Source organism: Solea senegalensis, linkage group LG5, assembly GCF_019176455.1.
Source record: "Solea senegalensis isolate Sse05_10M linkage group LG5, IFAPA_SoseM_1, whole genome shotgun sequence".
NCBI lineage: Eukaryota > Metazoa > Chordata > Actinopteri > Pleuronectiformes > Soleidae > Solea > Solea senegalensis.
The window spans coordinates 17819261-17891349 of NC_058025.1; the positions used below are offsets into that span (position 1 = coordinate 17819261).

Genomic DNA, 72089 nt, shown 5'->3' on the forward strand with positions numbered 1-72089 from the left:
TTGCAGTACATTGTCCGATCTGCACAAAACCTTATATGTGACACCAGCAACCTGTCCTGAGCATGTCTGTAAAAGGTCACCTCCCTACAGGAAGTGGAACGCCCGAAACAGGAAGTAAAGTCTTGCATTGTCCGATTGACACAAAACTAGATATGTGAGTTACGGGACCTTCCCTGAACATGTTTCCAGAGACGAACAGGAAGTTGGCCATTTTTAAACAGGAAGTGCCCGCTAACTTTGCCGTACGTTGTCCAATTTGCATGAAACCTTATATGTCACACCAGGGACCTGTCCTGAGCATGTCTGCAAAAGATGACCTCCCAACAGGAAGTGGAATGCCCGAAACAGGAAGTCAACTCTAAAATTGTCCGATCTGCACAAAACTTGATATGTAAGACAAGGGAACTTCCCTGAACACGTTTACGGACGCGCATTTGACCGAACAGGAAGTCGGCCATTTTAAACAGGAAGTGCCTTATAACTTTGCCATACGTTGCCGATCCCCCCCGAAATTTGGATCGGCATGTGCGGGGACGCCGCTGAAAATAACTAGTACTGAAAATAACTAGTACCGCGCGCGGTGAATGAACAACAAAACACATAAATAGCAGGAAGTGGTTAATTATCATGGTAAACAGGGCTTTGCACAGAGAATTTAGATTTATAGAGAGCAATGCTGAATAGCAATTCTCAGCACATTGCTAATTGTTTGATGGATAGTAGCGAGCAATTTGCATTTATATTGTACCCGCAAACTCCTCCCACCTATTTAGATCCCATATGTAACTAACTCCTGACACTGGAGCAATGGTCACAACAGTCTGCCCGCCTCAAACCCTAAAGAGTGCGTTTGTGACTGGGCTTTCTGTTACCCGCTGTTCACACTGTGGGTGGTGTGTTTTATGGGTCGCTTTGACAGATTTCTACAGCAGCATTGAGGAGCTCTGCTGCGGCTATAAAGTCTGCAGCCTCTTTGGATTTTTAGCGTTTCTTTGTCTAATTTAACATTCCTTGATTTCGGTGGGGAGTTAAGGTGTGCTCATTATCTCATTTCTGCTTTGTATGGTTTGTATGAGTTCCAGATTTCTTTCTTCTCACAGTACTGGGATGTTTTCTTAAATAAATCCAAAAATAATTAGGAGTGAGTGATAATCAAAAAGTCGTTTGTGTCACCTTGTGTGTGCGTTCAGCAGCAGTGCCGCCATTGAACTGCATGTTCGCAAAGATCCATACTGACACGGAAGACAAATTGCTGTCTGATTCCTAATTGTCACCACACTAAAAAACTGAGGAAACAGTGGCTCGGATTGAAAGTTGAAAATTGGTGCGGCAGCATAAACTCCGCGTTTCGTCTTATAAACTTAATTCAATTGGTCTTAATCTTTGATCATGGGCAGGGAAATCAAACACAAAGAGTGAAAAATGAACTGTCAATACCAGACGGGTTGTACGTCTACGCTTGTGATGAAATGCAGTCTGTGACAATTTGACTCATTTTATTGTTAAGTGTTTCAATTCCCTGAACTGTCATTCAAAACTTTAACTTTTACTTGAGGAGCTCAAATTATCACTTTTGGGCGTGTGCAACAAAACAATACATTCTTGTCACCTCTGGTGCTGCTTCGTTGATAAACCGTGGACATTTGGGAACAGACTTGTTTCAGCCATATGCTCCTTGCCTCGTCATCTCCATGAAAGCAAACGCAGTGTATGGTTGAACTGAGTGCAGCCCGAGAGAATATTGTCCGAACCCGACATGCTTTTTCTTTGGAGCCAGATACAATTAGAGTAAGCTGAAGTTAATCTGACAGTAACGCAGGAGGTTGTAACTGGCCTGCCTGTGCGTGTGTGCGTGTTCGTGTGCGCGTGCGTGTGCGTGCCGCCTGCATTCAGCCGTCACAATTACAAACAACCAAAGTTATCGTTACATCGGGGAGGAAGCAACTATTAGCCCCACGGCACTAGTGTAATATAATATAACTATAATAACATTTCAGACTCGCCATTAACGACCATCAGTTCTCTCTCGTGGAACTGTAACCACTGATAACTAATGACATCATCCCGACTGTCGTGGTTTATTTTCCGTTGTTGCGGAGGAAACGGACAGTATCCACAGGGAATGGCTTCGATAGCTGGGTCAAAATACACTTTAATTTCTACTTATTATCACTTATTTTCACTTGTTATACATCTATATATTAAATGTTTACACCTTAATACAGTGAAGCAATTAAGGTCCCTTCAGGTTTCCATACTCAACTGTTGGAGATTGTATTAACACCCATTGATGTCACCTTTTGGCCAATTTGTGGCTCACACCTCGTCTTCAGCTTCTATAGCATTGTCCTCGCTCCATGCATTATTCTGTAAGCGGGAGGCATGTATTCAACCTAACCTTATGAGCAGAGAGAGCAGCTTTTTGTAGAGTCCTTGCTCCGGATTGAATCAAGTGTTGTGGGACACTCGGACGTGTCTTGATAGCTGTGGGAATATAGAAATATTTGTCGCATATTTGATTGAACTCAAGCCTTTCCTGCCAAAAACTCAGCAATAAATCTGCACCATGGCGTGTCTCTCCTTAGCTGGTGACAACTCGGCACAACGCCATCATATCTGTGCACGTACTTCCTGTGACCAGCAGCATTAACCCAGCAGAACAGGCAGAACTGGGTAAAATGGTGACACTGGTACGGAGAGTATCGCACGCAACAGACACAAGTCAAACTCCCAGTGGACGTCGCACAAACTGTTCGCGACTAAAATCCTTTTTTGGAAAAGCAACAGCCCAACATTTGGCTGGCCCACCTTTGTTTCTCAGTCAGTCACGGAAATTTGTGTTTGCTTGACTTGCCCCGCTGTCCGCGTAAAGCCAAAAAACTGTTGGCATGTCCTCTATGCCTGCAAGGAGCAAAAGCAGAGCACACACACACACACACACACACACACTCTGTCCTGCTGGCACACATCAGTGCAACTCAAAACAGCACCTATCACTAAAGTGGAGTTTTATTTCATTATGTTCTGGTTATGGTGTACAGTGTGACACTTGTTTCCAAGGTTACTGAGATTTTTTTTTTTTTTCCCAATGCCTTGTTATTGATCGTCTTCTTTATAATGTTTGCCACAATCTCCACATACTGCACACCTCTCCACACGCAGCAGGGGAAAAAAATCCCCGTATCTGATGACTTCCTATCGACGCAGCTCATTGTCCGAGCGACACTCTCGCTGCAGGGCCGCGTTATTGTGTTGCTTACGGCTGCTTTATACGTTTCCTTTCCACGCACAGGCAAATCTGACTCTACCCGGGCCGCTGGTAGACAATGCAATTCAAAAATGTAGAGTCTGCAGTTGTTTTTAACGGCGGAGAAAACAGACCATCCATCATTTCTTTTGTCTATCCACGGAGACTTGAATTGATTTTGGATCATTGCGTAGATAGGCAGTTAGCTTCTCTTTGGCACTGCTCAAGCGCTGCAGCCCAGGGTTTATAGGAACATTGTCTTTGAAATAAAAGCATTCGATTGTTATCTTCATTTCAGAGAGATTCGAGTTAGTGCAGTCATTTTTCACTGGTCTTTGTAAATAACTTTTCTCGCAGCGTCTTTGTGAACGAGACCTCATTAACCTTCACTCTCAGCGTTTGGAGCCTTTCCTTCATGCTCCGCGTGTCTTGAGCATGAGACGAGAAGAACACTTTAAAAATAGACATCTTATTATTTCTCGACATGTTGAGAACACCTGGCTTATATGAAAACTTTTGTTTATCACCTTCACATATCAGTACGTTACGTTATTAGGGTGGTTGTGTTTTTCCAGAGTTTTCAAAGACAGATGAACAAGAATAACAGCTGTGGCACTAAATGCAGTTATAATACCAGATGTAGCCTATTTACGAAGAACAGTTTAGATTTACCCCACATTTAGTGTGAAAATCCTTACAGCTGCATGCACGCAAGGTGGACACATTCCCAGCACCTGTATTGAGTACCATATCATCTGTCTGTGTTGTGCGCGGCCTGTTGCTTCTTTCTTTAAACTCTTTGGGTTTTCCCATACGTGTCATCGCTTACCAGCCGATATAATAATGGGGAGTAACGGCTGCTCTGAAGAGAGATGGCCAGAGCACCCGAGTCCAAGCTCTTTGGAGACAAAAACAATGCACTTTACAGAACATTCTTGAGAACTTTAGAAAGCCGCTTGTTCCCCCCGCTCTCTTGCATTTGCATAGCGTGAAGGATCTTGACCAAAAAGTAAAAAAAAAAATTAGCAACCCATACAAGCTGCATCTGAAATCTTGAGAGCAGCTGAAGGGCTCTTGTGGCTGCGGAGTGGAGGAGTCCAAACCTCGCCGTCACCCCCACACCATGTGGCGGAGGTCCTGGTATTGAGGCCCCCAAGTCATTAATCACTAGGATCTTTTCAGCTGTCAATACGTACAAAAAGAAACCCACAAACCCAACAATGGTGTCTTAAATACAAAGTTTCTTTTTTTTGAAGCAGGGGCAAATATAGTTCACCGGGGATTATTGTTTACTGCTCTGTCCGGCACAAATCTCATACAGTATTCATAAAGAGCTTATCTCGTGGAGAAATCCCTGTCTCAACAACACAGCCACATTATCAGTGAAAACTCCCGGATTTTTTCCAGGAAGTGTATTTTACTCATTTTTCAAAGAGCTACGGTCTCTTATCAGTGTACTTCTCAAGTGTGGGAGCAAGCAGTGAATAGGTAGAATCCTGCAATGTGAGCGATAAGGTTTGCAGCTCTTGACATACAATTATTGATATGTCCTTGTGTCACTGCATTTGAAGGAAAAAAGACAAGAAAGGTGGCTAATATACAGTATGGCTGCAGTATTACTCTCATTAAATCCCAATGTTCAGTAATAGAGTTTCAGAGTAAACAGTGACCAAGCCTTTAATCAAGTTTATATCCATATTGACACTTGTTAATCCAACTCAATATCCTTAAACCATGTGATTTCTTAGCCTGAGCTGTTTGCTAGGCATCTTCAATTCACTACAATAATGATTTGCTAATTAATATCATCTTGCACTAAGACGATAACCTCGCGTTTTTAACTCACCCTCTGAAATACGAGAAATGATGCGTCCTTTAACGCATTTAAACCATGCATCTTTATTTGATGACTCAATGGAGTGTCCTTCAAGGCAAGAAATTAAATGCAGCAGATGGCCGAACGCTAGAATCTCTATTGATCCGATGCTCGGTGTGCTATTTGACATTTGTAGTTTCATGTTACAGATTTCAATCATCGCTGCTGAGTCAGGGTGGTGCCGAGATGTGTTTGGCTCTTCAGTTTTCAGCCGGCGATGATTTGTAACATATAAACAACACATTTCATGGAAGGACATCTGCCACTTCTACAGATGCTGGAGGCTCTGTATTTCTATACGGCACATAAAATGGAATATTTGTGGGGGGGACTCGCGCCGTAAACTTTATAGGTGCAAGATTTGTTGTGCCGTATTGTGTTAAATCTAATCCTGGTGGTTCTTCATGCCTGCCTTTGCCAAGCCCGGCATACTCTGCTGCTGGGTAACATGCACTTGCAATTTATTGATTTCCACACCGGCTTTGTATGTGTGTGTGGGTGTGTGTGTGTTTAACATGAACTAGCATTAAACGTGTGGAAATAATGGTTTGTCATGGTTGCAAGTGTTTAAACTAAACCGATTATCTCCATTTTGTTTTCAGTTTGATTTTGGGTCGAAATAAAAGGAAAACAAGTGATGCATTCAAAATGGATTGTATTTAGAAATCATCTCTCGGTGAGGCATTTTTTTCACACATCGTGTTTTTCTTCGTTTCTCTTCTTCCCTCTGCAGAAGTGCTCAAACTGAACTGGCATTGTAACCCACGTTTGATGTTGAAAATAGCACGGAGGAAGCCATGGAAGTGAAGGAACGCCGACCCTACCGCTCGCTCACTGCCCGGCAGGACACGGAGCGCCGCTACACCAGCTCCTCAGCAGACAGTGAGGATGGAAAACCCAACACCAAATCCTACAGCTCCAGCGAAACACTCAAGGCCTTCGATCACGACTCGAGGATGGCTTACGGGAGCCGCGTTAAAGAAATGGTTCATCACGAAGTGGACGAGTTCAGCCGGCAAGGTTAGTCTTATCTGTGCCAATATTAGGAAATCTGGGCTTATTCTATAGATAGTAATTGTCATTGATATCGCTATTATTCATCTACAAGAACATTAGCAGTGCAAAGTGGCATGAAAATGCCAGTTGTTAGTTTAAGGGCACATTACCCCCCCTTCTCAACGTATGCATCAGTGCATTTTTATTAAAGAGCCTCTTAGTAATTTACATTCAGCCACCGTAGAGGTCACTCTGGATAGTTGGACTATTAACAGAGGCCCAGGGGCTGAACTTAACACTGACAGTGTTGTTTTTGCATGGGACACGTAAATCTGCACCTGACCGTTCACATATGCTATCAATCGTCAGAGCTCGAACATTAAAGCTTTGAATTCTGTGTTCACAAAAGCACAGAATTTGCACAAGTTGGTTTGAGACATGATTTCTTAAAGTTAAAGACTGCCTAAACAAATACAGTTTCTGCAATAAAGACTGCCAACAGCGATTCATTAATTAGCATATTTAGCGGAGTTATGTTTTAACCACGCTCATCTAATTTTACTCTAACTCTTACGCCCGCGAGGCCAGGCAAAAATAATAAACCTTCTGTGTAAGAGGGCGTTTGCTCACCACCGAAGCAGCTAAAGTTTAGCCTACCACGTCAATGCAAAGCACCCAGTCGCGAGTGCAGCCGCAGCTAACGTTAGCAGGAAAGACGTTAGCAATTTAGCGAGCCATAAAAAAAGCTCTTCGCCAAACTTCAAGTCTGTGACCGACTACTTTACAGACCCTTTCAAGAGCTACGTCACAGAACTTTGGGGTCAGAAAACACATTTGTATTTTCTAATTATTTTTGACAAAAAGTGTGACAAAAAGAACACAGTGGAATTGAAATGGCTGCATCTGTTCACGTTTATAAAGCCACTTGTTTTGTTACATATCAATCTTTTGATGTGCCGTGATAATGAATTTAAATGAAAATACATCAACTTAAGGGCTTTTCTCAGCTATTTTTAGGTGAGATTAAAAAAGATTAGATTAATTCATTACAGATCATAATGAATTAATCTCTTGACAGCACTATCTCAAATATGACTCAATGAACAACTGGAGCCATTTCAAATGCTGTTATTTTACCCATCAAGAAAATAACAGGCTCTGTCAACAATCTCTGAAAATCGAAACAGGTCAGTCACTCAGTTATGACTCATACATAATAAGCATCACTGGCACAAAAATACAAACCCTGGGTCAGATGTGATATAATGTACAGTAACATCCTAAATTGCAGCCAAGGCAAATTGCTCATTGTGTTGTTTTTGCGTTGCAAATTGCCCCGACACACATTATGATATGCAATCCAGTCATTTCTTTAATTATATGCATCAATGACCTTTTATGGTGGATAAATGTATGAAGCGCATTGCTCTTTTATTTAAATTAAACAAATCCTACCGAGGCTTTGAAATCATCAAGGTCTGCTTTACCAGAGCGCGGCTTTTTAGAGATAATTCTGAGAATTAAAGGGAGAGAAAATTGAAAAGACAGATATCTTAATTTTCAAATGCACCCTTAATCTTTTGTGTCTGGGTTTTAAATACTAAATGCACCAGCGTCTTCAAGTAACTTCACTTTTAAAAGATTACCGCACCTCTCAAGGCTGGGATATTGCTGTTGTCTTATTCTGCTATGAATACAGTTCATTATGTTAACTGATGCAGTTAGTGGCAGGTTTAATTCCCTGAGCCGTGCATTTATTGCCTTGCCACAGGAACAGACTTCTCCCTTCGAGACCTCGGCTTTGGAGAGGCCCTCCCGTCGCATGTAGCCACGTACAGGACTGACCTTGGGCTGCAACACCGCGACTACTCGGTCAGCGTGGGCTCAGACGCCGACACGGAGACTGACGGCATCATGTCGCCCGAGCACGCCGTCAGACTTTGGGGTCGTAGCAACACCAAGTCCGGCCGCAGCTCATGCCTCTCCAGCCGGGCCAACTCCAACCTAACTCTCACCGACACTGAGCACGAGAACACAGAAAATGGTAGGCACTTTTTTTTTTCCTCAATTCAATTCTCGTTTCTTTGCAAAGTGGATTTTTGATTCTGGTGTGGAAGTGAAACAGATGTGTGAATTTGTATTTTGAGGCAGAGACACACACGTACGCAGGCAATGAATGATTACTCTGTTGTTTTGGATTTGTTACGTTTGTGACTTTCCTGTCTGCGTCCATTTCCAGCCTCTGACTCCGCTGAATTTGACTTTTTGACATGTTTAAAAGACAATTACCGTTGTTATAGTACAACCAGGTGCTTGGCTTATGCCTCTGCTGTAAATAATTTCCAGATCATTTTCTCCTCGCTTTTATTTTCGTTGGAGTGTGTTGATCACCGTGGACTGTGATACAGGATGGCCTGGCAGGTTTCATTTGATGACACCAGTGCCAGGAAGTGGGGGAGCCATATGTTCTGAATTTATCTCTCTGTGGCTTGGTATTTCTAAGTGGCCCCCAGGGGTCTGATGAGCCTGTGCGCTCGTCGGGGTCAGATAATATGTAAATATGAGGCATGTCAAGTGCCAGAGAAAGGCCAGGAGATAATCGCCGTTCTGCCGAAGATACAGTGCACTTATTCAGGTTGTAGATTAGCATACCATGGAGTAATGATATTAAAGAATTCTGTTTGGAACAGAAATACCGTTTGGATCCTCAGCTCAGTCCCCAGGCGCTTATTTGTCTTGCTTATTTTGCTTTTGGAGTATAGTCACTGCATTTTGGAGGCTGCACCTGGCAGACAGGTTTCCCTTTACTAACGCGGGCCCCCCCCCCTTTATGTCCCCAGTGCCAGCTCCTCTATGTATTTGTTTACCTAAATCTCTGCCATTTTTTATCAACACGGAGGTATCGCGTTGTAAATTCTAAGTTCCGCGTTCACATTATGCATACATTACACTTCAGAGGTAGAGGACCTCATCAAGGATCTAGCAGCAAAATTCTAATTGCCCCTTGAGCAGCCTTGCAGAGAACCTTGTGAATAGTTTTGCATTTCAGAGTGTGTCACATTATGTATTGGCTCCTTATTATAACTGACAGAAACGACTCTTGGAAATGGAATCCATTTGCCCGATATGACTCAGGCAGAGAACGTGGCATCCCTTTTTGCCTGATCATCTGCGATGCCAGGAGACGTGAATTTGGCTGCATTGTACATAATTAAAGAGAATCTCCATGGATGGCTGTTCAGGGGTTGTGCTCGGAGCAGCCGTAGCTGCAGCATCACGCTGCATCTGTGAGGCCCAATCAAGATTCTAAGTAGCTTTTTATTCCACTCACCGAAGCAGAAAGAGCACTTGTATTCAGTGTTTAATTCAGTAATGCCTGATAACATACAATTTATATATGGCAAGTTAATTAAAATCCATCGAGCAGACTTGCTTGTGTGTGTGTGTGGTGTAATCTCTTTGAATCAACAAACCATTTACTCTGCTTTAATGTATTCACGCTGCTGGGCAGTTCTCCCCCTTTTCTCATGTGACTTACTTGACCCCGGTTTTAATGCATGCAAATAAGCAATAGTGATTTCACTGCAATTTTTTGAAGCTCAGCTGACTCCCTGGCGTTGCTTACTGTATATATATATACTGTGTTTTTATTCCAGATGTGATGAGATGATAACTTAAGCTGCTAATTACTTACCGCAAAAGCAATTATGCTCAGCACCAATTATGTCTTAGTCGTGATTGATCAATAATTTGAATGCAACCCTTTTATTATCATGTAAATCAAATGATTTGAGAAAGAGCCGGACTTTGGCTCCACCTCGTAGCTCGGTTTCTGACCTTGAAATTTGAGCGTTGATGGGAGACTAGCACTTTATAGTTTGGCTTACTTGCAGCACTTACTTACTTCTAGCTCTTGTTTGTACCCAAATGTTTTAATGCACTTATTGTAAGTCGCTTTGGATAAAAGCGTCTGCCAAATGACATGTAATGTAATGAGACGTCGACCAATCGCGGAGCAGTTCCTCGAGAGACGGCACCTCCTATTGGCTGTTCTACTAAGCAGCTGTGTGGCGTAACAGCTGCCCATGCTGCAAAGCAACCTTTAAACAACATATGCAAAACAACATATGCAAACTTGTGAAACTCGACTATCACCAATTTTCCCAGCGACCCCACTCCACTGCAGCTTTAATGTGCTTGTATCATGTCAGCATTTACAGATGGATTTGTGCTCATGTGTATGGGTTGGTTAGGATTAATAATGCAGTATTTACACGTGTGTGTGTGTGTGTGTGTGTGTGTGTGTGTGTGTGTGTGTGTGTGCGCACATCCTACCCATGCTGCCTTTAGTCCAGAGGGAGCCCCTTAAGGATACTTCCAGCAGCCAGCGACTGCTGAGTCACTGCACATCCTATGGAGGCTGGAACAGCACGGAGGCTGGACCGATATGCTCTGTTTGTGAGAGGGCCGCTGTTTTGGAATTTTGGCCCATTAAAGCTTATCCAGATGTGTGCTCTAATCTCGAGTAACACCCCACCCCCCTGTTATGTCCACGTTATTACATTTCTGTCACTATGAGAACCAGCAGTGGAGATCGCCACAAAAACCCGCTGGGTGACTCGTGTTATTCATTACTTCTATAACCTGTGCAGCAAAGTAATGCGAAAAAGGACAAATGCAGTTCCTTTTGATAGCAAAATGCTCGTGTGCCTGACACTGATATTTTTGGACAGACACTATGTTATCATCAGGGGCCGGTTAGTTTGTGTACTAACTGTCCTTTGCTCCATCCTCCTGGGTGCTCTCTCTCGCTCTCTCTCTCTCTCTCTCTCCCTCTCTCTCTCTACATAGTGCAAAAAATGCAAAGCTGAGCACCGGCATGTGAGACCGAATCCTGACATGTTTGTGATGACCAACAATTGTGGCTCAGCCAACAAGAGAACAGACAACCTTTGAGTGGCTTGTTGCCTGCTGGGTCTGTTGCCGCTTTCATGTAGAAAGGTTTTGTGCACAGGACATCAGAAAATGTACAGTTAACATGTAGATGTCACTTTCTGCTCCACACTTTGCCATATTATTATAGTTTTGTCAGTGAATTGCAAAGCTATGTATTTCCACTGTGTGATATTTAGTTTTTGGAGTCAATTTTTGTTATAAAATGATTTCCTTGTTATTCAAATCCTGGTGGTTGTCGGCGTTGCTTCAAGGCAGCACCTCTAGGAACCTCACTGAGACTTGTATTGTGAAAACTGCCTCCACGAGCTCGGAGCTATCAGTTGGATTTACTGCAGCGTGCGAGGAGAACAGGCTTTCTGTCCAGATCTCTACACACTTGTGCAGTTGGTAAATTTAACTCAAATTTTACATCAGATTTGTTTTAAATTTCATTTGAGCTCTGCGCCTCAACTGCCGGTTCTCCGTCATGCACAACAAGACCACAATATACTGACTTCAGCGTAGAAACACTGCAAACTTCTATGTGTCACAGTAATAACGTGGTGTATATGTATACAGTGGTGTGATGGACTCAGATCCTCTTGTGCTTTAAAAGTGCCCCATAAAATCTTAAAAACCTGATTCAGAAATTTCTTACAGCTATCCAGAGGGATGATGCAAGGATTGGTGCGATGGCTCCTCGTTTTTAGTGTCCGCTGCACTGAAAAAGAGGTTTTATGACAGCATAAAGGGAACGCTGTTAAAGTAGACCCGAGCTAATGAACATACAAATGACAATGTCATGTTTTATTTTGAGGAGGGGAGCCATTTAAAACCATAAACCCAAAGAGGAGTGTTTGCAGGGAACATAATTGTATTTAAAAAGTATTTGATATGCAAACATTTGCAGTCAAATTTGCAGCCTTTTCCTCATTATCCACAGTTTTTCCTTCTCTAGTAAAAAAAGTAAGAGAGCAACAGAAGAATTCACAGGCTACACCACAGAGTAATGATTTGAAATAGCAAGTGCAAAAGAAAAAACCCGGACTGGAAGATGAATGATGGTTGAGTTTTTTTTAATTCAATTCTGTTTTTTGTTCTGCATGATTAAACACGAGTCATCAATCAGCATTTTTTACCTTCAAAGCGCATAGTGGCTAATGTGCTGATGTGATCGTGCTTTTAGCCGGGGTGAGAGCAATATTTATTGATGTAGACCTGTCAGATGAAAAGTGGCCAGTCCTTTCATCAGGGTTTAACATGCACAGGCCCATTTGCTGCACTTTTATACAGATTTGTTTACAGCTATGGAGAGAAGAGATTGGAGATAAGAAGTGAGATTTCTGTATTGAGTAACGAATGTCATTATTTAATTCAAATTGTTAAGTTTTTTGGTTTTTTTTACGCATTTCTAATTGCATCTCATTAATACTTGTTTTATCTCGGGATGGGAATCGGTATCGGTCAGTATCGGTCCAATACTGGTCAAAATCACTTTGGTTATCGGTTATCAGACAGATAAAAATTTCGAATCTGATACAGTCCAAAAATCCTATATATCGCATGCTTCACTATATCGGCAAAAGCATTTTAGCTGAGTCATGTTTTGGCTGTTTATTATATTATGATATTTGTTACACCATTGGAGAATTTTTCTTTGAAATGACTCGGCACAAATGGGTTGTTAACAGCTTTAAAGGTCATAAATGACTGTATCGGAATTATATCAGTATCGGTAGGTTTTGATATCGGTTTCAGTATTGGACATTTAAAAATGGTATGGGACATCCCTAGTTTATCATACTTCTACAGCTTATTTTATTGCCCATAATTAATGTATTACTTGTCATGAAAACAAGAAAACGTAAATGTTTTAGAAATCTTTCAAATGTTATTGTTATTTATTTGGCAAATAACAAACTGAATTCACCTTTTTATACCCACATTTGAGTCGGCTCACAGGGCTTTTTCTCTGAGAAGTCAGAAGTGAATCAGGCGTAACATTCAACCATTAAAACTAAATAAAGTAAATAACTATAATTTGACATCTTAACGAAGAAATAATTTGATTTAATCCAATTTGAATATCCATGCATTTTGGTTAAAGAGCTTCTACAGACTTACCATATTTACCCATGCTGTTTATTTAGGTGCAGCTGTGGCTTTGGCGGCTGGTCTAATACATTTGTTAAGCACTGTAATCATTGCCTTAAACATGAGATCATTAAATATTTATTCCCCTTTTATATACAGCACCTTAATCACAACCATGGGTTGTGCTGAAAAACACTAAATGAGCAGAATAAATAGCAAAAGACAGAAGAATTAAGACAATAAATAAAGTCAGCTATCAAACTTAATTTGTATTGAAAGCTCGTGGGTTGAAACTGCAAACACTTGTTAAACAATAAGATGTCAAATCAGAGGTAAAGCAATCAAAACAATATATTATCCCAGTGCGTTTGCACAGTAATCATCTGCTATATTGCTATTGATGAAAATTTGAACAACTATTGTTCGTGAATTGTTCTCCAAGCTCTTAAAAGCTCCCGAACGCTCCGCGCGTGCTTCACTGTGACAATGATTTATTCCCCCGCTGCCTTTATCAAATGGTTTTGGGAAGAGTTTAAGACTCGGAAGAAACTTTGAGTTGTTAAAAGGTGGAGGGTAAAAGCTGCAGGGCGGCTCTCACTTAATAAATCTTTGAACATAACATGAGCCCTGCATGAGGGACAGGTGTTTGTTGTCGAGAACGTGTCGCAGCGCCAGAAGGCTGAAGGGCTTTGAAAAGCAAATCTCTGGCGGATTTGAGCTTGAGATGGGTTATATATCAACCTGTCCCCTAACCATGTTGATCGGGAAGTACCAAAGGGAATTTTGTTCTGTTTTATAGCCCGAGACATTTTTCCTCTTGCATAGAAAAGCTACTACTTACAGCTTGAGGGCGAGAGGTCACCGTAATTATCACGACAACTCTGAATGTATTAATTATTGATTACCTCTTCTATTTTTTTTCCACTAGAACGCTGAGCCGGGCAAATTCAAAAGGAGTGACTTTTCAGGAGTCATAGGAATGAAGTGTTGCAGTCGTTAATACAGACGCTGACTCCTATACTGTCCTGAGGAGAATGAGCACAGACATCCATTTTTACATGAATTAGAACTAGTCATTTTTGGCACTCCCACCAATTAGTGAAAGTGATAGTGAAGGAGCAATAGGGGACTGAACAAGCAACCTTCCACTTACGAGCCCAATTCCTTTCCTCTTGGCACACAATGTACATGAATATAGAAAACTCCTGACATTTATTCTAATAATGTTTTGTTTCTAATTAGTTTGTGTGTGTATATATATATATGTATGTATATATACATATATATATACATATATGTATATATACGTATACATATATATATATATATATATATATAATGAGATGTATACAGCAGCAGCAGCATTTGGTGGTATTGTGATTTTATTTTAAACAAATGTCGTATAAAAAATGTATAGAGTGGCACTGAGCTACCGTGAAAACGAATTACCGTAGAATGAAACGACAAGCATTTGTTATTGAGGTGACTCGACTTGAACATTTTATGAAACGGTGTCAAGTGATGACAGTAATGTCGTTATAAAAGCTGTATGTTGTCAGTACTTCCCGTAACATAAACTGTAATCTGCTCGCGAGAGAAGATATCTGCAGTCGCGTGGCAGGATTATTCAAATGATGAAGACAGTATTGCCTCATTTTTGCACCCATCCTTTGTTATTCATTACAAAATAATAGTGTTGTGATCCCAGAAATAATTACAGCATGTACACATGACACAGAATTTAGTGATTATCAGTTTTCTCACAAGGAGAAAAAAAAAAATCTGATCTGTTTTGTTATCCTGATGCATCATTGCCTTCCGGGCTTACGTGACAGACACGGCTGTGATCATTTGCTGTGGGGGACATTGTTCGCTGTGATACGACATTCTGTATTTTCGCTGCAATCCACATCGAGCACAACATGGAAGCTTGCTCTGAAATGGCCTCAGACATCTTAGCCGCAGAATATCAGGGAAAAAAAAAAAAGATGCTTCAAAGAAATCACTAGTGGCTTCAGTGCACAGTCGTGGTTATTTCCACCCCCAGTATTTCTTGTGAAGTTATTTATTTGTTTACTTTTTTGGCAGAGCCTCCGCTCAGATCATGGATTAGTCGAAATATTCTCTGGCTCATTTGCAGGCTAATTTGCTGGGTGTTAGAGGCCCTTGTGGACAGTTTTGGGCTGTTATCTGTGGAGTTGCATACCCACTCCCTGCCAGTACCTCTGACAGTCTAAACCAACAGCCCATCAGGGCCCATCTTAGAACCAAGGCTCAGGGCCTTGGTGCAGCTCACAGCCCCACATGGAGCCGGATGAGCCCTCCTCCTCCGAGGAGAATCATCCTAACCTAGCCTCACAACTTCTGTCCCTCTCTTAGCAATATCCATTTTTAACATACAGTCAATTATCTATGCTCATGTTATATTTATGGTTCAGGGAACACTTTCCCTGCTCAGCAGTACACTAATTTAATATTCTGGATCTGCTTGAGCACATATACTGACCTTATTATGCAGATATTGGCCGGGGTAAACCAACATTTTTCTTTTTATTAGTTGTGGAAAAATGGAGGATGGGCCTGGGAATATCTCATGATACCATACATGTCCTACGGTAACTAATGATAATTATGTTAGTGTAATTATTGTGATACTGCTACTCGATATAAATGTGATGTATTGCAAGATAATCGTACAACTGTACATGAAGATATCCGTCTACCTTGAGAACATGAAACATCTCTGAAAAAGGTAAAGTGCAGTATTTGGAGGAGGTTTAATTATTTTCATCACCCTTTGCCTTTATTCTGCAGTTCACCTTTAAGTAATTAAGCTAAACTTATCAATGTTTTGTCAGGATGATGTAATATCCCCTTGTGGATGATTTGACTTCCACTTATATATATGGTTCATTATAAGCAATACTTATCATGCAGCACGCTTAAGTGCAAGGTTAGGATTCACACACACACACACACACACACATAGACAGACACACAAAGGCTTGCGCCAAGAAAATAGCCCGTTTGTCGAGGTCCGAGAACGAGAAATCGCAACACCCTACCATGATATGCCGTTGCGGTTACGGTTCGCGTCCCGTGTCTCCCGTCACTTTTGAAGCGAACTGCATTGTAAATTGGTTATGGTATTAATTAATAAAGCCGTTTTTGGTGTTTGTAAACATTTCAGTATCTAGTTTATCACAATTAATGACTGTTAACGTTATAATATAACATGTATAAGTTTACCAACATTGTGTGCTGTATGTTAACATTGAAATATCGTTTAGCACAATTATTGACTACTATTACCAGTAATATGAAAGGTATAAGGTTACCATTTTCTTTTTATGTAAAACGTATATATTGTCTATCACAAGCATTGGCTGTAAAATAAAGATGTGTATGCTTATCATATGATTAAGCAATAGACAATCATCAAGTAATTAAATGATGAATGTCATATAACTTGATTTTGATGAGTAAGTAGAAGTAATATTACACACACCTTTGTTGCAGAATTACAATAACTTGCAACTTGGCCCTTTGATATGATGGATAATGGCTAAATTATTATCTCTGGTGTGATAATACCCCCCCATGTGGTGTGTGTGAAAATTTCCTCCTGTGCATGGGACTAATAAAGGATTATCTTATATTATAATGTATATTGTATTTGAATGCAAAATAACACTTGATGGACAAAGCCATCTGAATACAAATTTATTACAAACAAATAAAAACAACCAGTGCAGTAATAAAATCAGTAAAAAAAAGAGTGAGCATTCTAATAAATATATACACATGTAAACAATAATGCAACTCCAGTGAAACAGTGTATATAACAGATAACAAATAGCAATATACAATAATATATACATATAAAACAGAACAGAATACCTTATATACACACACACATAGTACCACAACAGAATATAATCGAATAAATAAAATAGATTATTATTAACACAACAAACTAGAATAGAATATATATAATATTAGATAAGTGAAGACAAATACAATACAATACAAATACAAAATTACTGTGGTGGTGCATCTTTCCTTTTGCCATAACCCCGGGCTTCAAATGAGGCCTTCCACTCAGCCAGAGTTGTAGTGGCTGTGGCTTGGCAGTACCAATTTCCGAAGTACTGCTTGTGGTGCAGGCAGGAGAGGTTGTGGTGCAAGCAGGAGAGGTTGCGGTGCAGGCAGGAGAGGTTGTGGTGCAAGCAGGAGAGGTTGTGGTGCAAGCAGGAGAGGTTGTGGTACAGGCTGGGGAGGATGAAGAGGTTGATCGAGAGCTGCAAGGAATGGTGGCCGAATTGCAGATGGAGTCACTGGCAGGTTCCGTCGCTGTTTCAGCTGCGCGGTCCCTGCCGTGTTAGAGGGCAGGACAAAGATGTGGGGATTTGCCACACTGCTGGTCGGGACACAGGGCCTGTCTTTCCTCACAACTGCAAGAGGCAAGCTCTCTGGGCTCACATTAGTGTTCTTTGGAATAGACAGGCCTTGCTCCAGCATGCTCTTCTCCTGCTTTTTCTGAAGTTTATTGTACCTAAAAATATTCAAAGTATACATTTGTTTGTATACCATAGTGTATCATATATATGCAATATATCTACACAGAACAGAGCACAGATACTATGTTATTCCCTTTTATTAACTCACCAACTAGCGATGGTTGCAGTATTCATCACCGGGAGCTGGATGGTGGTCTTCTCCATCACCATGGCATTATTTAGAATGACTTGGCGGATGTGAAGATATGCTTTGGTGACAAGGCTCCAACGCTCTTTCCTGACTCCATCAATGCGCCTGGGTCCACGATACCCCTTGCAAAGTTGAATAAAAAGTGCCTCACACACACGATTGCAGTCAGGCCACTGTGCTGGGCTTTTCCCTCCTGCAAAGCATCTGCAAAGGTATGGGCAGCATTAGTGTTCATAAAAGACATTATATAATAGTATGTAGCATTGTCATACATACCGCTTTGTACTCTCTACACCAGGTGCAACATTTTTTTTTGTGGCCCTGAATCTCCCTTTGGAGATTGTGTCTTGATAGACTGTGGTCTTTTAATGTAAATAAGTGTCCCGTCAAGTCCTGGACAGCTTGGAAGCCCTCAATGTTGTCTGGTCCAACAGAGTCCTACATTAAACAAAATAGTGATAAAAAAAGAAAGAAAGTATTTTCAAATATTACGCCTATTTATTACAGATGTAACCCGAAAGAAGTTAAAAACATCATCAAAATGTTAACCTACATCATGACTGGTGGAGCATGATGATGTTGAAGGCTGTTCCTCTGCCACACTAGGAGCATCTTGCTGGGGAGCTAATTTAGAACACATTTAAGCAAAGAGCAATTGTTATGATGGATAAAACAAGTATGCACTAACAATGCGTTTTAGACAGCTATGCATCTGTCTTTTAGCAGTTTTAGACTGCTATGCATCTGTCTTTTAAGTATGCAACAGTTTGATTAGGACATGCTTTGACCTCTGACCTTGATGAGTGCAGAGCATTTCCACATCCTGAGAGGTCTGAGGAGTGTCGGTTTGAAGCTGGGGACCAAGGCTGGGATTAGATCCAGCAGGTCTCCCACTGTCCTCACAAACTGGGGGGCACACAGGTACAGCTGCTATGGGAAGGACACAGATAAACAGTGTAATGAACAGTGTTGTTGCCTCTATAGTGAGACAGCCTCCAATCTAAACATGTTTTATATAAGTCATTATTATTGGAACCTTTACACTTAACAGCAGAATACATTACAAATATGAAAACATCTACAACTCCATGTTACACAGAATCCTTTTTCTAGTTGTATACTTACATGGATGAAACTTTGGTGGCATAAACAGCCTCTTGACAGACTTGTGGATGCTCTGCTGGGACACACCTTTCCCTGTCAACAATGACCGCAGGGAGGATACAGGCACTGAGGATGGTCGCGGTGAGGTGGAGGGCTGTGATGAGGTGGAGGCCTGTGTGGAGGTGGCTGGTTTACGCTGACTTGTGGATCTCGCCTCCATCTTGAACTGAATGGCATAACGTCCCTCCGGATACAGCGAAATATACTTCAGCAAGGCTCTTTTATTGACGAGGTTGAATCAGAGCTTCCTGATTCCTCCGACATTGATGCCACCACATATCCAGCATAGCCCAGCGCATTCTCAGCCCTCTTCCTAAATTTAGGATCCATTCTCTATGGTTGGAAAACAAACAACAGTTAAAATAAGCTTGGTCTGATCTCTTACTGCAAATACATTTATAGAATTTTCACTCAGTCTTCTTCAGTAATGCATAGATGCAAGCATGCATATGTGTGAAAGTAGAAGTAGGCCTATGCATATATGAATGTGTGGGGACATGAATGTATGTTTGTGTATTCACTGTTGCCCATAAAGTTGGAATAAAATATTTGTTACCTCTTCTCATGAAATGACAATGTGATTTATTCTTCATAGATAAAGTGTATATCTATTCAAAACTTTATTGATCAATCTCTTATAAACATATCAGTGAAGATTCAAGCACATATAAATAAAATTAAAAGATCAATGTGTCTGAATACAAAATCATTCCAACTTTAACAGAGTATCTGTCTTAATAATATATGTTTCTTATATTATATATTATATTTTAAATGCTTTATCTTCTTTCTTAATGTAATAATGCAATTCTTAGCTGTTTGTATACTTTAATACAGAATATAATAAGTTATCATAACACTCAAACTATATTGACTTATCTATACATATCTGTTTTGGCCTCTTTTTGATCTAAATAAGTAATTAAAGCAAATATTACGTTGGTAAACTGTATGATAAGTCGCCAGCCCGTTATTAACAGTGTAGTCGCGTTACACGATTTCCTATGCAAACAAGCATACAGTTGTGACCGTTGTAAGCGTACTGAAATAAATTACAGTCATTATCGGTAGGTGAAAAAGCTAAAAAAAATGGAGAATTGTCCGTCTGTTAATGTTACAGTCGTTCGTATGTTGTCACTGTCAGCTAGGTTACATGCAACGCAAATAAATGAAACGTTCATCATTAACGTTACCGGGTGTGCTAGCTAACTGGCACCAGAGTATACTTTTATTTGTATAATAAACATATATAACAATGTGATATAAACACTTTGAAACGTTAGAGTGGCACGGAACTTACTGTAAAATGCAGCAAAAGATGACGGTCTGGACGAAATAGCGTCTCTCAAATCTTGGTAGCGATACCGATTGCGATTGGTCAAATCTTGGTAGCCCATGACGAGCGGTGATTGGTTCTCGCAATTCTTGGTAGTGGGGCGCCACCCGATTGGTCAATTCTTGGTAGAATTCTTGGTAGCGAGGAGTGATTTCATTGGCTCTCACATGACGGCCGGAGCTCGACTGACAGGTGACATGGGGCGCCGGACAGCTCAGGTTCTTTTTCTGGATTATTTTTCTCCCAATAGAGAAAGTAGCTCGCTGCAGTTAAATTCCACTGCCTGTGCTTGTTGAAGAAAATAGCTCAGGACATAAGCTTTATTCCCTTTACCTTTAGAGGTTCCCCTAAAGTACTACTGTCACATTGGAAACATTAGTCTTATCTCAGCTGTATAAATTGCTGGCTTCCGCAGCAGGTCACACACACCAGAGCAGCATTCTCTCTGTCTCCAATCCTCGATGCTTGCACTGTGTGAATAATCAAATTTTGGCAAAGAGACACTTTAGGCTATCGGGGAAAAATTTAAGCCGACTTATTACTAGCTGAGCACTATTAGTGGTTTAGAGCAGGTTGGATGATGTTGAACGTTTTCAGCATTTTATTCAGAGTCGGTCTGAAATATAGTCCAGGGAAGACAAACATTATTTTTTTTTTCCCCACCGAGCTCAGGAATAGATGACAGGCAACCCGAGGCAGTTGTTTTTTAAAATGTCACTGTGGACAAGTTAATTCACGAGAAAGAAAATGAGACTTCTGTCAGTCTGCCGCCTCATAAATACACTCAAATCTCTACAGAATGATAATAAAGTTCTGCTTTTTGATGGATCTGAAAAGAGAGGATCAAAGAGTGCACTTACGATTGTACAGTGTGAAACATTTAGTAGGGATTATTGGAAGAAAATGAATAAACTACCTCCAGGTAAGTTTTGTTAAGTATAGAATTGCTTTTAATAAGGCTTGTTATATATTGACTTTACTTTTGTGTTATGAAGGCTGCCACCGTACAGATAAACCACTCGCAGAACGTGTTTGTTGTTTTGAGGCGGAAGCTTTCATGCAAACTAATGCAAACGAAAAACAACATTCATTCTGATATGTGAAGGCCGTTGTAGTTCCCTGACACGCATGGGAAAGCTGCTCAGTTTGTGGCTGTTTGTCTCAGTTTGTATGAGAATAGACTGCGGGCGTTCGCCTAGACTCTAATGTATGGGATCTTTACACAGATCGCAACGGAGAGACGATTTTCTGTCACCCAATCAGCTGACTGTGGTGGGTGGAGCCTCCTAACTATGGTACACCAAAGAATGAACCGGTTGTGGCTGGTTATTTTGGTACAAATCCTAATGGAAATGCAAGAATGCCATATTATTAGTATTATTATTATTAGTATTATTATTATTAGTATTAGTATTATTATTACCGATTATGTCAATAATTTATTCAATTTATAAAGCACTTTTATATTTGGAAGCAAGTTTGAAAATGCTAAACAAGCAGATTTATAAAAACAAGCATAAAAACATACCTTAGACTAGAAGAAGAAGACTGGGTGACTACGAGTTTTCCAATGCGTATGAACTCAAAAGTCAGTCTTCACAAAAATTAGCTTGAAAAGAAGTCCATAAATGTCAAAAAAAAAAAAAAAGAAAAAAAAAAATTCAAATGTGTTATATTCTCTGGTTGTGTATGTGTTGATGGAAAGTTCACATCACACTGATGTTTGTTCAGGTGTTAGCGATGTGATGAAATAAAAACAAGGTGAGACGTCTTGACGGACAGCTGAGACTGGATCGTGATCACTACTGTGCCGTCTGGCTCCACATAATGTCCACATAATGTCACAAAATGGTTGTGCCTATGATAAAAATGTGTCATCTTTTGCTATACTCTGAAATTAAAAGTATAGTTTACTGTGTAAAATACCAGTGGATGGATTACGGAAACTCACAACTGCACAGTGACTCAATAGTGGGAGATAAAAGTTAGGCTAAGTTTTTATCACACTCTGTGAGTGCTTTACTACAGCGCGGGCACTCTGAATACACGGGACAATAAAGCAGAGGTATTACACGAGTGCAAACAAAAGGCACTAAATGCACTGTTTCAACTGTTTCACTAAAATTAAATGTGCAAAAAAAAAAAGAAATTAAAAAGCAACGCAGCTCTCTTTTTGCTCGTGCTGTGCACATCAAAGAGAAATGTCAGAGCAGAGTGTATGTTTCATCATGAGATACTTTTAACAGCATTCGTGAAGAAAATAGTACAATCGTTATGAAGGAGAGGTGATAATGCAGAGTGTGTTCAACAAAGGACTGGGAATGGATCAGATCAAGTAGTTATTGGCCTCGTTCTCGGTCATGCAGATTAACTCAGGACACTGTGAGTTTGTTTTTACACAGCTCTGGTAATAGATAGTTTAAAGTAAGGATTCGGGAAAAGTTACAATCCTGCTTTAACGGGGAAAAAAAAAAAAAAAAAGTTATTTGCTAATGAGTGAAAAAACATCCACAGAAATCCACACTCTGATTTTACAATAAGCCTGACAGAGAAGCGCGAGGGATTAATTGTGACGTCTGTGTCGTTGCTGTTATATCTCCTGTTGCTAGGACTCCTAGCTCAGGCAGCGCCGTTGCTATTCATCACCTCGGTGGAAATTATGAATTGAAATTGGCTCGTCTCGTTTTTTTTTTTGGCCAAAGCCTCAACAATTACCCTCTGGAAAAGGTGTTTTCTTTCTGCCTGTGTTACAATTCACTATTGCCAGTGCCACAGTGCGTTGTTGATATGCATCTAATTGGTAGTAGTAGTGGATCAAAATGAGCACTTTCACCATATATGACTATATTATGTATATTTGCCTTATTGCCGACTTGAGTTCTACCACATTGTAAATCATATAAGTACTTAGAAACACCCGCTTCTTGACATCGTTTATTTTAAATAGCCTTTTGAACTGTCATGTACGCAGTGGGAGCTGGGAGGCACACGCGCAAATCAATTCTTAAACACTGACAAAGTGTCTGAAATGAAAAGCAGGGGGCTTTTATGTACTCCGGAGAGCGTGATGAGGGAAGGAAATGATGTTGTGACAGAGGTGCTCTCCCTTTATTGTGCACGCATACATATAACTGTGATGTTTAAATACAACATAGCAAGTTTAGACGCCCCCCCCACCACCCACCTACCCCGGAACATTCTGGGAGATTTCACTCTCTTTCAGTCTCATAAAATTTAGTCCAGCTTAGGTGAAGGTTTTTCACTGTGATAGAAGGTTTTTAGACTCTTTTATTGGCGATGTAGCTTTTACTTAAGGGTATATTTTACACTTTTATTAGGTCAGGCCTAAAAATGTGCTGAGGAATGACAGGATGGGAGTCTTCCCAGCTTTGTTGAGCAAAGCCCTGGGCAAGCCACATGTAGCCCTAATGAGTCGCTTACAATTTCAGGCTCCGCTTGCTCACAAACACCAAAAGTAAACTTTTGTCTACACCCCGACACCCCACCCCACCCTCCACACACACACACACACACTATTCGGGGACCTTAAGAGGATTGTGGGGTCATTATTTATTCATGCCATTGTGTTTATTCACCAGCTTCTGTGTGTGATGGGAGAGGGAACAGAGCAGCTAGTGCAGACAGAGTAAAAGCTGATAATTATCCACTATTAGCATTGTTTTTTGTTTTTTTTCTTTTCGGCGGTAGTTTAAGTCGGCTCAGTTGATGGAGCTATCAGTGATCGAGGCCTAGAAACGTTCATTTAAAGCTGATTACCATGTGCACGTTTTTGATGTCTGGAACGGTTACAGACGCTTTTATGAGCGCGTTCTATGGCACGTTTTTTTATCCGCGCTGGTGGAGAAGAAGATAATTCTGCCACGATTTTAGTCGCAAACTCTCTTGTGCACCAGGAGATCCTTAAAACAAGCCTGCAGGATGTTGTTAACAGTTAGCGATGAGGAGAGTGGAACCTTTACTTTTTTATCCTTGAACAAAGACATCCCCAGGGATGCTTGAATGGGGCTGAATGGAGGGATTTAGCAGTGTCAGTATGTTAGCTGTGTCAGAACCAACATTGGTTCCAAAATAATAGTAAAGAAAAGAGAGGGAAAATTGGGCCTTGGACTGTCAGCGTAAGGAGTCTTTACTCTCTAGTTAGGTGTCCACAAAACAATTCTACTTCAGGACTTTTCTGTGCAGTGTTCAGTGCAGCAGCAGTTTTCTCCCCCACAAGGAAGAAAACTCCTTTCGAATCTTTTAGGATTTCAATTTCACATTTCCAGTTGGATTAATTCTGTGTGTCACAGAGAAGTCGAAACAGAAGGTGCCTTTCGGCGTGATTGCAGGGCACACTGTCTCTCCAAGGCAGAGAAATAGAGTGGACTCTGTGGACGAGAGTGGCAGTAGCCCAGCAGAGATGTGGGCAGAAAATGACCGGTGAACACGTCTGTGCTCATAATCACCCAGAGAAGAAATGCCATGTCTTGACTCAGCCACTTTTGCCCCCCTTTTCATCTTCCAAGCCAATACTCTGGAAATCATCAGTATTCTGCAGTGTGCTACTGCTGGTTTTTTTTTTATATCTCACTTGGACACTTTCCACCTTCTCCACACAGTTGAATAGATTAGCACTAAGTGATTACATCATTATTATGGTGTAAGTTAAGGAGGAGTGAGTTGTAGATGTAGTGCACGCTCCCTTGAACACTCGAGAGAAATATGGCGATTGTGTATGTTACAGCATTGTCAGTTCTGTATCTCAAAAACAAAGATGTCTCAGTATGATTGTGGAACTGTGATGGTATCAAACAATAGGCAAGAATGTCTGTTTTGTTGCGTTCCTCGTGCAAGTAAACAAAGTGACGCAAAGTGTAACAGTAATGCAACACTATTACCACTATTAATCTTTGTTTATACTCACGCAAGACACCCCAGTGCGGACCTTTGGAGCCGGCATACGCTCTATGATCAGCCACAGGGGCTTAAGTTTTCGGCACATGACGTGCGTCAACTTCAAGGCAAAGTACAAGGAAACTAGTCTGGATAAACAGGAAGTCAATGACTGCCAATCACTGCCAACGTATAGAGATTTCATTGAAATAGATTCAGTAAATCCCTTTTTTCCAAACACGCTAACCATCCCTTATTTACACATTTTACTTTTTGTTTTCACATCTCACAGATTAGCTCAAAAAGGCAGACAAAGACTAAAGCCACACAAAGCCTCAAGCAGCCAGAGTGCACGACACTCACCCTAAACGTGGACTTCACAAGCGACACATCACAGTTTGTTACCGCAATACAACCATGTTGTGAGATTTTGATATTGTTACATCCCTAATAAAAACCTAGTCCCCTTCCATGGCAACACGCATGAAAATGTCACATGACCACCAAAATACATGTGCCTGGTGATTTTGACTGGAAGCCTACTTTTTTACTTCTAATGAGTTGCTTAATTGTGAAAAACACTATAAATAAGACACAGCAGTTGTGAAACGTGCAAGATTAGGCTGATAATGTGGTGAAACTGTGCCTGAGAGAAAGTGTTTCACAAGACGTTAGCCTCTGGGGTCAAATTCGCTGTAGATTTATCTCGGAAGCAAAGGAAAAAAAGCTGGCATTACTTATTTTGCAATTACAAATTCTAAATTCTTGAAGTATATTTAAAAAATACAAAGTATTATTTTGCATTTTGATGTATGTGACAATTAAAGGAATACTTCACTGATTTGCATTTAGCTTTCTATTACTAGCCAAATTGTGCTTCCCAACCTCAGTTTCCCCTGAGTCGAGAAATATCTTCATTCTTTTGCAACGCTAATTCTCACTCGTAGGGAGACGGGACCTCATTCCCCGAATGTAAACAGTGTCCGCCATCTTTGCTAACAGCTACGCTAACAGGACCAAGTGTCACTGGTGGGCACAGAACAAGAAAAGAGTGAAGATATTTCTCAACTTGGGAAGCACCATTTTTCAAAACTACTACCCCTATCCTAGTAACACAAAGTTATATGCAAATCGGTGAAGTATTCCTTTAAGTAAGCTGTTCTCTTAAGTTCTCCTTAGAAAGAGATAATGAGGTTAGCGTTCATAGCAGGTGTTCTCTAGGTTGAAGCAGCCATAGGAGCTGCAGCATGTCACTCATAAACCTGCAGCCATCATGCTCCTGTGAGGTTGATGTGGTCACGTTCAGAATTGTAAACCTGCACTGGTTTGAGTCTGGCAAGCGTCAGATTAACTCAGTGCTTTATAGTGCTGCAGGAATATTACCGGTCATCAGGCGATGTCCAGTCGATCTCTCTTCTTTTATGTGTTTGTTTACAACAACAATGACAGCGTTGTGGCAGAATGTGACTCCATCGTCTGTCACTGTTTCTATCTCCAGTTTGGTGGCGAGGCACCACGATATATGTGGTTTTGCACAGAGATTGCATTGCTTTATTCTCTGTGGCTTTATATTGGTGAGCCATTTATAATTTGGCTTTAGAGTGTGTAGTACACTAGTTGTAAGTAATGGATGCTGGGTATAAAGTGCTGATAGAAATGTTTTGGGTCAGCCTTAAATGGAATTTTTTTGCTTTGTGTGATAATGCCTTTTTATTACACACAAATATAATTTCCATTTTCCAATGGTCCGTCTAAGAAAGAAGGAAATAAAAACATTTTTACGGGTGCAGGGTTACAATTCAGCCTTATCATACATTATGTTCTCCTTACAGATATTGATTACTCACAGGTAAACAGCACTGTCAGAGAAATGTTTATCATTTCTCCAATGTTGACTCATTAGAGCTAATTTCCTTCTTCCCCTTCAAGGTTGTCTCTTGGTAATTCCGCTTGACCGAGGGCGTTGAACTATGTGTGGCGAACACTAGATTGACATCTTTATATATCTGCACCATCAAGAGTAACTTTGTAAATGAAGAAATCAGCAGTAATGAACATAGGGAAACTCAACATTTTACATTTTGCATTGCTGTTACAACACCACGAAAAACCGTCATTTATTTTTTATATATATAATTGAGATGACGTCACCGATCGAGTATTTATTTCATGAAAGGCTGGTAGTGCCTTGCAGCTGTGCAATAGAAAACAATGATGCCAATTTGGAAGTCCTAGTAATGCAAAAATCAGAATGAAGCCATTGTGGTTGAACTGCCTGGAGTGGTCTGGTACATGTATTCATGTATTCATGAGCACATACACCAGTAACCTGCAAACACACCAGTGTAAATGGAAAATTCTCTCATTTTACACCTTGTTTATTAAGTTCTGCCACACAATGAATCCAGCACATGCAACCAAACCTTATATTTATTATATATTTTTATTAGGGTTCGAGCAACAAGGTTGCAAGAACCCTCTTGAAACTGGAAGGATTATTATTATTAGGGTTCGAGCAACAAGGTTGCAAGAACCCTCTTGAAACTGGAAGGATTATTATTATTATTATTCTTATTATTCCCCCAAATGAATCGCCTTTTTGAGGCCTTTCCCATACCCCAAAACTCACCAATTTTTGTGACCGCATCAATCCTGGTGTAAATTTACGTCTGAAAAAGGTTCAGGGAATGTGCGTCGAAAATTGAATGTGGGAGGGGCCAATAAGTGCGGCGCCACCTGTCCAAATTCACCATGACCAACACAAATATCGCACATGCACGAAATTCGGTACACATGTGTAGTGGGTCAGGATGAAGAAAAAATTACATTATGACCATGATCCAAACCCAACAGGAAATCCGCCATCTTGGGTTGATTGGCCATTTTTTGGCGATTTTGGCGAATTCGCAGCAATGGTATTTGAACTAACTACTCCTAGAGTTTTCGTGCGATCACCTTCAAACTTGGTGAGGTCCCTGTGGACCAGTTGAGGAGCTCACGGTATCAAAAGTTTTTTCAAATGTCACATGGCGTGCGAGATAGGGGGCGGCAAAGTTCGTGATGATTCTGATGTTTCGCATCAGAAAAACAAAACTCTTATAACTTTGCGATGGAAGGTCCGATCCAAACCAAACTTGCTATGATTGATGATGGGCCATGGCTGAAGACGTCTATGAAAAAACGGTGAAGTTTGAAAACAGCGCCTCCTTGTGGTGAAAGAAAATACACCAAAAAAAGTTTTTTTACGATTTCGGGGAAAACTTTTACACAGATAGTCGTACCGCACTCAAAATTGGTGACAACAGTCAAAACACATGGTAGATGATGTGTGATCAATATGACGACGAATCGTTTAACGGTGTTGCCATGGCAACGACGCAAAGTCGGATTTTTGGGACAAAAAATCAAACTGCTACAACTTCGCGAATCCTGGTCCGATCTGAACCAAACTTGCTAGGATTGATGACAGTACGGCCCTAAAGACGTCTATATGAAAATATTCAATTTCGAAAACAGCGCCCCCTGGTGACAGCAGACAGTATGACAGCTTGTATTTCAATTATCTCCTCCTAGAGCTTTTGTGCGATCACCTTCAAACTTGGTGAGATCAATGTGGCCGAGTTGAGCATCAAAAGTTATCAAAAGCTTTTTAAAATATTGTATGGCGTACGAGATAGGGGGCGCCAAAGTTGGAGATAATAATAATTTTTCACAACAGACAATGAAACTCTTATAACTTTGCGACGGAAGGTCTGATCCCAACCAAACTTGCAATAGTTGATGATGGTTAGTTCCTGAAGACGACTGTGTTGCTGAAACGGTACATTTTGAAAACAGCGCCTCCTGGTGGTGGTAGAAAATTCTAAAAAAACAAACTGTTACAACTTTGCCAATCCTGGTCAGATCTGAACCAAACTTGCAAGGATTGATGACAGTCCGGCCCTGAACACGTCTATATGAAAATATTAATTTTCAAATACAGCGCCCCCTGGTGACAGCAGACAGAATTACATTTATAGTTTTTGATGCTGCTCCAACAGGGATTGTTGTATCCACTTGAAACTTAGTATGTGGGACCCCAGACCCTTCCTCAACATGTCTGTAAAAGGTCACCTCCCTACAGGAAGTGGAACGCCCGAAACAGGAAGTAAAGTCTTACATTGTCCGATTGACACAAAACTAGATATGTGAGTTAAAAGACCTTCCCTGAACATGTTTCCGGAGACGAACAGGAAGTCGGCCATTTTAAACAGGAAGTGCCCTCTAACTTTGCTGTACGTTGTCCGATTTGCAGGAAACCCTATATGTGAGTTACGGGACCTTCCCTGAACATGTTTACGGAGACGCCGTTGACCGAACAGGAAGTCGGCCATTTTAAACAGGAAGTGCCCTCTAACTTTGCAGTACATTGTCCAATCTGCACAAAACCTTATATGTGACACCAGGGACCTGGCCTGAGCATGTCCGTAAAAGGTCACCTCCCTACAGGAAGTGGAACGCCCGAAACAGGAAGTAAAGTCTGACATTGTCCGATTGACACGAAACTAGATATGTGAGTTACGGGACCTTCCCTGAACATGTTTCCGGAGACGAACAGGAAGTCGGCCATTTTAAACAGGAAGTGCCCTCTAACTTTGCCGTACATTGTACAATTTGCACGAAACCTTATATGTGAGTTAAGGGACCTGTCCTGAGCATGTCTGCAAAAGATGACCTCCCAACAGGAAGTGGAATGCCCGAAACAGGAAGTAAACTCTAAGATTGTCCGATCTGCACAAAACTTGATATGTAAGACAAGGGAACTTCCCTGAACACGTTTACGGACGCGCATTTGACCGAACAGGAAGTCGGCCATTTTAAACAGGAAGTGCCCTATAACTTTGCCATACGTTGCCGATCCCCCCCGAAATTTGGATCGACATGTGCGGAGACGCCGCTGAAAATAACTAGTACTGAAAATAACTAGTACTGAAAATAACTAGTACCGCGCGCGGTGAATGAACGGGTGAGAGCGCGAGGCACGCGGGGAGCCGTGGCACACGGCGACCCGCGTGGGTCGGCTCGAACCCGTTTCATTATTCTTATTATTCCTTAAAGTAAATCGCCTTTTTGAGGCCTTTCCCATACCCCAAAACTCACAGATTTTTGTGACCGCATCAATCGTGGTGTAAATTTACGTCTGAAAAAGGTTCGGGGAATGTGCGTCGAAAACTGAATGTGGGAGGGGCCAATAAGTGCGGCGCCACCTGTCCAAATTCACCATGACCAACACAAATATCGCACATGCACGAAATTCGGTACACATGTGTAGTGGGTCAGGATGAAGAAAAAATTACATTATGACCATGATCCAAACCCAACAGGAAATCCGCCATCTTGGGTTGATTGGCCATTTTTTGGCGATTTTGGCGAATTCGCAGCAATGGTATTTGAACTAGCTCCTCCTAGAGTTTTCGTGCGATCACCTTCAAACTTGGTGAGGTCCCTGTGGACCAGTTGAGGAGCTCACGGTATCAAAAGTTTTTTCAAATGTCGCATGGCGCGCAAGATAGGGGGCGGCAAAGTTCGTGATGATTCTGATGTTTCGCATCAGAAAAACAAAACTCTTATAACTTTGCGATGGAAGGTCCGATCCGAACCAAACTTGCTATGATTGATGATGGGCCATGGCTGAAGACGTCTATGAAAAAACGGTGAAGTTTGAAAACAGCGCCTCCTTGTGGTGAAAGAAAATACACAAAAAAAAAGTTTTTTTACGATTTCGGGAATAACTTTTACACAGATAATCGTACCGCACTCAAAATTGGTGACAACAGTCAAAACACATGGTAGATGATGCATGATCAATATGACGACAAATCATTTAACGGTGTTGCCATGGCAACGACGCAAAGTCGGATTTTTGGGACAAAAAATCTAACTGCTACAACTTCGCAAATCCTGGTCCGATCTGAACCAAACTTGCTAGGATTGATGATAGTCCGGCCCTAAAGACGTCTATATGAAAATATTCAATTTCGAAAACAGCGCCCCCTGTTGACAGCAGACAGTATGACAGCTTGTATTTCAATTATCTCCTCCTAGAGCTTTTGTGCGATCACCTTCAAACTTGGTGAGATCATTGTGGACGAGTTGAGCATCAAAAGTTATCAAAAGATTTTTAAAATATTGTATGGCGTAGGAGATAGGGGGCGCCAAAGTTGGAGATAATAATAATTTTTCACAACAGACAATGAAACTCTTATAACTTTGCGATGGAAGGTCTGATCCCAACCAAACTTGCTATAGTTGATGATGGTTAGTTCCTGAAGACGACTGTGTTGCTGAAACGGTACATTTTGAAAACAGCGCCTCCTGGTGGTGGTAGAAAATTCTAAAAAAACAAACTGTTACAACTTTGCCAATCCTGGTCCGATCTGAACCAAACTTGCAAGGATTGATGACAGTCCGGCCCTGAACACGTCTATATGAAAATATTAATTTTCAAATACAGCGCCCCCTGGTGACAGCAGACAGAATTACATTTATAGTTTTTGATGCTGCTCCAACAGGGATTGTTGTATCCACTTGAAACTTAGTATGTGGGACCCCAGACCCTTCCTCAACATGTCCGTAAAAGGTCACCTCCCTACAGGAAGTGGAACGCCCGAAACAGGAAGTAAAGTCTTACATTGTCCGATTGACACGAAACTAGATATGTGATTTACGGGACCTTCCCTGAACATGTTTCCGGAGACGAACAGGAAGTCGGCCATTTTAAACAGGAAGTGCCCTCTAACTTTGCCGTACGTTGTCCGATTTGAACAAAACCTTATATGTGAGTTACGGGACCTTCCCTGAACATGTTTACGGAGACGCCGTTGACCGAACAGGAAGTCGGCTATTTTAAACAGGAAGTGCCCTCTAACTTTGCAGTACATTGTCCGATCTGCACAAAACCTTATATGTGACACCAGGGACCTGTCCTTAGCATGTCTGTAAAAGGTCACCTCCCTACAGGAAGTGGAACACCTGAAACAGGAAGTAAAGTCTTACATTGTCCGATTGACACAAAACTAGATATGTGAGTTACGGGACCTTCCCTGAACATGTTTCCAGAGACAAACAGGAAGTTGGCCATTTTAAACAGGAAGTGCCCGCTAACTTTGCAGTACATTGTCCAATTTGCACAAAACCTTAACTGTCACACCAGGGACCTGTCCTGAGCATGTCTGCAAAAGATGACCTCCCAACAGTAAGTGGAATGCCCGAAACAGGAAGTAAACTCTAAGATTGTCCCATCTGCACAAAACTTGATATGTAAGACAACGGAACTTCCCTGAACACGTTTACGGACGCGCATTTGACCGAACAGGAAGTCGGCCATTTTAAACAGGAAGTGCCCTATAACTTTGCCATACGTTGCCGATCCCCCCCGAAATTTGGATCGACATGTGCGGAGACGCCGCTGAAAATAACTAGTACTGAAAATAACTAGTACTGAAAATAACTAGTACCGCGCGCGGTGAATGAACGGGTGAGAGCGCGAGGCGCGCGGGGAGCCGTGGCACACGGCGACTCGCGCGGGTCGGCTCGAACCCGTTCAGAACCGCGCGCGGTACTAGTTATTTTTAGGGTTCGAGCAACAAGGTTGCAAGAACCCTCTTAAAACTGGAAGGATTATTATTAGGGTTCGAGCAACAAGGTTGCAAGAACCCTCTTGAAACTGGAAGGATTATTAGGGTTCGAGCAACAAGGTTGCAAGAACCCTCTTGAAACTGGAAGGAGCAACAAGGTTGCAAGAACCCTATTGAAACTGGAAGGATTATTATTATTATTATTATTATTATTCTTATTATTCCCCCAAATGAATCGCCTTTTTGAGGCCTTTCCCATACCCCAAAACTCACCAATTTTTGTGACCGAGATCAATCCTGGTGTAAATTTACGGGCCTGAAAAAGGTTTGGGGAATGTGCGTTGAAAATTGAATGTGGGAGGGGCCAATAAGTGCGGCGCCACCTGTCCAAATTCACCATGACCAACACAAATATCGCACATGCACGAAATTCGGTACACATGTGTAGTGGGTCAGGACGAAGAAAAAATTACATTATGACCATGATCCAAACCCAACAGGAAATCCGCCATCTTGGGTTGATTGGCCATTTTTTGGCGATTTTGGCGAATTCGCAGCAATGGTATTTGAACTAACTCCTCCTAGAGTTTTCGTGCGATCACCTTCAAACTTGGTGAGGTCCCTGTGGACCAGTTGAGGAGCTCACGGTATCAAAAGTTTTTCAAATGTCACATGGCGCGCGAGATAGGGGGCGGCAAAGTTCGTGATGATTCTGATGTTTCGCATCAGAAAAACAAAACTCTTATAACTTTGCGATGGAAGGTCCGATCCAAACCAAACTTGCTATGATTGATGATGGGCCATGGCTGAAGACGTCTATGAAAAAACGGTGAAGTTTGAAAACAGCGCCTCCTTGTGGTGAAAGAAAATACAACAAAAAAAAGTTTTTTTACGATTTCGGGAATAACTTTTACACAGATAATCGTACCGCACTCAAAATTGGTGACAACAGTCAAAACACATGGTAGATGATGTGTGATCAATATGACGACGAATCATTTAACGGTGTTGCCATGGCAACGACGCAAAGTCGGATTTTTGGGACAAAAAATCAAACTGCTACAACTTCGCCAATCCTGGTCCGATCTGAACCAAACTTGCTAGGATTGATGACAGTCCGGCCCTAAAGACGTCTATATGAAAATATTCAATTTCGAAAACAGCGCCCCCTGGTGACAGCAGACAATATGACAGCTTGTATTTCAATTATCTCCTCCTAGAGCTTTTGTGCGATCACCTTCAAACTTGGTGAGATCAATGTGGACGAGTTGAGCATCAAAAGTTATCAAAAGCTTTTCAAAATATTGTATGGCGTACGAGATAGGGGGCGCCAAAATTGGAGATAATAATAATTTTTCACAACAGACAATGAAACTCTTATAACTTTGCGATGGAAGGTCTGATCCCAACCAAACTTGCTATAGTTGTTAATGGTTAGTTCCTGAAGACGACTGTGTTGCTGAAACGGTACATTTTGAAAACAGCGCCTCCTGGTGGTGGTAGAAAATTCTAAAAAAAGAAACTGTAACAACTTTGACAATCCTGGTCCGATCTGAACCAAAGTTGCTGGGATTGATGACAGTCCGGCCCTGAAAATATTAATTTTCAAATACAGCGCCCCCTGGTGACAGCAGACAGAATTACATTTATAGTTTTTGATGCTGCTCCAACAGGGATTGTTGTATCCACTTGAAACTTAGTATGTGGGACCCCAGACCCTTCCTCAACATGTCCGTAAAAGGTCACCTCCCTACAGGAAGTGGAACGCCCGAAACAGGAAGTAAAGTCTTACATTGTCCGATTGACACGAAACTAGATATGTGAGTTACGGGACCTTCCCTGAACATGTTTACGGAGACGTCGTTGACCGAACAAGAAGTCGGCCATTTTAAACAGGAAGTGCCCTCTAACTTTGCAGTACATTGTTCGATCTGCACAAAACCTTATATGTGACACCAGGGACCTGTCCTGAGCATGTCTGTAAAAGGTCACCTCCCTACAGGAAGTGGAACGCCCGAAACAGGAAGTAAAGTCTTACATTGTCCGATTGACACAAAACTAGATATGTGAGTTACGGGACCTTCCCTGAACATGTTTCCAGAGACGAACAGGAAGTTGGCCATTTTAAACAGGAAGTGCCCTCTAACTTTGCCGTACGTTGTCCAATTTGCATGAAACCTTATATGTCACACCAGGGACCTGTCCTGAGCATGTCTGCAAAAGATGACCTCCCAACAGGAAGTGGAATGCCCGAAACAGGAAGTAAACTCTAAGATTGTCCGATCTGCACAAAACTTGATATGTAAGACAAGGGAACTGCCCTGAACACGTTTACGGACGCGCATTTGACCGAACAGGAAGTCGTCCATTTTAAACAGGAAGTGCCCTATAACTTTGCCATACGTTGCCGTTCCCCCCCGAAATTTGGATCGACATGTGTGGGGACGCCGCTGAAAATAACTAGTACTGAAAATAACTAGTACTGAAAATAACTAATACTGAAAATAACTAGTACCGCGCGCGGTGAATGAACGGGTGAGAGCGCGAGGCACGCGGGGAGCCGTGGCACACGGCGACCTGCGTGGGTCGGCTCGAACCCGTTCAGAACCGCGCGCGGTACTAGTTATTTTTAGACTTTACTTTTACTCTTTTTTCCCCCTCCGTCTTTTGTTAAAGGCAAAAATTATTTCAAACGTCTGCAGTCCTTGTGTAAATGTGTACGAGCCCTAATAACTCATTTCTCCCCTGCTTAGGTGGTGGATTTTTCCAGTGGCCGTCTGATTAGGGCCGGTCTAACATTTGTAATCCTACAACCAGCCTTTAATGGCTTAAGTTGCACTTCCTCACTGATTGGCACCACGTCCGTGTGTGTGTGTGTGTGTGTGTTATTGGATAAGAGGGGGAAAAAACAACAGTTTAATTAGGGAATAGGAGGGGGAAAGAAAACCCCAACAAATCTAGCATTTAAGTTTTCAATTAACCCAATTAAGAGCAAATGGATGAACAGCCAGAGACACAATAGGAGCCGTGTTACTGGCAACGCTCGCCTTTACTTCTCCACACTGACGTCTCTGAGGTTTCTCCCGTGACTCGCTGCCTCCATTTCAGATCTCAGTGGGGATCCCAAACAAAGCCGACAAAAATCTTGCACACGCACTCCAGAGGAAATTATGCTAATGAAGGCTAGACAAATATAAAAAAGGGAGGAGGAAGAAGAAGAAGAAGAGAACCTTATCATGACGCTCCATTCCCCCCGAGCCCCAGATTAAAAACTCATTCATTTGTTAAATATTTGACACATCTATGCTTGAGCTTCGAGCACAGGGGGGAATGTGGAGGACTTCAAATCAACGTGTGTGGGCGAAGAGATGCCCGCGACACACACACACACACACACACACACACACACACACACACACACTGTTGTCTGGCACGTTTACAGAAGGCCAGAAAAACACACGTATGAACACAGATTTCACTGGAACGCGCTCGGGGCACCACATACGTCGGCAACCCTTTGTTTAGGGACAGTGTCTCAACCTTTTTTGCAAAACACGATTTTTGCTATTTTATTTATGCCACACTCACACGCTGATGGTTATTCGATGATTAATTTATTACTCATTACTATTACTACATTAATGTCTAAGCAGAGGCTGCACATCTTTGAGTCTGGTTCTGTCAGAGATTTCTTCCACTGCCCCCTAGTGTTACTCATAGTGTGAACTGTTGTTGTTTCTCTGCTCTGGCTGATGTAGAGCCTTGAGATAATGTGTGTTATGATTCGGCGCTAATAAAATAAAATAAAACTGAATAATCGTTAGTCGCCGCCCTAGCTTTATAAACTAATACTCTATATCGTATATTGTGTTCCACCTACAGGTGTCGAGCTACAGCGACGTTACTAAATATGTGTGCGACAATATTTAGAGGAGCTTTATGTAAAATATGTAAAACTGTGGCCGTTCACGTAAAAAAAAACGATTTAAATCTAATCTAAAACAGGGAAAAAAAAAAAACACAATGAAAAACACTGGGAAAAAAACTAAAACAAATAAGTTTGAGAGCCATTGTTTCTAAAGACGTTTAATAATATTTGGCGGGACATCAAAACAAAAGTATAAACAGAAAAGTCTACAGACTCAGATCAGTGCAACTACTGTATATATTTTTCCATTTATACTGTACAGTATGTTGTTTAAAGGTCAACGTGGAACCCAGGAGGAGTCGTCATCGTCTTGTGTAAATGCCAAAGTAAAGAGTCTGCTTTTCTAGTTTTGCTTCAGACGACGACAGTTTTGCACCCATTTTCAGTAGATGTAGAAAAATGGAGCTGGGAATCAATTGCACGACTTTCTGCCTGAAAGACCACTCACTCTACCACTGTACCACCGTTACCCTTCCAACATCAATTCAATCAACTCAACTAAATTTGTCCTTGGGAAAACTGTCTTCAAACATCTGTCGAGACATTCTTGAGGAGGGTACTGAGGCTTTTTAACGTTTGGTGACGTTTGGCATTTTTCGACTGCAGGAATAAAAATGTTCATTTCGGGATTTAACTCAATCAATTTCTTACATAATTTACTTTAAAATATAAAAAAACAACAACCCAGTTTTAGTTGCTCGTAACTCAGGTTCGGATGTGAACTCGACACAGAACTGTGCAACCATGAAGGAGAGGACGAGGATAAACATGGGATAAGTAATGCAGCAGGGCACAAAGCCATTACACCTTCCCCCGAAAATAATTCACTGGGGACAAAGCAGCTTTACGGCTTCATTCCGGGATAAGAATAAAAGCGAGGAGGGGAGGACTTTGTGAGGTGTGGGGAAAAATGGGGGTGGGGATGGCTATGTGGCATAATTAGATGATCACAAACTGTACCAGCGGCTCAGTTTTCAATCTGAGTTCCAAATTACAAACCGTCATATTTTTTAAAGTCATGCTGACATTCTTTGGTTCGCAGCAGCTGCCAAGAACAACCGACGCCGAGCTTGTCTTGGCGCCGCATCAAGAAAGAAGGACCACGCTGCAGTCGCACAGCAACTGAAAACATTTACACAGCTGGGACCCTCCAACCCTGAGGCTGCCCTGCCTGACTGCAAGGACCTGTGCAGGGGCAACGAGGGGGAGACGGAGAGGGGGGAGGGAGGAGGGGGGAGGAGGGCGACCAGGTGCTTCTGGGGAATGCTGGAGATCCGAGGACAGAGCAAAGGATAACGACCGCTATGAGCTCACTGCGACTCACCCGCTGCTCCCCCGCGTCCCACAAGTCATGTTTACCTGCCCCTCCGTTTGATGAAAGGACAAAATACACACAGACGAGGGGGACACAAGAGCAGGCTCTGTGCACATGTGTGTGGACAAGCACATACACAGACCCACCAGTGGGATGTTCTTACACTTGTCTGCATTCAGTCACATTCTTTAATTCACTGGTCTAAAGTAGACCATTAGAGATGAAGATGCTGAGATGTTCGTTGTGGAGTGTCGGCCAGGATGGACAGGATTAGAAATGAGCAGAAAATCCAGGGACAGGACAGGTTTTGGACATAAAGTAAGAGAGTCAAGGTTGACATGGTTTGGAGGGACAGTGATGATATTGGACAAAGGAAGAAGACCACGGAGAAGGTTCATGAGGACAGGAGGACACAATCAGAACATCGTGCAGGGAAGTTTACAGAAGGTTTGATGACACTTGAATGTATCATGGTGAAGTTATTGAACATTTTTACCACTAAATGTTTAATAGAAGTTGTACAAAGGCATATTTTTTATTAAGTATGCGTTAGATGGAGAAAATCAAAATTCGACGAAATGGGACAATTACGGAAACTGGAAAAAACTAAAACTAACGAATAAACAAATGATTCAACCTGTTACCAACGTTCTGAAAACCCGAGTTATGTTCGCAAATTCTCTACTGGAACGAGATGAACTTGTGAGTGTCGTCCAAGTTCCAAAGTCAATGGAACTATTGGAATACTACTATTGGGAATATTCCCCAAAGCAGAAGAAGAATAAGAAGAAGAAGGCGGAGCTTAACGTGTTTATGGGATGTTGATTAGATCTACGGTGTACGGAATAAATGTGAGATCGGAAAGTTGGGTTCTGTTCATTTATCGTAATGTGTGTTGTAATTGATTTTAATAGAATTGGTTTTGAAAACAAATGTCTTTATCAAGGTCCACATATCAATATCGAAATACGCTGTTAATCTTTACAATTTTGCATTTTATTACAATTTTATAGTTAATTTTCAGTTTAAATAACTGTTACCGATGTAAAATGTGAGAACTATTGCATGGAATCCTTAAAAATATTAATTACTCAACTCTGATACAGGGATAAGAACCTTAAACTTAGACATTTGTAGCTTATTTAGACTTTATAGACATAAATATAGACAGTATTTAAAGATATAAACAATGTGCAATAACTCCCTGGCACTTATGGTTGTTGTTATTTTATCTCTGTGTTACATTAACCTGCGTAGGCACAGGCAAATTTTTCCACATGAAGTTGACAAGTGGAATAAATTAAAAGAAAAAGTTTCTGTGGTTACACATAGTTGTAGCTATTTATCTTTTATATATTTGTCTGTGTGACTGCGTCTCATACAGTATATTTAGCATATTTCTGCTTGCGCTGAGCGTAGTCTATATGAGATTTACAGCATTTAATGGATTGTGAGATACGGTATATTATAAAGGAAAATCTGCATCGCACTGCATCCAGAATGTCCATAAACCATGTACACAGCTACATGCGTTCATGTATATATTCATAAATAGAGCAGATGTTTGCATTAATGCCATTTATGGAGGCTTTTGACTCCTTCACGGATTGTCCCCCCGCCCCCCCGAATAATAGGAAACCATCAGAATGAAATATCATATAGATTTTCTCAGGTTCCCCTCCCTGAACACAGGAGGTGGACGATGCTGTTACTATCAGAAAACAAAGGTGCTGAAATGAGAAAGTAAAAGTGTAGTTTGTCGTATTGAGTTTTGGAAACGTGACTGTCGTAACATTCGAAGGACGGCAATTAAGAAAAAGACAAATATATCACTGCTTACCTTAAAATAGACATTTCATAAGAGACCAGAGAATACAGTGAATGTATTTATGTTTCTCATTTTATGACACATGAATCATTTCAGAACGAGCTGTCATCATGTGTTCACTTAGGCACAGACAGAGAGAGAAAGAGAGAGAGAAAACCTGAGACGTATGAGGAAACATTGTTTCATAGTAAATATAAAGTGAAATAAAGTGTCTGACACACTCGTGCCCAGGTGCCTCATGAAACACGAAAAAACAGACGGGAGATTTAATTTATCTCAGTCCAATATAACAATTTATTAACTATATAGTCTCAGAACTAGTTAGAACTTAGCAAATTAGTGCAAAGTTACGAAGGGAGTTGTAGAAAAAAAACAATATTAAATCAAAAATAGCAGTGGATTCAAGCGACTTGTTGAGGTCACGTAATATCAACATAAAACTACATTTCTGAGTGTTTCAGCAAAACCATTTGGAGTTAGATGTAGATTAAACATTAAGACTTGCAAAATAGTTAGCTGCAAGTTGCTAAGGATCTATAGGCTAGCAGCTAGTTAGTATGGATCTACAAGTTAGCTGCTCGTTGCTATGGAGCTACAATTTAGCTGCTAGTTAGAATCTACAAGTTAGCTGCTCGTTGCTATGGATCTACAAGTTAGCTGCTTGTTAGAATCTACAAGCTAGTTGCGAGTTGCGAAGAGGCTAAAAAGCTATTTTGAGCAACTGCTACAAAACTCGCCATGGTGGAGCGACTAATAATCTGAATTTGAATTCCATGAGAATAGAATAGAATAGAATAGAATAGAATGGAATATACTTTATTAATCCCTTGCGGGAAATTCTTTCGTCACAGCGCTCCAGTGTACAAAGGTAACGAATATTATAGCAGCAATTTTTAATTTTTTTTTTTACAAAGTTAAGAACTATAAGAATAAGTGAGAATAAACCTAAAAATAAAATTACAAAGTTAAAAGAATACGAATAAAATAAGAATGAATTTAAATAAATTTACAAACCTGCACCTCCCCCTCCCCCCATATTAACAATATATGCAGAGGAAATATAAGCCTATTTATTTATGAGAGCTGCCGTCATACGAACACTGATTCTTTTACCGTTAATATCACTTCTGTCATGTTTGTTTCACAGTAAATAAGTCTGTCCACATGTTACTGTGCTGTTTGTATGAGTCAAATACCGCGTCATTAACAATGAGTGTGGGATACATTTGCATCCGTTTTCTGACATTTATGTGATTAAATCATGTGCTCGACGTACACTTTTTGTGAATAACATTGTTTAAATTAAATGTAAAATCTAATTCAAAGACCTGTTTCTGTGCATCAGTGTATTTACACATTTTTCCTAATAACCAATAACCAATTCCTATTGGTTTTGTGTTACATACCTGACTTAAGTGTATTTTTGCCTTGAAGCAGTTGCCCCCCCCCCCGCCCCCTTTCCTTTTACCTGTCAGTCCTAAATAAAGAGTGGGGGCCTCAAGTTAAAGTCCAGGTTTAAACACTACAACCTTTGAATCCAATCCAGGTGAGATGGAGATGGGTTGGGGGGGGGTTGGGTGAGGGGGACGTCTGTATGAGAAACGTCTGGAGAAGAAAGGTAGCGTTTAAATGGAGGAGTGAAAGAGGAGGAGGAGGAGAGAGATGAATCCAAGGATGTAGTGACCCCCTGTGACCTCATCCCAGTAACTCTGAAACCCCAGAGGAACAATGACATCACTCGCTCATTCCAAGACAGAGAATCAAAGCACTGCAGTGATGGACCATCACTCCACACACACACACACACACACACACACACACAAACACACACCAAACTATTTCAAATGTGTGTGTATGTGACTCTTCGCCGCCATGGAAAAAAGGAGAAGTGGGTGGGAACCTTCTCATAAGTAGAACCAGATTTGATTTTTCTTCAGGCGTGGGCCTATATATGCTACGCCCGCCCCTTCTTTTATGCTTGATCTCCTCATGTGAAAAGCATTTCGGAGTTAAAGGTAGAAACGCGGCTGTGACCCGTCGCTCCGAAACACCTCACAACTTCTCCCCTCCCTCGCCTTATTTACATTTGCACTGTTAATCCCATAAAAACATTCAATATGTCACGATTTACGATAGGAAAAAAAAAGTGAAAATCTCATCGCTGCAAACCACCAGACACCAGGAGAAGTCATTTGTTACTGAGATTAATCCTATATTTTCCTGTAGTCACCTCACTGTATTTCCCAGCGTCAGAACAGTTCATTGAGTGTGAAATTATAACGTATGGCAGTTTGCAGAGAACAAGGAACCCTCGGAGACACAGTGTGACGTAACACAACCTGGAATCTTTACATTCTCATCCACTGGATACAACTTTACCCGCTTAGAGACAATACCATCCTTGGTTGATGTCAAATTCAAGGACTTTCCAGGACTAAATTCCCGTAAATTCAAGGACTAGAATGTGCTGACACGGCTTAAGATGGGAGGACAACCTGTAAGAGCTTGTCTTCGTCCATGATGGCGTCCACTTTTACTGATTTGCGGCGCGCTCTGCATCTGGACAAGTGATTGTCCTTTTTTGGCATCTTGGTCAAAGTCTTTGTAAATTTGTCTTCAGCGAGACAAAGACGTTGGAATTTTCATTTCACAGTCGTAATTTGCTCTCTCTCTTGTCTAAACTTTACTCGCTCATTGTTCTGCACGGAATCTCACGTCAACTCATGTCTCCACGTTTGTCCTGCGTAGGCCTCGTCTGCGTCCATCGAGCAATGCAGGGCGTGAAACAGTAGGTGGCGCCGTACATTACTGCACAAAAATCAAGCACTTTCAATGACCAATGTCTATTCAAAGGCCTTAAAGGATTTTTCCTAGGATTTCAAGTACCCGTGGGAACTATTGTAAATGTAAACAATGTCAACTTGTGTAAATAAACTAGACAAGTGTGAACTTGTTTGATGCCAAATCCGTCATCCATGATCGGACCGGATGAAGCTTTTACTCACTCTACAAACTCAGTGGAGCGTTTCTTACCAAAAACTGAATGGGAACATACTTGGGTTCGGATAAATCCGATAAAAACTGTAGACAGGAAAGTTGCTAAGAGAAGGACAAAGTTACAGATAAAACCCACGCCGATGAAAACAAATGAGGTACTGACGCTGTTAAAGTGACATGAGTGAGTGTCATAGTGATGGAAAAATGATAGATGTGTGCATTAAATAAAACTTCTCTCTCTCTGATCAAATACTCGCTGAACAGCAGCAGAGAAAAACCTGGTCGATGTGTAAAAGTGTGACCCAGACACTGGTGTATCGTACCTGAGGATGCACAGAGTGAAGGACACGTGCAGGTCTGATGAGATGCAGGGTCCAAGACGTCCAGAATAATGTCTGCAAAAGACCAGAGAATTAGATGAGAATAATCCAAACCACTGTCAAGTCTCTCTCGCTTTTCATTTCATTGTTCTTTTGAGAGGAGGAAGAAGAGGAAGAGGAGAGGTGGATGCCAACAACTGTGGAGGAGAAGTTGAAGGTAATAGTAAGGAAAAGAACAAATAAGAAATAAAGGATGATTGCACTGCGAGGAAGTCACTGGTGCAGAATTACCGATGCCAACATGGCCTTAAACACGAGGAGGAAGCTAGCCTGGCAAACCACACCCACAACAAGATGATTAGAAGGATTAGAGGCCGTCTTTCAAAAATCATCCAATCAGAGCGACGGAGGAGAGTCCAACGACAACGTGCTTGTACGGTCGCAACTCTGTCATCGTTATGTTAAGCCCGCCCACCAGAGTTTGGACTTTGCAGCTCGCGAGCTAACGAGGAGGCTATCAAATTTGCTACCGCTAGGGCGCACCTTGATTTCTAGGCTAGGAGGAAGCGGTAATGTAACATTGTGGATATTAACTGTCATTAAACCAAACTATCTAACTAGTATCATTTCTAATCCTTTCACAACTCTTTATATTAAAGTATCTGAAGAACACTCCCTGACATTGGTGTACATTTTTTCTACATCAGTCTCTCAAATGTTAGCCCTGGTGCATCCCAAAAATAACAACAACAACAACAACACATTTATAAAAAAAAGAAGCACGAGAGCCGACAATGAAAACATCTCTAACCCTGTGTGCTTGACGTGTTTCGTCTTCACCTGTGAGGTCGATGACTTCGACAACAGACAACATGCTAATTGTAGCAGCTAACTGATTTGTGGTGTAATCGTGCTCTGCGGCGGTGTAATAAAGTGACAGCGCGTTTAGCTCCAAATCATGCGGAAGACGCACGCTGAGCTGTGTGACGCCGGCAGAAAGGACCGCTCAATTAGAGAGCAGATTTAAGATGAGAGCGTTTCCTTTTCCCCAGCCTCATTAATTAGCACTAGAAGAGAGGAGACGAGAGGAGAGCAGAGATTTAGCCAGGAAGTGGCCACCAGGGACACGCTCTCCTCACCCTCACTCTCGACTCCACGCTCTGTTTCCCTCCATGTCCTGCTCACTCTTTTATTCGCACACTCCAGTCCTTTGACTCTGACTTCACCCTCTGTCATTAACAGCCTTATAGACGTCGGCGACGCCACTATAATACACCGAGTTTGATAAAAAGCAAGTGTTGCAGTTTGTAAGTATCACGAATTGTGACTGCAAACCTCATTAACGACCCAGTGTGTAAGATTTAAGTGGGATTATCAGCAGAACTGTTCTTCTAAATAACCTTTAAGCATGTTTGTATATGTGTATAATACTGTGAAATACTCTGAATTAATGACAGGGCAGGAATTTAGCACCAGATTATATAAATTGGCTCCGTAAAGCAACGGAATGTAGGATTTTTGAGCTTGAGGTTGAGGGTCGCCACCATGACGACACAAGAACTGTACATTTCTACTTTACGGCACACGTAGCATATAAGTCGTCTGCCATACATCAACTTGGGGGTTTTTTGGGGTTAGTTTTCAGTTAGAATATTGTGTAATACTGCAATCATATTTGTACTAACAGTCTTATAGACGATGGCGACGCCACGAATACACACTTGTTAAAAACAAGTGTTGCAATTTGTGGGTATCGCGAATTGTGAGTACAAACCTGCTCATTAAAGACCCAGTGTGTAAGATTTAGGATGATCTATTGGCAGAAATGTCATGTTACCAGGGTCCGAGCACATGTTAAGATAACAGAGGTTGTAAAAACATTTCGTAATACGTAAATGAAGACAAACAGCTCCATCCACATGAACCTGTGACAAAATATTAGGTTTTAATGCCACAACATTTTGTTTTCTCCCTCGTTATTTCTCTCATAATGTGAAAATATCTTGCGAAAATGTGAGATTCACGAGATATTACCTCATTATAATGTGAAAATATGATGTTTTAATGCGACAAAATTGAGTTGCGACGCGATAATGATAACACCCTTGTAATCATGTGACGCTGATTATTTTCTATTTTTCCTGGCGCCGCCGCCACATTTCTTCTCCTTTACGTGCAGAAACGTCGCGTTACGACATAAATGATGGTCGTTCTAAAGTCATTCATGTCCTCGTTGTCAGACGTAATGCAAGTTTCATCAAAGCGAGGGCTGTGCATTTTTTATTATAATGCTATTTCACATTAGTTTATGATGATGCCAGAGTTTCCCCCCCTTTGGGGCCTGCGAGCATACATATTTATTATGGGATGTAGCCAATACCTGCGATGGATTGTCAATAAGCGGGAGCTGCTAATATATCGTGTCTGGATGCGTGACCCCGCGTCAGATAACTTACGCCCGTTACTGCCGCGGCCCGGCGGACCATCGATCACAACGCCAACATCACACACGTCGATATCGCAGAGCTCGTCCCCAAAAAACTGGCCAAAAATGACCGTGGTTAGAGGCGGGGAAAATAAAAACCAATCAATGTGTGGTCTGAGAGGGAAGAGAAGGGGCCAGGTCCTCGCCGCGTGTGCTCTATGAATTTTTGATGCCTCTGCTGCTTAAAGCTCCAGACTATCAATTACCAGATAAACAGGGTCTAGGTGATTGTTGTCATGGCGCGCGGGCGGGGGCTGCCGTCCAATTAGATCCCGTACCGCGTAATGTGTTAATAGGTTACATAATTGGTGTTAGGGGCTATTTTTCTTACTTGCGCTCCCTCTCAAATGCCACACAGGTCCTTACATATAGAGACTAATATTCCACCATTATCTGGCCAAAGTAATATAAATGAAATATACAGAAAGACGCCGTATAATTAAAAGAAATAATAAAACAAGAGCGGAATATGACAGAATTTGGCCGAGAAAGATAAAGATTTAGGCTAAGAAATGGGGGGAAGAAGGGAAGTGAGAGCCGAGAATGTTTGTAAAAGAGCGAGAGAGTTCGTACAGAAGAGGCATAAAGAGAGAGGAGGAAGAGAGCGAGGGATGAGACGGCTGCCTGGAAAGACAATTAGTATTCATGTGGCGTGGCGCTCCAGAGAGGATTAATGGACTCTGATGCCTAATATCCTGGAGAACAATTAATTTGCCCACAGTTTTGTCATGGTTGAAAGTCAAATGCTGGAACAGATCGATGCTCACAGCCGCCAGTGGAATCACGGCGGCCCCTTCTGCCGGCCGCAGAATTTTAATTTCATCATCATCATTTTCCTCGGCTGCCACCCTCCACCGAGCCGCCGCCGCCGCCACTGACATGGCTGAGAGGGCCGCCGAGTCCCCCCCCCCGTCACTCAACACACACACACACACAAACTTGTTTTCATATCTTAGTGAGGACTCGTCATTGACATAATGCATTCCCCAGCCCCCTCACCCTAAACTTAAACATCACGACTAAGTGCCTTAAACTTAACCCTTAACCTGAACTCAATTCTAACCCTGACCCTAAAACCAGGTCTTAACCCTGAAAAAGCTCCTTAAAGTTGTGAGGACCAGACAAAATGTCCCCACAAAGACAGGTTTATATGTTTTATGGACCTCACAAGGATATAAATATAAGTATTCATGAAAATATACAGAAACAAGAAGAGCAGACACACACTAATACACACATACAATGGTACATACACACACACAGGCAGCAAAAATACGCACATACATTACAGTCTGGCCTTTTATGAACAAAAAGACTTAGAAGACTGAATGCTATGCATATCCATATGTATATATACTTAAACATATACATATATGTGTATATATATATATATATATATATATATGTATGTGTGTGTGTGTGTGTGTGTGCGTGTCTGCGTATGTCACTGTTATTGTCGAAATTCATGGAAATAAAAGACAAAGAACACAGACAAACTAAAACAAATTAAATCTGGAACAATCACACGGCAATTGAATGACAGGGAAGAGTCCAGACTGTCCTCCAGGATGTGAGGCCTGTATGCTAATAACATCAACAACACAATCACATGTGGACATCACCGTCGGCAACACAGCATCCACCGCCACACACCGCCGCGCAGCGAGAGTTTCATCAGAGATGCAGATATGTCAATTACAGCTATGTAGAGAGACACGCCGAGATTCCTCTTCCTGGCGCCTGGATTTATTTGTCTTTTAGCTCAAGGATATTCTCATTAGCACATAAATGCAACACCAATGAGGGACGGACACGGGAGACGGACCAGAGAGCCACGAGGGAAAAAAACAGAAAGATGGACGGAGGACGAGCATCACTTCCTGTGAGCTGGAAGCTGCGTTTGATCTTGAGCTGATCAGCGAATCCTTTTCCGTACTACAGAATCCTCTTTCCGTACTACGTAATCCTCTTCCATACTACAGAGTCCTCTTTCTGTACTACAGAGTCCTCTTTCTGTACTACAGAGTCCTCTTTCCATATTACGTAATCCTCTTCCATAACACAGAATCCTCTTCCGTACTACAAAATTCTCTTTACTACAGAATCCTCTTCCGTACTACAGAGCCCTGTTCCATATTACACAATCCTGTTCTGTACTCCAGAATCCTCTTCTTTATCATTGTGCATCAGAGTTACAGTGTTGTGTTTTATTTTTTGCTAATTCATCACTCACACAGCTGCTGTCACAACGACCCACGGCTCAGTATTATCTTACACTTCCACAGTTTTTGTCACAGTTTCCGTCAGCGGGAGGCGAGAAAATTAACGTATAGACATCGTCCTATGAATTATTAAAGGCGCTTGGCGCTAATTTATTTAATGAATTAAGAAGTGTCCGGTGGGGGGTATTTCAATAATGGAGCACTGTTAGTAGTGTTTTAATAAGGATGGCACACACTGATTGGGTAATTACATCTCAGCTCTCTCCCTGTGCTGCTTCACTTCAGGAGCCACGAGAGGCCGAAAGCCCTGTGACGCTGGAGAAGTCGCCGCGGCTTCTATATTTATCATAAAACACACAATTGTGACACAGAGCCTTAAACTCGCTGGCCTCGGTGCCGTGCCTCGCAGCAATCACATGAAAGGCTTAATAGATGAATGGGTGTGGTGTGTAACCATTCAACACGCAAATGTCTGTCTGTATTTACACTGTCACACACCTGCCTTTGTGTGTCATGTGTGGCATTGTAGGCATGGGACAATAGAAGTTATACTTATTATCACTGGTGGGCGGTGACAATATCAAAAAAATATTTTTACTATTATTACTATTTTATTTTTTTTTTAATAATCAAATGAATGTGTGTCTGAACGTGTCTGAATTCAATGACTTTTTCAGTATGTTATGATTCTATTTCCAGAAAGAATATGGTTATTTTTTGTGAAGCTGAGCTGGATTTTCCTGGATGTCATTAAACGCATCATAGCTCCGTGGACCTGCTCTAGTCGTATTGCTGGCCTTTCCTATTTGGTTCTAACTTTGACTGACGTGTGTCGTCAGCCAATCAAAATGTGACATCATAGTGACAGAACGCCCCAGTGATGTCATCAACGACGTTTGAACCTTTGGCGGGTTTTGAAGTAAACTATGATCCCTGCATTAACACCACTGATCCATCATGTGTCTGATCTCCCTTGTGTGTACTTTTCACGGCGATCGTTTGGAGAAAAGAAGGAAATGATTTCAAGAGGAAGAGGTTCATCATTTACGGTAGTTGGAGTGTTAATGATGAATTTATAACATTTTTTAGAAGTGGTGGGGACAAAACTGTTGATCATAGTCGCCTATGCTTATGTGGAAGCTTGTTTTTGTGTTATAGTGGTTTGTGAAATTGCGTTTGCTGAGTGACATAAGACAGGATGTGGTGCTAATGATGCAATAGCCTATAGACGCGCAGTGGTGTGCGTGTGTGTGCGCTATGGCGTGTTTTTTGTTTTTTTTTACTGAAGGCCTCGACTGAAACCCCACGGTCCACTACTGCTTATTATATAGTTACAGAGAGGAGTTAAAACTACACACTGCTGTAGATAGATGGATACTCGTGTCTAGTTCTATATTTAGCTAGCTACTTACTATGCTAGAGAGCTAGCTCTATAGCTAGTTTGATAGATGGACACTTTAGATTAACTAATGTCCCTAATATTACATGAAAATATGACTTTTGTGACCAAAAAGTGAATTGAAAATGTTTTAAAAAATACTTGCATTACCAAAAAAGTATACGAAATGTTGTAATTTTCCAAAAACATGACACTAATGTATATAAATGTACTTCCACTAACAAAGGAATTTACAAAAAATATGTTACTATCATTAAAAAATGACTTTCCTTACCAAAAAAATACAAAAACACGTCACTGATGTCACAAAAATATTGTAATGTTGTTCAAAAATTGTACCTTACTGAAATCTAATAAGAAATGTATACTTATTGTGTCACAATGGGATTTGAATATTAAAAAAAACTTGTGGAGACATGGCACAATAAAGGTTCCGCCCCATGCATGTGACGACATATATTGATGTCACAAAAATGACCATAAAATATTTGTTAACCAAAAACCTTTTGTTACCTGTGTACAAAACTTAACAAATTAATAGCTAATGTATGATAAAACATGACTATATTGAATCATAACTCACGGGCCGCTACAGTAAAGCAGACAGGAGAAAAGATGAACCCTGTTTCATACATTTTTGCCACTTAAACTGACAAAAACATGCAAAAGAAAGACCACAGAGGAAGAGTCGACAGAGGGAGGGAAAAATAATAATTTCTCAGCAAAAATGTCAGAATTGGTTATGAATTTTTTAGAACGCAATAAAGCCTCCACAAGCCTCTTGTCTCACCCGTTCAACACAGCCAATAGCTGGCAGTGTGAGACAGAGAGAGTGAGAGAGAGGATGAGATAAAGACAGAGCGAGTGTGTGTGTGTGTGTGTGTGTGTCCAGCCTGGGCCTGTAATGGGACTGGATTCCGATCAATAGAGACGCTCCTCAGGCCATTCGTAGGCGTAATGACTTTAGGTTTCTCAATAATTAAGATATTGTCACTGCGCTGACTGCAGGGTCAGCCAATCATTAACCCCATGTTAAATATGCCTTTGTTTTAATTGCTTTGCCTTAACTCCTGCACATACGCAGGCGGGGAAATTAAAGGGACAGCTTCCCCCTTTCTTTCTTTCTCTTTCTGTCTCTGGTTCCCTTGTATGGGAGTGTGAGGAGCAGAGAGATGGATGGAAGCCCGAGGCGTACGTGTATGTGTTCTGTTCAGGTGTCTGTTTTCAGCACATAACCAACCCATTAACTGCCTCTATTTTTAGCTGCTGTTGGAATATATTCTTTTCTTTTTTTGTCTCTTTTTTAAAAAAAAAAAACAAAAAAAACCCCAAGACATGAATTGTGCCGCGGCATTGTTTCCTTCTATCGCTTTAAATATAAAGGTGTGCAGCACATGTGGAGGTTTGACAAGAGACCAATTTGACTTTTGTTTTGATCGTTCTGTTTAACTAATTCTTCATGGCGCTGACGCCGTTTCTTTCCCTTGTATGTTATATTTTCACATTGTATGTTAGACGGGAACACGCTTCATCAGATTGGATGATGATGTTGCTAAAGTACGGTTGCCAAATCTTCAAAAAGAAAACGTATTGTGATCATTTTCTTAATAATTTGCAGCTGCACATTTCAACAAATCAATGCCGGACTACACACTTTTAAACAACACACATTTGTTTCTAGAGATGTTTGTTTTGTTGATGTTTGTTATTCGTGAGCAGGAATAATTTGCCTTTATCTGAAGACGAGCTCTGTCAAGCAAAACTATCACACCTGACTGAGGGAGCGTTTGTTTGTATACAGCAGCAGAGCAGGGGTGGGGCGGTGTTTTGCAGAATCACCGTTCTTTAGTTGTGGAATTAATTTAAACTTTTCGTTTATGTTTCTTTGTGTTTTTCAGTCAAACGCCAACCTGCTTGCAGTCGTCTCACCTGACTAGCTAGAACACTTCCTGTGTGCAGTGTGCGGAAATGTCACCAGGCGACACAAGATCTAGACACTGCTATGGGAGATTCTTGTGACGGTGAAATCGTGTCAATATGGGAATAATTTTGTTTTTCAGTTTGTGATATTACAGTAATACTATCTTTTTCTGAATGCACGTCACAGCTCGGTGATTACTGAAGTGATGTTGTGAGTAATATGACAGTAATTACATGATATTCTCAAACAATTACAGAGAAAATATTGAGCTCTTGAAGTAACACCGTTATCGCCAATTATTATTATTTATTTTGTGTTTTTTTTTTTGGTTATTTGCTTCATTCTAACCCACTCCCCTCACAAACCCTGGTATATACAGTAGTGAACACTGTTTATGATGTTCTTCAGTTTGAGAACCATGTTTGTGACACCAGTTTGATAATAAACATGTTATAAAGTTGAAATTCATATGCATTATATACTGAATTTTTAAGCTATTACTTAGTTATTACTATACAAATTATGTGGTACTAGGTAGAATTTTCAAAATGAGTTACTCTAATATGTAAATTGTACGTGTTACGGTCGCTCAAACGAGTCGATTCTTTGCAGAGGCAGTGTACTTTGATTTTCATTTGGGTGTTTGAGAGATAATGTAAGCTCTAAAGATCTGTCTGGGAGTGACGCTGAATGTAGGGTGAGTCGTGGCGCGGTAATATCTCCCCCCTCACCCTCACCCTCCCACCACCGGCAATCACTCCCGGCCGTTCCTGCCCCAGCTGCGTGATGAGAAACAATGAATTTATATCTGACGTGCTGCCATTCTTTTCTGCCTTTCCACGCGGCGCGCGGCGCTTCCCTCGCTTTCTCTCTCTCTCCCCTTCTGCCGCGTCGCCATTGGCTGGCGGTAAATGGACTAAAGCGCCACTCAATAGGCCGATGCACTCCGTTCAAGGCGAGGGGGCTTGACCTTTTCCTGGCGTTGGGGGAAACGCAATTCATATCGGCCCCCCAGACCAGCTGCCCGCTAAACGAACATCTCATCCAATTTCCAGACGCTTGCAACACAAAAAACAGGAGAGGGGTGAGGTGGAGGGTGGGAGGGTGGGAGGGAGGGAGGAGGGTGCTGGGGTTGGATTGTGAGCAGGGAAGTCCTGATGGATTTTAGATTGGTTTCTCAATTTCTCTTCACTCAAGAGGGGGAGGAGGGAGAGATGAGACAAAGAGGGAAAAACAAACAGCAAAAAAAAAAAAAAAAAAAGTGCACACGACAGCCTGGATAACTGACCTCTTGATTTACTGGTTATTTATTTACTCGTGGAGGTGTTTATTACGCAGAGTTGTTAAATGATTTTATGGGATTTAGTTGATAAATTCGACTGCATCCTCTCTATCGCTCTGTTTTTTGTTTTTTTTTCCCCCTCATTTAACTGAGACTAAATCATCAACAGCAGACAGACTATTAATGATGGACCACCAAGAGAGACGGTTACTGTGGAGACCACATTCCCCGGGGACCTGCTCATGACAAACACACAAACAAGAGTATAAACACACAACCACACACGTTCAGTCCAATCAACTCACTGAATACACACACACACACACGCACACGCAACCGTTTGCTGTGACGGAAGGTACGTGTGTGTGTGTGTGTGTGTGTGGTGGGTTCACTCAACACTTGGCTGCGTTTTTAAAGCACGATCATTTGTTAAATCACAGAAGTTGGTGCCCGCTGCAGAAAAGGCAAAGTAAATTAAATGCTGGATTTGTCATCGTATACACGCGTGACGGAAGACAAGTCCATTTCGGATGCAAGGCAAGCAAACTGTCGGGGAGAGGAATGAGCGTCTGCCCGGAACGACGCTCCATTTTTTTTGCATGTGTACAAAATGAACGTGTGTGTGAGCGAGTGACAGAATAAGGCAGAAGAAAACACACACACACACAAATTTAAATGAAAGTGTTTGTGCTTCAGTAGCACTGTGGTCTTCATAACACATTTAGTCGTACAACACTTTATTTAATTTTACTGTCAGCTTCTCCATCTCTCTCTAGGGGGCGCCACAACAGATCACCTGTTCTATATTTAGCAAACTAATTAGCAAGATAGCTAGTTCACGTCCAGCTCTTTATTTAGTTACCTTCTTACTTAGCTCTATAGCTAGTTCGACAGATGAATACTTGTGTCTTGCTCTAAATTTAGCTAGCTAGTTCCATAGATAGATAACTGCTTGTGTCTATAGCTCTATAGTTAGCTAGCTATTATGCTAGCTAGCTAGCTGCTCTACAGCTAGTTTAATATAGATAGCCTACTTGCGTCTAGGCGTTAATTTAGTTAGCTAAATAGCTAGTTCGATACTCCTGTCTAGCTCTATATCTAGCAAGCTACTTAGCAAGATAGCTAGTTCAATATCTAGCTCTTTAGTTAGCTAGCTACTTACTTTGCAAGAGAGCTAGCTCTATAGCTAGTTCGACAGATGAACAGACACGTGTCTAAATTTAGCTCGCTACTAGATAGCCAGCTGCTCTGTAGCTAGTTTGATATAGATACTTGCGTCAGGCATAAATTTACTTTGCTAGATAGCTAGCAAAGTATCTAGCTACTTTGCTAGATACTCGTGTCTAGCTCTATATTTAGCTAGATTGATAGATAGATAGATTTTTAGCGTATAGACATGTAAATACATACATTTATAGTCCATATATGCCAGTCCTCGTGTTCCATCTTTTTTTTTTTTGCTGATTGAATATCTGACACGTCATATATTATTCATCAGACACCAGCTTCATTTATCGAGTGGAAGTAATACGGTATACATTTCAGTTTTGTTATGGCTGATCTAAATTTTGCCATCCGCCGCAGGGGATGTAACAGACCTCGGTCCTCGCACTGTTACAGCGACGCCTAAGCTGAGGCATGCAGACAAATGCGCTTCCGCATAAACAGAGACAAAACTATAAACAAGCACACAAACACACGCAGGCACGAGGAGGTAAACAATTCCCACTTTTGAGAGCCTGAGTTTTTGCCTTGGGCAACAAACCAATCATAGCTCTGCTGTATGAGCATGTTTTTAAGATAAACAACTGGTATTGGTAATTTGGCACAGCTCCCTTGGACATAACAATGTGTAAGCAGTGTGTCCTTAAACTGTGAGTATACCAAATGAGCCACACAGCGGCACAGAGTCGCACACAGGGACGCAGAGCCTCAGGTCTCCTGGGTTTTCTGCTTTTCCCTGTAGCCTTGTGTCTGTCTGGCAGCGTCTGCATGGCAGTGTTAGGCCTGGTCCAATTAAACCTATTTAGAGAGCCTTCAGCCTTGGGCTCGCCGGGGACTCAACATGTCATATCCCCACCTTCCTACAGACATGTGACTTCCTGCCTGTAACAAAGACAACCCGTGTGATATGATGCAACTGTTGGAGATTTTAGTGAAATATGCAGCATTTTCCACACAGAGTCGATGTGTATGATGAAGTGTCAGGCCATGTTTTGGTAGGTATTTCTTAAAATATAGCTTTTTTCTGGGTGTTTTAGCCTTTCACGCACACTCAAACTGTGGGTCAGGTCTCTGAAAATGCACCTTTTGGAAAACTACAGAAGATTTCCCTAATATCTGTTCACAGGGTTTGTTTATAGACCGACAAACTGAGTTCCTGTCTTGTACCGTGACACTAAAATCGAGCTAGCCTAAGTCGGGCTATGAATAAGTGTTAGTCTGACTAAGACTAGCTCGATTTTAGTCAGACTAACTTCTTTACATGACCCTCAGAAAAACAAACTATTGTCTTAGTCCGGTTGCTGAAAAAGAACAAACAACGCGATGACATCCGCACGAGCGAAACCTGCGGAGAAGACTCACTTTTGGACAAACAAAGAGACAACATTTATGCTTAGACAGCTGAGGGAACTAAATATTCAGTCTCACAATTTGCATTTTGTTCTCTGCAATGTAAAAAGGTAAACAGGAAACGGATTCAATAGCACTAGAGAGACACCGTGCCACCTATGGAGGCGGAGTCAGACGTCGCCGGCGTCTCATCTGTGTGATGTCAAAGTGCGTTTTGTTTACATGAAGTCGAGTTGTGTAATTATGCTTCAGCGCTTTGGTAACATGCTATGACAGTGTGATGTTGAGGAGCGGCTCAGCTCTGGTTCTTGTCCAAACATGTGGAACAACAGTCAGCAAAATCATGGCGAGCATACTGTGTGTCATGTCTGAGCCACAAATGGGGTAAAGACTATTGTGAGGGATGAGAGGCATCCTCTCTCCTCCTCATTTAAATTGCTCCTATCCGGTAGAAGCAATTCTCCTTCTTTATTTACCAAAAACAGATCCAAAATGACTTTAATTCAAGCTGTTAAAGCTGTTTAGTTTTTAAACAAGAGCGAGAATGTCCGAGAAGGTCCAGCCGACCCAGACTGAGGTGCAATATAAATGTGAATTAGATGGAAGTGTTGTGATGTGATGTAATGTTATTGTCGGTGGGTGGAAATGCCCGGCGCTTGTTGCTGCAAACCAATCTCGCTAAGGGCACAAATAAAGGATCCATCTTTTTGAGAACTCGGCATACGTGGACAGGATTATTTTTAAGAGCAGAGGAGGAAAACCTCAACTCTTCCACCGACATGTGGACTACGCATCAGTCAGAATGTTTCCAGGCACAGATGATTAGAGCGATGGTTGAAGCGCGACGTAAATCGACTTTTAATTAGGCTGCTGTCCTTGTACAAGTGTACAGTACAAGCAGTAGCAAGGAACGGATTTATCACATGAAGTTTGTTGGACTCCACTCCACCAGGTGGCGATACAGACCTATTTCAGCTTGTTCGTAGCTACTTGGTGTTTAGTTATTGAGTCACAGACCAAAACAACCCATTTGATGTGTTTTAAAACGTCCATTTTGGTCGGACTCACATGTTACCACAACTTTAAAAGTTCCGTCTTAGCCAGACTAACATGTTTGTATGTTAAAAGCCACATTTTAGCCAGACTACTTAGCTTTATGCTAAGCTGCTTTTGGTCGGGCAAACACAAAAATGTGACATTTTATTCGACCATCATGTAAACCACTGATTCTGGTTCCCATGTTAGCGACTGTCCTCGTAGCCCTCCCTTCATTCTCGGTGGTAGCGATGGGTGGGATGTGGGTTGGCTACATGGATGGAGATCACATTTCCTACACCCCACAAAAGCAAACACAGCTCGTCGGCAGTGTGTGCCGAGCATCCCTGGAGTCCAACTGCTGCTCTGAAACCAATTTAGCAGCCCATGCTGGATGGAGTAAACCACCCCTCCCTCTGTTCTTCTATCCATCATCCTTCCTTCCCTTCCTCCTTTTTTTTTTTTTTGCGTTTTTCTCTCCCTTCTTTACTCCTCTCCCTGAAAGTCTGTGGAAGCCGCTGTGAGACAGAGGGAAAAGGGTGGGGGAGTTTTGGGCATGTGATGAGGGGGGGGTGGGAGAAGAGGTTCTCTTCTTTCTGAAATCATGCTCTGGATCAGTCTGGAGAGGCCTAGCATGTTTGGATTGGCATGGCGGCTGGCAGGCGACAGGGGGAGGTGGAGCTGGAAGAGAGTTATAAATAAACATTTCAACAGGGCTGCAGAGAGGTGTCGGCAGGCCTCAGGCCCCCGGACCTTCTCTGGGCTCCATGGCGCCCCTCCAGGTCACATTACACGAGTAAACTGCTGCACGGCAACACCGTCTGTGAAAGCCTCACTCATCTCAATGCTGTGGAAGCGTTAGCATATTAGCATATTCTAACACAGACAGAGACAAAATGTTCCACTCAGGTTTTTTCTGAAAAGTCCTTAATAGATTTAGTTGTGTTTTTAATGTTTTATGTACATTTAATGTGACAAAATCGTTCATTCATTTTCATTTTTTTCTGATCAGGTAAGAGTTGTTTTGTATGTTTTTTAACATCAATTTTTAAATCAAACACTTTTTCTTTTCTTTAACTTGTGCTACCTCCCACTGTCTAGACCTCAAGAAAAACTACAGTCACCACGTCAACTCATATTACCGCCACGCCACCGTGTTTTTACAGTAGCCCACTGTGGACAAAACTAAACATCTTTTGAGCTTTGATGCTACCTTGATGCTACAGGTGAGAGGTATTCAGCTGCAGCACAAAACCTAACCTACAAAGTGTTGATCACTTTTCTTTACACACGATTAAACAGGCCTTCTGAAAGAGGTCATGTGGGTAAAGTGCAGTGCGCCGAATCTAATCCTGGAAACGAGAACAGACGCCCAGTACTTTGAGAGAAGGGCGTTGGCAGGAACAGTGTTCTCTACTCTTACGTGTTTTGGAATGCCAAGAATGGATATCAGAGCAAGGTGCAGACTGAGGAGTGTTCTGTAGTGTATGTTTACAGACGGCACCTGTACGCGATGTGTGCGCCTCGCAAACCCGCAGCTTCCCTGTTAGAATGGACCGTACGTGTGTGTGTGTGTGTGTGTAAACTGTGCTTTATGACTCTTGCAGAAACAAACTCCTGCACTCCCAGATGGAGGTTTTTTTCCCACCCAATCAGGCCCCCCGGTTCCCCAGTGTAACTCAGGTTCACGCTTGACGGACAGATCCCACAGCACTGTTATAGGAAAAGAGGCTTTTTGGTTTCATGGTTACTTATTGCAGGCAGATTTTTATGGTTGTATTTTGGCAAAGAGCGCTGGTGCTTTTGGCCGCTCTCGGTCACATCTGCGCTCCACGGGGGTTGCCTTCACTGCAACCCCTCTTTAAGAAAAATGGGATATGGTGAACATATTTAGCTGGGATAGGTGTGGACAAGAACCGATACTGTCGAGCTGAGCTGTAGGAGGAAATATCTGAGGGTTTTCTCTTTTTTCTCCACTGTGGCTGCACCATTATAGCAGCAAACTTCTTGAACGCATTAAAGCTTTCGTGACAAATAAATCTTCCGACGGGAAAATCTGAAATGATAAAACACTGTTTTTTAAGGCTGCGAAAACAAAGAAAACTATTAGGAGGAGATGGTGGATCCAGCTGCATTTCAAATTAAGATGAAAGGGAGGGGGAAAAAGAACTGCGAAGCAAAAAAAAAGAAAGAAAGAAAGAGAGAGAACTCAAAGGGAAGTGCAGACCGCAAAAATCTATGAAGTCAGTGCAAGCCTATCTCTTTTTAGTCTGTTGTGGTTTTTGCTCCACAATTTACTATAAAAACCTGGCAGTGTCCATGGGGGCCAGTTAGCAGTTCCCATTGATATGAGTGGAGTTGGGTGGCTTTACCGCACGCTTGGCCGGGGGGTGAAGTGACTCATAAACACTTGGAGGCTGCATGTGTATGCTTGTGTGTGTGTTGGGTGGTTGTGGTGGTCATCCACCTGTGGACAGTCAGTACTGATCCTCCACTCGGCAACATGAAACATAATAAAAAAAAACTTCTGGCATCATTGTGGTGAGAACAAATTAAAAACATGTATGTACTGTATGTATGTATGGTTCTCAAACTGTGGTGCGTGTACCACCAGTGGAAGTTTGCGTGGTCACTGCCAACTAAAAGGTTTAAAAGTTCAGCTTTAGTCGGACTAACATGTTTATAAGTTCAGCTTTAGTCAGACTAACAGGTTTAAAAGTTCTGTTTTAGTCGGACTAATATGTTTAAAAGTTCAGCTTTAGTCTGACTAACGTGTTTATAAGTTCAGCTTTAGCCAGACTAACAGGTTTAAAAGTTCTGTTTTATTCAGACTAACATGTTAACATGCATTTTCATGTAAATTCTGTTGACTGTCTGATGATAATCCAGTTAAAAAATAAATCTGCCGTTACTTGTCATTTTTTTCTGGTCAGGTAGTTTTCTGTTTCTGTTTTTTTTTTTAAATTAAACACTTGAGCCACTGTCCACCGTCTAAACCTCAACAAACACTAGAGTCACCGCCTCAGTTACTGTGATAACTGAATACCATGTCGGGTAAGATACTTTGAACTTGATGAATGGAAAAAGTGGAAAGTGTACAATCACCGATTGTACAATTGTGTTCATTGCCAGACAATCTTTACACCTTATTATTATTATTCTTATTATATTATCTCTGAAACACCCAATTTAATCAGAATCATCTCAAATGTACTCATTTGAGTGACCGTAACATATAAAATGTACATATTTGAGTAACAATATGGTAATAATGTTGTACTATCGATGAAAAACTACTTAATACCATGTTTTTCAAAATCCAAACTTCTGCCTTCTTTTACCCTGACAAAGACGTTCCAGGTTGAAACCAGTTGTTGCTTTATTGTCCTGTCAGTAAATAAAGGTTTTTTAACCAGATTTAAAGCATTTTTATTCAAAAAGTACTTGAAAGTTTTGCTTTTTCTCCTCATGTGTTGACCCTGTTCTTCAAGAGCAGCTGCTGACAACGTGAGGCGGAATAAATAAAGATAGTTCTCAAGGACACCGCTACCATTTTTACCACTTAATTCTTCCTCATTCTGATGCTCGACTTGACATTCAGCACCTTGTCTACGTGACTAAATACACTAAATTGCTGCCATTTGATTGGATGATTAGACATTTGTGTCAACAAGCGGTCGAACACGTGTACTTAATAAAGTGGCTAGTATGTAACTGACAACACAGCATGTGCTGAATGTTTATTTAATGGTTTACTTCATGGTGTAGGGCCCATTTTTTCCACACACGTACTGTATATATGTTATTTCACGTCTGTTTTTTCTCCCTCTTTTTGTTCATTCAGAGGGAGAAAATGTGGATACAGATGGGGGGGTGGGGGGGTGAGCAGTGCAATACTATTACCATTTCCTGTTTCTGTGGAGCCAAGGGGTCTTCGGGGAGCGAGCTGAGAGGAGTCCTGGCCGCCAGCCGCCTCTGATGGGCCAAGACACACTGAGGAATGGAGGAGAGAGAAATCATGAAACCTGCCTGCGGAGAAACCACTTTTAAATAATCCCCAACACAAGGCTCGGAGCCGTCATTATACACCACTGGCACCTAATGAGAAATTAACTTAACATCTGATAAGCCCTCAAAATATTTACAGGAACGGCTTCGTAACTGCGGCCACTTTTACTGAGAAAAATCTCTCCCTCTCTCTTTTTCTTTTCTCTCCTCTTTCGTATGAAAAAGGCCTTTTTCTCAGTAAATCTGGACCAAAGCAGTGGAGCAACACCGCCGGCTGTGGCTGCCTCGTTTCCACACAACAGCAAAGCAACTGTTTCTAATTAAATTTTACTATCATTTTCCAAATGGTCTTTACCAAGAAAACATTCTTCTGACTCTGAGTCTTTAGCACTGTGGCTTTTCACCATAAACACTCAGAATATTACACCACAATTTTATCACCAAAAGGCTTGAAGAAAAAAAGAGACAGCAATATCAGCGATGTACATGTACGCAAACAACGGCACAGAAACACTTTCTCTGTTTCTAGCAGATAACGCAAAGATTAAGAAATTGATCAATGTTAGTTTCTGTTTATTTATTTGAAGTATATTATGTAAACATTAATATCAGGTGCATATTTCATGGATTTCTCATTGACACAAGTCGCAACCTAAGGTCATAAGAGAGGGCAAATTTGTTCTTGTTTCCTTTCAATTTAGATATTTTATCTGCGTAACTGAGCCAACGTGTTTGTTGTGTGTTGTTTCTGGAAGTTACATCTTTAAATATTCAAGAGTAGATTTATTTGTGTAGAAACCCAAAGATAAAAACATTGGGGACAAAAACTGTAAAACACAAAGTGTCAAGATAAAGACCAGCCAGATAAATCAAAGGTCACAACAATGCCAATCTATAAAAACACATTTTTAAAAAGTGGCTGAATTCTGCAAGCAGTAATCTCCAAAGATGGAAAAAGACTCTGTCTCTGGATTTAAGCCTCAACTTCAGAACAGCAAGCCAGTCCCTGTTCATGGATCTGAAGCTGTGAAATGGTGCTGGGGCTAGAACCATCTTTACCAGCTTTACAAATGATCAGTAAAATCTTAAAAATCTGTCTTAAAACATAGATGGGATTGTAATTGTCCATAATATTTGGTTGTAAAAAGTGTGTCCTCATATAGGAAGTTTGGGAAACGTCATTAAAGTGAAGAAGAAGAGGAAATCCACCATTTTGGTGCAACTTTGTTCCATTTTGGTCCATAACGGCCACCATACCTCCCTGCGTTTGTCGCAATCTGACACCTCATCATTAGATTTCACAAAATTTTGTGTCAGGATTCGTGTGCCGAATCCACACGTCCAACCAAAAACATGGAGCTGCAAATCTGCCTTGTAACAGATGAGCAAGGTAAACAAACGCGGTCAAATAAGAGGTGAATGTTGAGGAGGCCTTTCCCCCGAAAAACCCAGAGCGGCCCACCCTGTAGAAGACTCCCTTTCTCCCACAACAGTGCTACCCCAACACAACCTCCAGCTCTGCCAGCCTGCTGCTCTCCTGACAGACTCGAGCTCGGAGGCCTAAAGAAAACAAACTGGCTCTGATTGTAAAAATAGAGCCGCAGGGCCCTCACAGTGCCGGCCGCTTATCTCACACAAGGGAAGCTTTGTGTACCGCACGTGTGTGGGAGCGAGGGGGGGGGGCTTCAGGGCCCTCAAGCACCCGACCAGGTGAGGACTTCTCGAGCCAAACTCTCGTCCACATCCTTCTCTGCCTTCGTACTGACAGTTCAGCCTCCAGTGAGACCCTGAGTGTATATTTTGAAAGGCGAGCATCAGGAAACTGATCCACAGGCCTCACACCGGCCTGTTAGCAACAGGGCTTTCTGAACAGTGGGAGACGTCGATGCTTCCTCAGCCATGAAATGCCATACAGTGTTTTGGATAGACCCTGATGAAGACTCACGGTGCGTTCCAGTTGTCGTCACGAGTCGGAATGTCCAGATTTTTTTTTATCCTTTGACATGTTCCCGTTGAATGTCGTCAATTCCCAGTTTACACTTGGAAGCCATCATATTTTGTCTGGATTTGGATTTGATTGGGCTGGATATGGATCTATTTACCCTGTCCATTCATCCTCGCCAGGTTGTGGGAGCAGCAGCCTTTAGCAAGGAAGCCTAGACTGCCCTCTCCCAGGCCACTTCTGCCAGGTTCACTGGGGGGATCCCAAGGTGTTCCCAGGCCAGCCAAGATATATAATCCCTCCAGCATGACCATGAGTCAGCCCCGTGGGGTCCTCCTGGGAAGCATCCAGGAGGCGTCCTAACTAGATACCGTAACCACCTGAGCTGGCTCGTCTGCACGTGGAGCAGCAGTGGTTGTACTCTGAGCCTCTCCCGGATGTCCGAGCTTTCTATCATTGAATGTGTTATGAAAAATCTGCAAAGGTTTTGTATCGGATCATTTTTGGGTGCCTATTGTTTGGAAAATGGGTCCAAGAGTGAAAAAACTCTTTTGAATACAACCAACGTGCAACAACTTTGGGAAAATGAAAATGTCATATTGAAAAGTCCCTGTTCATGGATCTGCAGCTTCTGAAATGTAGCTGGGGACAGAACCACACCAGCTTTAAAAATTATCAGTAAAATCTTTGGAATCTTTAAAATCCTTTAAAACGTTAGAGGGAACCAATGACAAGAACTCACTCTCATGTTTCCCCACAGCAGACAGAGTGGAGAATCCACAGCTTTAGCAATCGTTCCGCGCTCCAAAACTGAAGCTAACGCAAACAAAGCACGTTTGTTCCATTTTGGTCCGTCATGGCCTCCGTAGCTCCCCGCATTTATCGCAATCCGCCGCCTTACCATTAGATTTCACAAAATGTTTGTTTATCTTACTGTGATTTTTCATCCTCCTCCACATCTCTAGTATCGCCCATCTTGAGTTTGGAGTTTGTACACGGCAGTGTGCACACAGCACCACACACAGGCCTCACACATGTACTACAGTGTCATTTTGTGAGTGTGAAGACATTTTTGAAACAGTGCCGTGTTTATGGAGAACTTTAAGTTTTCATGGGCGTGGCTTCATGTGTTTTTGGCGGATTAATCTTTGAGATGGGTGGGCGATCACCCATTCAATTTTTGCTAAGAATCTGCCCACTCAGGGACATCACACGAAAAAAGGACATTTCCAAGAAATCCCTTTTTTTGTAGAGTCAGAATACGTTTTATCCAGATTACGGATTTGGCAGAAAGTTCTTTTGGGTCCAGTGGATCAACATCAACATAAAATTTCAGATGTCTGTGTCTCTGAATGCTCTTAATTTCCGTGTTTCACACCGACTCTCTCTCTCTCTTTCTGTGTGAGTATAAACTGTACATGAGGGAAATGTCGCGTTCATGTTCCACACCCAGCTTCACTGACCGATCACATGGACGCTTCAACCTTCGCTGACCTGATTTAAACTGTAATGCGGCTGTAACGCTTCAACAAACCACTGCTGGCAAAATCAATGCCCCCCCCCCAAAAACCAAATAAAAACACTTCTGCAACCTAAACCACTTGATTGATGGAGGCTGGTGTGTGGGCCGAGCTCTGCCTTCACACTGGCTCACATGTGGGTGGACAGAGTGCTAATTGTTGTGCTAACAGTGGAGAATAAGTGAGTTGCCAGTTGTTGATGAGTAAACTGGTGGCACTGGGATGAAAAAACTGCAGTTGATTGTGACAAGAGCTGTTTCTCCGAAGACCACATTCCACAGCTGTCAACCATTTTGGAGCCGTTTAAGAATAATTCTGATGATTCTTTGTTTTTCTCGACGACGACTCTTTTTCACCAGCTTTCCAGCAGACACTCACGAGCCGATGCTACGTAAATCAACAACAGCACTTCTCTCTCTCTGGAGTGGAGAGCGGCGGACGAAACCAAGTGTTTTCTGTGAGTGTGTGCTTGTGTTTTGTGTTAAGTTCAGCCGCCGCCTACAGTACGCTCTCCAGACCAGACCAGGAAGTCCTCCAGTTCTTCCTGTTGTTATCTCACACTCTCCCCCTCCTTGTCCGTCATATTTTGCACAAGTTGAAACAAATCCACGCTCTCGTGTGTTTTTGACTCCAATCGGGCCGTCTCAGGAGTTCACCTCACGTTCTGTCTCGGAAACAAACGACGGCGATGAGACTTTTTATGGAGCTGTTCACACGTACAGTAGAGTCTAAAAAATGTGTGTGAAAAATGCAGAATCAAAGACAGGTGTTTTTAACCAAACGCTGCTGTCGAGTCTGTTGGTTACCAAGCAACCAAAACCTGGAAGATGGCTGTGAAGTTGTGAATACACAAATGAAATCAGTCAACGTCTGGTTGCATCCTCCAAAATCAGAAGAACCTTAACAAATAATCATTGAAAACAAAGCGCTTTCACACAATTTTGAGCTAAATGCTTACATTAACGTCAGTATGTTGACACTTACACTGAGAAATATCATGAATGAAAAGTCGTATTTTCAATAAAATGTAATAAAATGGTGAAATAAATGAACAGAAAATAGGTAGTAGAGATCTACACTGTCCTTCATATAAGCAAAGAGAATAAAGTGCATTGTCACAGACTTATCTCTGGTTTTCTGGATGACGCTGCCAAAAAAAAAAATTAACATTTTCACAATTTTATGGAAATAAAAAAAGATTAACCATCGATTAGCATAATCGCCAGTGGCCGCCCGAGTCTCGGCGCAATTAAATGAGCTAAAATAACACAAGCGTCTCCTTCAGCGACGCACAACAAAGATCCATTGCATTCAGGTACACGCGCCGTCAAACGAGGGGAAAAATCTTCCTCCTAATTGAATTGAGTCTAATAGCTGTGAATTAGCACAGCTGCCAGCTGTGCACACACACACTGACAGGGAGCGCCACACACACGACGGCACCTTTAACTTTCACTCAGTGACCAAGAAGAAAACAGGTGAGCATCAATCCCCCGTCCATCCTGTGCAGCTAATATCAAAATAAAAACAAAAGTGAGACTTAGTTCGTCCCTGAAAAATAAAATCCAATGATCAGATTTGTTCAACGGCATAAAAAGCCGGGGGGAAACAAATGTCTTCCACATGGAACACGAGCGGAGCCTTGTTTGAGGTGGATGCTGTTGCACCAGCCACATTTCAGTTGGAACTCATTAGGAAGTCGGGGCTTACATTTTTTTTTCTTATGGAAACCAAAAGAAATGAGAAATGTGGATGAGGCTGTTTTTTCCGAGGTCCTTGGAGAGAGAGAGCGCAGCGCATGTGATCTGAGACACTCGGGGTGGCGTCTGGATGAGAATGGGGGTTTGGATCGGGACCCTGCATCTGGGCCACATGTGCCGTCGCCGGGGACAGAGAGAGAGAGAGACGGAGCCAGAACCTCTCAGATTCTCTCTCTTTCTGTTTCTTTCTCGCTGTGTGAAATTTGAAAAAGATGCCACAAATGCGCACCTTTAAAAATCAAAAGCTTTTAAACAGCTGCGTTGATCACGGAGAGCCAGAGAGTCAGATTAACATATATATATGAAACAATGCTGTCGACGCAATTGCAATTGAAAAATGATCTCTGCAGGGAGCAGATTTTTAACCCAAAGACAAACAAACAGATCATTTTAACAAATAATCATTGGAAACAAGCTAAATGTTAAAATGTGTGCAAATATCATGAATAAAATGCTAGAATAAATGATAAATAATAATATGACTAACAAAGACGAGATTATCTGAACTTGTGTGAGGAAAATACACAAATACTACTAATACTCATTCAACGTCTGGTTGTATCCTCCAAAAACAAGAATTTTCACAAATAATCATTGAAAACAAGGGCGTTTTACGCAATTCTGAGCTAAATGTTGTGCGTTTTTGTCCTTATCTGGTATGTCGGCACTTATGCAGAGAAATATCACAAATAAAAATTGTGTTTTTCTTCTTCAACGTCACGTTCTACCGAAGGAAACGTGAAGCTAGCGATTGCGAAGTCCTCAGGAGAATGTTTACTGACGTTACAAATCACAAGTTCTTCTTTTGGCCAGAGGAGTCGCCCCCTGGTGGCTATTCACTATATCGCTACTTCCACGTTACCCTTGGAAGAGTACGTAAACTTTTTTACAAACTGTGGATGTGGGGTTAGGGTCACGCCCCGAAAAAGTCGTAAATATCAAACATGTTTAATACTTCATGATGTTAAGATTAAAGTGTCTCTTAAACCGTCACACTACAGGTTGTCGGACCGGGACTGACACCTGGTCAATTATCCTTGAGCTTGGGGGGCGGGGCTTAAGTGCCAATTCCATCCTACATCCTTTGTGTCACCTTTTAAACCAAAACCACCCACTTTTATCTCTTATATATGGTCTACGTTTATAAAAACACAGATTAAGCTTCATAAACCATGCCTTTAAGAGAAAAACACACACACACAGTTACTTGGCATCACTCTGTCGAGTCATCCATCCATCCATTAGCAGCACGAGGAGGCCCGGGGCGGCCCGACAGGAGTGTGACCGCAGATTATTGTCCTGTGTGCTTGTTTGGGTTAAGGCTTTAGATGGGGAAATGGGATTAGGACAGGCCCGGCTGGAGGGACACACACTAATGGGAAGCAGAGGAGCGCTCGCCTGATCCTCCTCCACTCGCACAGAGAGCGGCCCCTGTTATCCCACCTGATTGGATTAGCCCCCTGTTAAACGTGCTATGATAAGGGAGGACCGCTGCTGAGGCTGCGCTCGGTGCTGCCGCTGCGATTCCTACACACTGTTTGTGTCTCTCACAGACATTGTTTTCATACTGTGTGTATTTTCACTGCATCTACCTTTAATTTACCCTCAAACTCAAAATGACCATGGGGCGAGGAACTTCTAGTCTGGTCAGGAGGGGATGAAAAACTTATATACATATATATATGTATGTATATATATATATATATATATATATGTATGTATATATACATATATATATATATATATATATACATACATATACATATATATGTATGTATATATATATGTATACATATACATATGTATGTATGTATATATATATATATACATATACTGTATATATTATTGATAATACCTTCCTACTCGCCAATAATATCTAAATTGTGTTCAGTGCTTCAGGCAAATCATTTCATTTCAAGTTACTAAACACAGACGTAGCACAGAGTTACAGTTAGTTACCATGTACTACTTTACACTCTGTGACAAGACTTGAAGAACAAAAGAACAAAAAATATTTGAGTTCCGAGTTTAAAGTCAGAATTTCGAGAATAAAGTCAGAATTTTGAGTTTGAAGTCAGAATTCCAAGAATAAAGTATTTTTTCCCTGTGTGGCTCTAAACCTCTTCCGTAAATTATAGGTAAAACGAACAATATTGTTTCCATACATGCTCTCTCTTCTAATGATGTGTCAGGAAGGTTCAGTGCTTTACTTTCATCTCGTAAAAAGACACGGAGCCCAGTCAAGGTCATGATGGCAAATATTTTTGACCGAAACTTTTGTAAACTCTTGCAATACTTTTGCCTTCGCTCCCTGGCTCATCCTCCAGCCGGGGCAACTTTAAGAAATGCAGCTATATAAATAAAAAATATTTTACTTAATAAATTACTTTTTTGCTAAAGCCCAAGAAACCTGTGTGGGGGTGGGGCTTCACTGCCAAATCTGGGCGTCACTTTTCAAACCAAAACCACTTTATATACGGTCTACGTTTATAAAGGGAACGCAGAAAAGTTCAGTCTAAAAATATGTGAAAAGACAAAAGGGAACGCTGTCACAGGTTAAACACAACTGTTCACTGTCCGACGATGTTCTGTTTACGTTGTGACAGAAATGTTTCTGTCGTCCGTTTTTGAAGAACATTTGTTGTTGACAATCACAACTATACCAAGAAACACTCATTGTTTGTGCAGAGAAATAAATGTTGCTTTAGTCATCTGTATACGCATAATAATAAAAGTCGATATTCTCCAGATATATAATGTGAATCCATATATGATCTGTTTTGGGTTGAAGTGAAAACTCACATCAGAACCAAACCACTGAAACAGTCAGTGAACCATTATACAAGTGCAGTAATTGTTTCCTCAGCCAATTTCTTTCTTTCTTTTTTCAACCACCTGAGCCAAAAAAACTCCACTGACACAGACTCAGTTGCATAAGCATGAAGAACTTCTTACCCCAAGAATTTACTGGATGAACAAAACACAAAGTGGTGGAAAATATTCTGCTGCAACAGACAGAGACTGGAGCTGAGTATTGTTGCCTCAGCCGGTTCACACAGTCTGCAAACTGAGAACATCGCACTTCACATCACAAAAAAAGAGGACTTCATCACTTCACTTCAAGATCTGTATTACACGAGGTCATAAAATTACCCAAAATAAGCCCAAATTGACCGGTCGATCTTCACGAGCTGTGGGTCCTGACTGAGAGAGCGAGATCGTGGATACACCCATCCATCCTCTACCACTTTATCCTCCATGAGGGTCGCGGGGGTCACACCCTGGACAGATCGCCCGTTCATCGCAGGGTCACATGGAGACAAACAACCATTCACTCTCACACCTACGGTCAATTTACCAAATCTCCATATTACATGTTTTTGGCCTGTGGGAGGAACCCGGAGAACCCGGAGAAGACCCTCACACACACGGGGAGAACATGCAAACTCCATGCAGAAAGGCCCTCGTTCTAACCGGGGCTCTAACCCAGGTCTTCTTGCTGCAAAGGCAAAGAGTGCTAACCACTACACCAACCATGTGGCCCTTTTTGTGAAACCACGATAGATTATTCCTAATGAAGCGAAGGGTTATCCGGTCCAAACACTCCACACTCTGGAGTGTTTGAGTCAAGCGCTGGTGCCCGTGTTGTAAGAGTGGAGTTTGTGCCGCAGCTGAAAGTTGTAAATGATTCCACTTGTGCTGTTTGCAAAACACTATTACAGGCACATCAGGACAGTAAAGTGCCTCCTCAAGCTGTTTCTGCTGAAGCCACAGATCTGTGGCTAATGAGCAAGAGATGAGTCAAAAATGAAAACATGCAAACGGAGGGAAACAGTCTGTAAATGAAAAAAAGGTTTGTGCAATTGTGAAAATGCCACAGAGAGAGAGAGAGAGAGAGAGAGAGAGAGAGAGAGAGAGACATGTTTTAGCAATAAAACAAGGGAAGAAAGAACCATCTGTAGAAGGTCAAAAGGTAGATTTAGAAAGAAGTGAAACTTACGTCCATTCATTCACTTATGTATTTGTTTATGATCATCTCCATTCATCACCTTCACACAACACTAAAGTACTTAAAGTTACTTTTCATAAACATGTATTACCCAACAAAAGTACTGCAGCTAAAAACAATCTCGTTAGCTTTCCAAGAAAAGAAAAAAACTCATGGGAGTACTGCTGTACGGTGGCCCACACTACAATATTTAAAGTATTTAAAAAAAAGAAAAAACACAAAACATTATGAAAGTGCAAAAACACAACATGTACACAGACACACACACAACACTTTGTGTTTTCTTAATGTTTTAGCATTTTCTTCTGCATGTTAAGACCGTAGTCCGACTAAGACAGACAACCGGACAACTTAAACTTAATAACTTGCCGAGTCCCAGTGAACATGCGGAGGAGAAAATGGATTTATTGGCCTCCTGTAGGTGGCGCTGTATCGCTCTATAGTGTGTAACAGTACTGCAGTTTATACGTCGCCTCTTTCTACTTCCAGTTTAAAGGCCGATGGAGGGCATTTTGGTGCATGCACAGAACAAAGAACACATTCTTAAATTTTGGCCAGTTTTTCCTACTTTTTTAGGCTCATTTCAGCCTTAAAACAAGGAAATTTAAAGCAATGTAAGAATATTTGGGTTATTTCCAGTGAGCTTTGGTCTGACTGATTATACTTTCACCTGACTGACACCAAATTGAGCAGCAAATGACCAGCAGAGTGGAAGTCCCGGGCTAATGACGCTTGATATTTCCCTCAAAAGGATTTTTCCGAGTCTTTATTGTCTGAGCAGATCATGTCTGTGGCTTTAATGATGAGTGCGACGTGTCACCTCGTCGGGACTAAACGGCTAAAGATTCACTGAGGTAACATTGGCGTGATGTGGATAATCATTACATTAACGACATGCGCGCGATTCACGCGGAGTGTAATTTAAAAGCAATTATGGGGTTCAGTCACCTTTTTAATCCAATCATCACCCGGAGACGGAAGCGCGTGTCACGCCGTATCACCCGAACCCGGTGGCAAATGGGAACGTTAATAAAATGATAATCAATCACAGAGGAGGAGACTGAGTTGACAGGTAGGTCAGGCGGAATTAACGAATCTTCGGAGGAGCAAAGCGACAGGTATGTGTAGAAATGTGACGTTACACACTTTTCATGGAGTGTAGTCAACCAAAACAATCCCAGCTCCCGTTCTGAAGCCTCCACAATCTCCGTGCCTCCAACCTCCAACATCACAATGTTGACGTTGTGCAACCAGAGGTTCTGAGACGTCACCTGCAACCAGGCTGTCAGTCACACTGGTAACCACTCATATGTCCTGCACTTAATCATCTATTTTCATCGCATGTTCCTCTTGAAGAAGAGCTGAAAACTTTAATTCATTTTCCCAAGTACAGTCACGCCCCTGGTGCCTGGTGGCTACTTACTATACTCTATCTTCCTGATTGACTTCAGGGAGGAAACTTGGAGACTCCATCAGTTTTTTTCTTTAGAAACGGTCTGTGGTTAAGACAGAGTCAACTTAGCCAATTTCTTTTAGTAATCAACAACTGATGCTGCAAGTGACGATTATTTTCACGATGAATTTTGTTTGTCAAATCTGGAAATGATGACGTTCTCCAAAATGATTGAGTTTTAATGATTTCTTTGTTCTATGGAGCAAAGAAATGAAGAAAATGTTCACATTTAAGAAGCTGAAACAATCTGAAATCTTTTTTTAATCAATAAAAAAAAGCTTCAAACCGATTAATCGATGATCAAAATAGTTTACTTTAATAATCTATTAATCGAGTACTTGTTTCAGCTCTATTATTGATATAAATATATATTTATGTTTGTTAAAACTTAATATTAAGTCAACCAAATATTATTATTCGATCATTAGGTTTTCAGTTCCATGTTTCTACATTTATTTTGACCTGTTTCATGGATTTCATTTTTATATTATACATTTAATAATAATAACAACCATCAACTGTTGGTAATTCCAACGTACTTTAAATATAATATCTAGGAAATAGCTTGGTAACAGAGAGGTCAAATGTAATAGAAAGCATTTTCAAAGCCTGAGACATGATTTTTACCACAGGTGTGTCCAGGTAACAAATCCCTGCATTAAACACAACGTGGATTGAAACGATAACATAACATGTGATTATGGATTATTATTATTATAACAAAAATACACAGCATTTATATTTAAAACACCATTAGTGTGAAGTAAATTTGTGTTAACTGTTATATTGGATCAGATGGAGGCGATAAAACAGATCAGCATCAGCCACATATGGGTCAAACGCTAATGCTGACAGACTTTCCTATGATTTAAATAAAAAAATACATTACACTGTATTTTCCACAGCGTGACACACACGCACACAGTATACATTGTAGCACAGCACACACACACACACACACACACACACTCCAGCTTCTGCCACAGGATGCTGTTTTCCAGCTGTTTAAACCGTGGCTCAAATTAGCTGCTCAGCCATTGGAAGGAACGACGAGCAGGATACCAGTAATTACTGTCTGATTGGTGGAGTGTCTGCAATTAGCAGAGCGTGAGTCTCTGTGAGATTTGCATACACAGATGAAAAGTGTGGCGACGGTAGATGAATACTTCCAAAGGCTGCACTCATCGCTCAAATAGTCCGCGGTACGATAACAAATCCAGCGAT

The 72089-nt window shown here is 41.5% G+C and overlaps 2 protein-coding genes across 3 annotated transcripts; one reads left to right on the forward strand and one right to left on the reverse strand.

The window, feature by feature from the left end:
* The first annotated feature begins 5861 nt into the window (after window positions 1–5861).
* LOC122769458 (teneurin-4) lies at window positions 5862–9116 on the forward strand. The gene is made up of 3 exons (XM_044025988.1): window positions 5862–6143; window positions 7891–8163; window positions 9076–9116. Exons 1-3 carry the CDS (start codon window positions 5921–5923, stop codon window positions 9114–9116), a joined length of 537 nt encoding a protein of 178 aa, XP_043881923.1. The 5' UTR covers window positions 5862–5920.
* Window positions 9117–17114: 7998 nt separating this feature from the next.
* LOC122769113 lies at window positions 17115–20559 on the reverse strand. 2 transcript variants are annotated; one of them, XM_044025400.1, is made up of 7 exons: window positions 20323–20559; window positions 18984–19355; window positions 18654–18788; window positions 18412–18482; window positions 18135–18296; window positions 17817–18062; window positions 17115–17703 (listed from the first exon to the last, which is right to left on the reverse strand). In XM_044025400.1, exons 2-6 carry the CDS (start codon window positions 19180–19182, stop codon window positions 18024–18026), a joined length of 606 nt encoding a protein of 201 aa, XP_043881335.1. In that variant the 5' UTR covers window positions 19183–19355; window positions 20323–20559; the 3' UTR covers window positions 17115–17703; window positions 17817–18023. The 2 variants fall into 2 exon arrangements, with proteins under 2 accessions (XP_043881335.1, XP_043881336.1); XM_044025401.1 differs by having other exon boundaries at window positions 18654–18785; window positions 18984–20559.
* Between the last annotated feature and the right edge of the window lie 51530 nt (window positions 20560–72089).

Excerpts from the sequence above, each read along its gene's own strand:
- LOC122769458 (XM_044025988.1), top strand. The coding sequence starts at position 5,921 with ATGGAAGTGAAGGAACGCCGACCCTACCGCTCGCTCACTGCCCGGCAG. Across the intron at positions 6,144-7,890 it reads GGACGAGTTCAGCCGGCAAG|GAACAGACTTCTCCCTTCGA; the intron begins GTTAGTCTTATC and ends GCCTTGCCACAG. Across the intron at positions 8,164-9,075 it reads GCACGAGAACACAGAAAATG|AGGTAGAGGACCTCATCAAG; the intron begins GTAGGCACTTTT and ends ATTACACTTCAG.
- LOC122769113 (XM_044025400.1), bottom strand. The coding sequence starts at position 19,182 with ATGGAGGCGAGATCCACAAGTCAGCGTAAACCAGCCACCTCCACACAG. Across the intron at positions 18,483-18,653 it reads AATGCTCTGCACTCATCAAG|CTCCCCAGCAAGATGCTCCT; the intron begins GTCAGAGGTCAA and ends GTTCTAAATTAG. Across the intron at positions 18,063-18,134 it reads GGTGTAGAGAGTACAAAGCG|ATGCTTTGCAGGAGGGAAAA; the intron begins GTATGTATGACA and ends ATACCTTTGCAG.